The sequence below is a fragment of the Diadema antillarum genome, unplaced genomic scaffold, assembly GCF_040938485.1.
Source record: "Diadema antillarum isolate AM-2024a unplaced genomic scaffold, OU_Dant_1.0 scf00000177, whole genome shotgun sequence".
Taxonomy (NCBI): domain Eukaryota; kingdom Metazoa; phylum Echinodermata; class Echinoidea; order Diadematoida; family Diadematidae; genus Diadema; species Diadema antillarum.
In genome coordinates, this window is record NW_027271066.1 from 1,201,974 (window position 1) to 1,274,062 (window position 72,089).

The window sequence follows — 72,089 nt, forward strand, 5'->3', positions numbered from 1 at the left end:
TCTTAATGTCTTTGTGACGTCATGAAGTCATGCATTAACTCAAGAGAAAATAAATGCAATTGGTCATTGACATATGGTACCAAATTTCACTTTTGTTAAACATCAATATCCTCCCGTGCTGCAAATATGCACTGAGAGTCTGGAGACAGATATTGATTGTGGTGAGATAGTGGCCTTTGTTGTTCATGTGGTGTTGATGATTGTGATGGTAATGATAGTTGCTTATAATGTTGGTTGACTATCATGCGATCGTTATGGCAATATAACACAGATTGGGTAGCATCTTCACTCACTTTATAGGCTCTATCCGCTAACACCGCTGAATCTGTCTTCATAAACAAAACAAATGTAAATCTTGTGGGAATTTCAGCCGCGAAAAATGGTTTTGACCCTCACACTTTGCTCATTTTATGTGCTCACTGAAGCATGTCACCATGTAATTTTTTTATTGAAATGTTATTTTTTTCATTGAAATCAGAGTAATTTCCCAACATTGCAACTAAAACATAAAAAACAATGAATACTTTTTTATTGTATAGGGTAAAACGGGTTTTCCAGCCCCACATGCTCATTGAAGGGTGACTGAAATGTCAGGTGATTACTGTATGCACAGTGGTATTAAACACAATACAAAAAGCATTAAACACTTGATTTCAGTGCGCAAAATCATCGCATATCTTACTGCACAATTTAAATTGTTATTTTTCTTTGCTTTTAATGTGCTCATTCAACCGTGAAATTACGTGAATTGCGTGTAAAAACTGTTCAACACAAGAATTCAATCTCAATTACCACGAGAAACAAGTCAAATCGGCCATTTCGGTAATTTTCACCCCGTGTTCACTCAACCGTGAAATTTTGTGCACAAGTCACATGGTACGATAAGAAGCACATAAATTATACGTTGCATGCCAATTTATCCTGAAAAATTGAAATTTGTTCCGATATCACCAAATCAAAGTTGCAAAATTGGGCTTGTGAACTTCAAAAAGTGACTATTTTGACTTTAAGTCATGCTCACTCAAGCGTGACCAAGTGATATCCATTGAATTTCACATGAAAGATAGCCGAGAAATACAGCTACATAATCATGTATTCAGATTTCCTCAAAGGTTCCTGATTCATGAATTACAGGGGTTTGTTTTAGGGGGAACTTACTTTTTGTTTAGTGTTTAGATGAGTTGAGTATGTTGTTACATAATGATCCTTTTGATATTGTAGCTATTAGTGAAACTCATTGTGATGCAACAATTTCAGATACGGATTTATTTATAGACAATTTTACAGTAATATGTAAGGATCGATCAAGACTAGGGGGAGGAGTCACGCTTTATGTAAGAAAAAGCTTAAATTTCGGTGAAATGATTTGGAGGTCACCTAGATTAAAGTTATGTTAAAACGAATAAATCCAGTGTTTGTATGTCTAATCTGCCGACGTCCTAACTCAGCCGATGATTTTTTTGGTAACATTATCAGACATGCTTCACTGTATAAGCGAAAACGAAGGAGAAATCATAATAGTTGGTGATCTTGGCTGTGATCTTCTTCCCGATAATCACAACTCACAGTCTCGCAGTCTTTTGCCAGTTATAAATACTAATCTCCTGCACCAGCTTATTGATGTACCAACTCGTGTAACGCCCAACTCTAAGTCATTGATCGATCACGTGTACTAGCTCATCCAACCCCGAAGAACACCAGGTGACTGGAGTCTTTGAGACGCACATAAGTGACCATTATTTGATTTTTACTGTTTTTGGTACTACGAAGGTAGAGACCAAACATTTTGATAATGTAATTGAGTATAGATGTTACAGATAATTTTCACACGAGAATTTTATCAATATGTTAAGAAACTTATTCTTTTTTTAGATATCGTAGATGATACCGATCCGAATAATGCTATAAAAACGTGGTATAAATTGTATATGACAGCTGCCAATGAACACGCTCCCCTGAAGAGGAAGCGCCTTAGGTCAAAATTATGTCCATGGGTGACTGGTCACTTAATAGCCACCAAGAATAAGCGTGACTGGTACTACAAGATGTCTAAAAAAGCAAGCAGCCCACAAAACTCTCATTTCTGGCTCATGTATAAATCCATGAGAAATGAAATTTCCACTAAAATCAAGGAAGCCAAAAATGATTACATAAATGCACTAGTAAGTGAAAATGGTGGTACTCCGAACGCTATGTGGAAAACATTAAAGCTTATTTCATCATCGAAGAATGACAGTCAAATTAAGCTTGAGTTAAATGGTGAAGAAGTGTCTGATGCAGAAGACAAGCTCAGCGATTCAATGATTATTTTGTAAATTCTGTTAATATGTTGTTTAATCCGACAAACTTTGATATCTGTGAAAATAGCGGTGATATTAATCAGTTTGATAATGAAAGGGCTGTTGGTTATGTTCCCCCGACATCTCATTTGATCTCCCTGATGTGACAGATGAATTTATTGTTAATGAAATCAACCGTATTCCAGTTAAAAAAAGCTGCTGGTCCTGATGATGTTTCTATAAAATTGATGAAATATGCTTGCAATGCCCTGAGTGTAATTCAAAGCATAACGCCTATACTTAATTTATCATTGGACCAAGGTGAATTTTTTGAAGATTGGAAAAACGCACGAGTCCAACCCATACACAAAACCGGAAGTAAATCAAGTGTTGAAAATTGTCGACCTGTCTCATTACTATCAATATTGTCTAAGATATTGGAAAAAAATTGTTAATTGTTAATGTATCATTTCAAGATTATTTAATCGGAAACAAGGTATTATCAGATAGACAGTTCGGTTTCCGACCTAATAATTCATGCGAAACCGCCTCTCTTTGTATGGTTGATCAGTGGTCTCAGAATGTAGATCACGGATACGTAAAATTATAGTGTTGCATTTATTGACATGAGAAAAGCCATTGATGCAGTGAACCACGAAATATTGTTACTGAGATTGAAGTCTGTAGGTTGCACAAATAGAAGTGTACGATGGTTTACTTCATATTTGAAAGGTAGAAGTCAATTTGTACCTGTAAAAGGGAAAAAATATCCACTAGAGCAATACAACACGGAGTTCCACGGGGTTCAGTGTTAGCGCCATTACTTTTCTCCATAAATTCATTAATGATTTACCCATGAGTATCCACAATGGAGAAATGTTTCTTTTCGCAGACGACGCGATTTTATCTGTGCGAGGTTGAAGCATGGATGAAATTCAGTCAAAACTGAACCATGTTCTTGAGGAGGTTTACATAATATCATGGACCCCAAAAAACAAACTGCTTCTGAATATAAATAAAACTAAAGTAATGGTAATTGGGTCTAGGCAAAAAGTCCAAACTGTAAATGTCAGCAGATTATATGTACAGATAAGATCAACCCCAGTCGAATGTGTTTCTCAGTATAAATGTCTTAGAATTATGATAGACGGTAATTTACAGTTCAATAAGCGTATTGATAGAGTCGCCCTGCAAGTAAAGCAAAAATTAGGTATTCTTAGAAGGCTCAAGGGAGCGTCCAACACTCACTATCTCAGCCTATTATACTGGGGTTTATATCCTCCCACATGCCTTGTATTGTTGCAATGTATGGACCAACAGGTCACAACACAATTATGAAACCATCAACAGGTTACACAAGCGAGCCGCTTGCATTATAGCTGGCTGTTCATGGGAAACCCCATCCGAGCAAGTGCTCAATCAACTTAATTGGCCAACGTTACAAACATTATATTCAAAAGCAATGGCATGCATGACATTTAAATGTGTGCACCATCTTGCACCCTCTTTACTCGCAAATAAGTTTGTTATGCATTACACAGTAGCCCAACGCGTTACACGCAACTCGGGTCAGTGCAAACGTGAGATCCCGAGATGTAATACCGAATTTTACAGGAGATCATTTGTGTGCACAGCGGTATCTCACTGGAATAATTTACCATTAGAGACACTATGTTCCCCAAACTTAGGTTTGTTCAAAAGCAGATTATGATATGTGTGAGTCTATAGAGACACGATGTTCCCCCAACTTAGAATTGCTCAAAAGGAGCCTGTGATGTGTTTTAATATCGGGATTTTTTTTTAATCAATGACTACGGTAATTTAACAGTTTTATTGGTTGTTTGATTTGTGCAATAAATGCTATTGTTGTATTTTTCCCCAATTCATTTTTGTTCATTTAGAAACGTTGTAATATTTACATGTTTTTAAAATTATTTTATAAGTGTTTTATGTTTTATGTTTGATTTTGATTGTATTGAATGTATATAATACTATTTTTTCTTTTTCTTTTTTTATCAGTAACTGTAATTCTGGAATGTTTTATGTGTTGTGTTTCTAAAGGGCCCCGATGAAAACCAGCCAGTGCTGACTTGGGCTACCCTTAAGTGATGGCGGCTGTGTACAACTCACAGTTGATCACGAGGAAATTAAAAATTTTCCCTAGATGTCGAGAAGTGAATAATAGAATAGATAAAGATGTTATAGAATAGGAGAGATATAGATGAAAATTTCACCACTAATGTCTCATCACGTCTCACCACATCTCATGAGTTATGCTCGGTGTCGTTGAGGATGCATTCCAATATCTTTTGTTGATTATATTAGTACTTCAGCAATGATTAGCATAAAGATCACAACCAGAATCTTGGTTTGGAAGGTTTTAAAAAATTATGTGGGCCTATATCTAAGTAACCTGTAGAAATCTAAGAATGTATAGAATGTTTGTTGCGACACGGATTGTCGCCCCTACACGGATTGTCGCCTCCTGCTCGGGGCGACAATCCGTGACGGGCGCTGGCGGCACGGATTGTCGCCCCCGTCACGGATTGTCGCCTGGCGACAATCCGTGACGCTTGTGCAGTTACCAGTTTTTGACCTCGAAGGCGACAATCCGTGTTGGCAAAAAATTTGTTGCGACACGGATTGTCGCCCCGTCACGGATTGTCGCCCCGGTCTCGGGGTGGTTCCTCCGCTGTTAAGCTTTGGTGGGATGGGTATGACTGGTAAGTTATGCGTATGTGTGTGTGTGTGTGTGTGTGTGTGTGTGTGTGTGTTGTGAGCTGCATGATATGTGATGTGTATGATTTGTTGTGTGTGTGTGTGTTTGTGTGTGTGTTTGGAGTATAATAATACAAATTATGTAGAAATTGTGCATGTGTGGTGGTTACATAGTGGTAGTGGTTTGTTTGTCTGTGTGTATACGTGTGCCTGTATGCTTACGTGTGTATGTGGAATATAGTGGCGCTACTGTGGCAATACAAACGCCTTCAGAGTGTATGAACACGTGTTTTAAGAATTCACACCAGCGTTGATCTAAAAATAGTATGGGTGTGTCAACCAAATATCAGCGGTGAGGCGGGCTAGGCGAGAGAGAGACCGAGAGAAAATACATACGAGGGAGGTACCCTCCCTAAATGTTATTTGTCTTTGTTCATTTTTCCCTGCAGCCATTTTCTTCCATCAGTCTTATAAACTAGAACGTCCATACCACTATTCTTTGTCCCAGAATAGGTTTGGCATGCTTTATACATGAGCGAATAATTTCCACACGCTGTAAAAAATTTGTCAATCGTTACTTGATTTTACCACAAACGAACTGCCATTGCACACCGCTATACATACGTAATACAAACAAACACCAACAAACACTCAAACAAACCTCATAATGCAAACAAACCAACTCAACACTTTTTTCCTTGATATTTATTGATTTCATTCAAATCATTCATAAATCGACCCATTCTGGGTGCAACATGAACAAAAAAAGTTACAAATTGCAATTCGAAACAAAAGCAAATCCATTTGTCAATTTATACCACAAATAATCTCACTTCAACATAGATAACTCGACTATAGACCAACCCTGCTAATAATTTCTTCACGAGAAAGTTTTGACATGTATAGGGCCCTACCAAACCTATATTCCTTGAATATATTGGTTTGGATCATGTAACACATTCTTACTTACAAGGGCATATACATAAAAAACACACACAAATATATTACACAAATCTAGAATGAAATCAGTCATAAAAACCCCACCACCCCCTCCCCTCCCAAACCGAAACAAATCTAGGGCCTACATCTATCCTAAATATTGAATCCTACCAACATCCGTCATACCATTTATACTATCCTTCTTCAAATCCAATCCCCATCCCACCAACCCCTGATTAAACAAAACCTAAATCATCCCACACCCACATTCACCGACCCAAATACATACACACACACACACACACACACACGAAGGTTCGTTATTCCGAAGTTTCGTTTTTTCCGAGGCTTCATTTATCCGAAACACACAATTCCCTATACCTAGTGGTTCGTTGATCCAAAACCGAAATTCGGAATAACGAACCTTCGGAATAATGACCCTTCGGAAAAATGAGCCTTCGGACGAACGAGCCTTCAGAATAACAAACTTTTGCAATAACGAAATGTAACCCCCTTCCCGCATACCGACGCACACCCGAACCGATACCACATCCTTCCTGATGAAAAGATTTCCCAACGTTGATAAATAAGACATAATGGACCGTATGCAGAAAAGCAGCATCCGCCCGCACGCAAGCTCCACTCCGAATTCATATACAAATCTGTCAAACAAACTCATCAAATTCAAAGCTGCTGATAAAATCAATATCAATGTTTATGCCAGCAACAGCTTACTATAAGGTATCCCTCCCCAAGCGCAGCTAAAAAACACATACGCAAAAAACTGACATAATAAACACATTCTTCCATCACACACACACACACACACACACACACACGCACACGCACAAACGGACACTAAATTATCATGTGCACGCGCACATACACACTTCCTGAAACCTCACCATGACTTTTTACATGGCATGTTTGCATGGATGTAGCCATGTAAGTTATGTGTTAGTAGTTCAATGATTATGTCCAGAACGATATTACCCAGCAAAATGTGCTTCGAGGGCGGGCGACAATCCGTGTAGGGGGCGACAATCCGTGCCGCCAACGCACGTCACGGATTGTCGCCCCGAGCAGGAGGCGACAATCCGTGTAGGGGCGACAATCCGTGTCGCAACAATGTTTATAGATAGGCCCATTCGTTTTCTCTCAAAAGTGATTTTGAGCATATCATGAATCCACACAAATCACTATGCGTATGTATGGCATAAAACCTATTATTCCATGACATGTGTTGGAAAGAGAAATAGACAGAGCAGTCTTCAGTTCATCTTTTCCAAACTGCAATATAGCCAATTTCTTTTCGTCCAACCCAAACCGCGCCTGAACTTAAAATATTTAAGAATGAAATGAAGGGGCGTATGTCTTACATGGAGTGATGGTCCGAATCATTCCTTTTAATCACTGTAGTAATGAATAGTAGGCATGTGTGCTTGCTAAATTTGATATCAATTATTGCAATTTTCTCAAACAAACATCCACTAAAATTGTGTAAGACAAAAAAAGGTACATACAGAGCAGTGTAATTTGTAATCACTTTGTGTATAACAAATCAGACAAGTCCTAACGAGCAGCCAATCTTAATTAAGGTATAGATTGCATGCTGTTTCTTCACATAGACCCTCCAGAGCACTTGTACCGAGATAGATAGATAGAGGGAGAGAGAGAGGGAGATAGAGTGGGAGAGATTGAAAGAGAGAGAGAGAGGGAGAGAGATAGGGGAGAGAGAGGGAGAGAGAGAGAGAGAGAGAGAGAGAGGGCCATATTAAAACGGAAGACATGCTTCCACTACATATCTTAACTGCATTGAAGTACAGACATTACCTCTTTCACTTCTCGACATCTAGGGAAAATTTTTAATTTCCTCGTGATCAACTGTGAGTTGTACACGGCCTCCATCACTTTGAAACCTTATGTTCATTCCAATTTACTGCGTCGTGAAGGCAGAGAAACATCACTAACTCTTGAGCCATCGGAAAAGTTGAACGTCTATACATCGACACCTTCCTTACAAGAGAACTTCCCCGTAATTGTCAATGTGGGTCCTTGTGTGTGCATGTATGAGTGTACTGCTCTGTCTTTTTTTCTATCTCTTAGGCAAATATTGTCCTTTCCTTTGTGCGTGTTATTTGACTCCCCCCCCCCCCTTTTGAGGGGTTTGCATACTACAAGCTCTGCTTTTTAGCAGTCCTTTCAATTTCCAACAAGTTTGTTTCTGAGTTTACCATCTCTTGATAATTTAGGCCTAACTGTGTCTTCATTACATGTTATTATGTTCACCACCTGGATGTACTGATTTTGTTACGTTACTGGTATACGCGAACATTTCATCGTATTCCTCATTATTTTGTTGGAGATGAAATAAATCAATTCGACAATTTTTGATTCGTCAGTAAATGCATTCGACTACCTTGCAAGCCGGTATTTTCTAATCTCCTTGCCAAATTTTCAATATTCCAGATCAATTTCTACGGCTACAACACGTCATTTTACATTACCATGGAAGGTGTGAGTGGGAATAGCTACACAGGTGATATCGCCTTTGATGACATTTCCATTTCCCAGGGAATCTGCCAACGAGGTAAATGGACCCATCTACATATCGCAAAATTTCAGTGTTTATTGTAGAGGTTCGAATAGCTTATACAGAAGAATTTTTTTTTCAACTTACCAATCAATGTCAATTAAAGATTGAAACGCATTCTAATAAGTGATATTTTGTTAACGTATGTGCTCATAATATTTCACATCGGGAGTGCTCTGTTTCATTTCATTTCGTAGTTTCTGATTTCATATGAAAAAACAAAAGAATTCAGAATATCAAATACAGTCATTGAATCCTATAGATGAATTTCATCGAGTTTATTTTTTTTCCATCGACTTTAAATTGGAACCCTATAGATTGCTCACCTGACTCAGTACAAAGAATTAGGGCATAAATTTCATATTTCCTTCGTTCATTTTCGAAGAATTTTTTTTTTGCTGTTAAGTACTCCCGAGAAGTTCAAGTATTCCCTTTGTGAATTTGTGAAATTGACGAAGATTGACTGTGCAGTAGAAACGACTGATTTCACGCCAAACGTTTTCATGACGAAATACATCTTGTCACATCAAAAAGATGCCGATTCTCAACATCTTTGAATGTCAACCTTTCAAGCAAGTGAGACGAAATGTTGGAACAGGGCAAGATTGGCAATGTTTTCACATTAGGACTAACAAATTGATTTTCCATACATTTTTTTTTTTTTTTTGCTGTATTTTAGTTGAAATCGAAAAATGTTCAAAATTGACATTTTGCCTTGAATAGCCAGATCATTATCACCGATGAACTAGCTGCTGTTGAAGCTGTTTCGGGAACAAAAAAAAAAAACCCACCGTAACAACAAATTGAGCTTTAAGATACACACACGTGCAGACATTACCAGTACATAAAACGGAAAGGTCGTTCTCATTTGAACCCGACAGAGCTCGCATTACGTTATAGCACATCGAACATCAACATTTTTTTTTTCAACATTTCATTTTGAGCTTCACCGACACATTATCCTCACTCTATGCATCTTTCTATATCATTTTAACTTAAGTTACACCAGTGGCCGAAGACATTGATTGTGACTTTGAATCCGGTCTGTGTGAATGGGAGCAGGCATACGGCGATGACTTTGACTGGACCCGTAACAGAGGAAGTACCGGCTCGTATTCCACCGGACCAGATGGGGACCACACAACCGGCTGTAAGCACCTTGGTTTTGCCTTTCCCTTAAATTTCATCATCATTGATACTTGTTTGTGTGAGAAGAAGACTTACTACTGTATTTTGAACTTCCCTGTTGCAATTTCTAGTTGTGTTTGTACTTCTATGACTGTTAGCACTATCATTACTACTATTACAGTATCTAAATACGCATTCTTATAGTCCAGACTTCTTTTCTACCTTCTATCTGAATACTGATGTAAAGGAGTGACTTTTATTTTCTTGTATATAAAAGATAATTGAAAGAAATAATAATGTTGCGGTTTTGAACAGTGGAAAGGGGTTAAGAACAATCAAATCAGTGCTAGAAAATACCGAACAAATTGCAAACTAAATGATTCATTATGCAGCCGGAAGGTATTTCCCTTGTGTAAACATGGAGTAATATTAGACATCCGCATTAAGGGATTGATAACTTGATAGAGATATTGCCTTTTACAGGTCTAATGTGAGCTTAACATTTTCGTGAAGCTTAAATTTTCCTCGAGAGTTTTTTTTTTTCTCCGAAGTGCACAGGGCCGAGAGGAAATTTAATGACATCTCAAAAGGAAAGTATCTCCTTGGAGGGACTATCAGGTGTTATACGCAACTTTAGACGATTCAATATTTGTTATACTTTACTGTCTACATAAATGTCTTTTAACTCATTCAGTCTTGTCGGCAGCAAGTCAAATTCTGGAACTATTTTGTCGACTAGACGTCAACGCTGGCAAAACTAGCGAATTCGATCCTCGCTGCATTTGTCACTTGACCGTGCTTGATTGCCTTTTCGTCCAATCACCAGCCAAAAGTCTATATCAAAGTTAGACCAATACATTTGTAACTCTTATTTTGTTTCAATAATGTCTGTCACAAAAGGTAGGGAGATGTCATGAAGGATACGATCTCCTTGTAGTGAGGATAATCATTTTCATAAGTTCCTACTGCCGCTAGTTCAATTTAGAAGACCTTAAGTTGTCACCATTCTGCCATACTTCTACAAAGAACATTAATTTTACTGCTATCCTATAAAAATCGAACACTAACTTTTTAGCTTTATATAAAGCAGGGTCATCACCTGTTTAGAAGAAATCAAAGACTGGTACCCCCCCCCCCCCCCTTTGCCATTATGGGAAAATTGATGCGCGAATGAAGTGAAAGGATATCAATTATTAGGAATTGCTCCCAACATAAAATGTAGGAATAGCATCAATCATATTTAAAGGAAGGAGTTTAAGCTTGAGTTTATTTTCTTTCACCATGATATGGATATTGTGTCTGCACAAGACATATTGTGTCTATCTATGCTGTAGCAGTGAACAGCATGTTTCGTTCATTTCATAGTCAATCATCTCACCGCCACCCTTCCACTGTCAAATTCTTATCGTTCTCTGGTGTCCTTCTCTCATCATGATCTTCTGATACGCTGACAGCCACTTTCTGTTCCCACTTCCTTTCCGCTGCCCCTGTCATTTATCACCTCATCACACCATATCAGCGATGTAGATGTAAACAATACCGGAAAGTCACCGGGACATGTTTTACATATATATGATGAACATTGATGTGTCAAAATTAATGTAAATTAGAGTGGATCGATATACTGGAGAACAATGAATAAAGCACACTTGCGTTTTGACTCCAGAGACAAGCAGTCATGCCTCCCTCATTATCCTACTGAGTCTAAGAGTCCAACTTCATCCTCACACACAAAAACATTTTAAAAAATGGGTCACACACTTTACCCATCAATGACTGTTGAAATGGCTAACCCTAACCCTAACTCCACTCCAGATTTCCATAAAATTGAATGATTGAGTAACTGCTGCATGACTTTTCCGCCTATAGTCAATACCTCTTTCGTTGATGACACTTTCGTTGCAGTAATGACGAATTTTACTGCCGTATTTCCAAATTGCCACATTTTGCATTCATTGAGTGATTGTCAGCTTTTAGCTGTGCGGAAGGAAGTGGATTATCACGCAACCACGTCCTCGCTTATACCAGTTATAAATCCAAGAAAAAGAGACCGTTTACTCGCTGTTAAAGTCTTCTCTGTAAATGAACAGAATACATGTTTCTACGCTCAGTTGTTGTACCTTTAATTGTTGATCTTGCTCTAAAGCCTTATATTATTTACATCGTTTGTATATTTTTCACCTCTTGCAGTCGGATATTACGTGTATATAGAGACAGATTCTCGTAGCTATGGGGATTTCGCTCGCCTATGGAGCCCCGAGTACCAGGGTGACGGGCCCTTGTGCCTGACATTTTGGTATCATATGTACGGCATCACTATCAACTCCCTGAATGTCTACAAGTCAGAGACAAAATGGCCAAATGCGAATGACATCTTATTGTCACTCAGTGGGGACAGGAGAAACCACTGGAGGGTAGAACAGGCAAGGTTTTGTTGTTAAACATTCTTATTTTTGTTCTGCTTTACTTGACATGAAAATAAAATTTCATGAGAAATATTACGTTTTCAAATAACTCGAAGACAAAACTTCGATCTGGTACTATCCGAACATGTGAAAGCAATGAGCACCAACTCGGATTGAATACTTTGATGTATTGTACAAGATATGGGTATAGGCCAATGTCCTAAATACATTTATAAAAGGCTTTGATGTATTCAATTTGTCATTGAAGAAAATTGTTCTTAGTGAAGCACTGCAATCCACAGAAAGAGAAACAATAAACTGACTGTTGATTTAAAGTAACCAGCGACAATTTGTTGATATATTTTAGTGCTTCAGATGTTTGAAGGTTTCATGACATTCAAATGCAGGTTGATTTGTGTTCATTCATGATTACCCTCAGCATCACCTTTCTTTTACGGTTCAAGGGATCGTATAGTTTTGGTTGAGACCTAATTTCAGGTTTCTACCATTTTTTGGTGAGATAATGAGAAACCTCTTATGAAATATGAAAGAACATGTAATTCCTTGAGGAATTCAACGTTTATTTGGTGAAAATTGGTTTTGAAATGGCTGAGATATCCAAAACAGAGCGATTTTGATAAGTGTGGGACCCACACTTTTTTACGATCGCTTTGTTTTACTTTGTTTTTGGATGTTTCAGTCATTCCAAACCCGATTTTCATCAAACAAACTTTGAATTCCTCTTAAAATGGTATGCTCTGTACTATTTCATAAGTGTTTTCTCGGTATCTTGCAAAAAGTTAAAAGTCCAATTCTCATCTCCACCAATACTGTACTATCCCTTTAAACGAATATCTAGAAACAATCCATATATTTGTTCAAGTGATTTTTCTTCTATTTTACTTCAGAATACTTGGATATGCCCCCTCCCAAAAAAAAAAATCCCTTCAAAACCAAGATTCTGGTTGTGACCTCATCTGTCTTTTTTTTTTTCGTCTACCCAAACGGCGTCTGAACTTAAAATATATTAAGAATGAAATGAAGGGGTGCATGTCTTACATGGAATTTATGGTCCGAGTCACTTCTTTTAATCACTGTACACTGCAAAAAGTCCAGTGTTAAATATGAAACACAGAGCTGGTGTCGAATTTTCGGTGCTCGTTTATGGTGTTAGATTAACACCTCCGGGTGTCATTTCAAAATATGAAATTGTTTTTTGAAGAGTTTCTTTTTAACTGCACTTCCTGTTGATTTTGAACTTCAACAAGACGATCAAGAATTTTCCGATAAAGTACTTGATTTTTGAAAAATATGTGTGAACACATTTACACCATAGTAACACCAGTTGGTCTGGTCTCCTATTGAAGCTGGACGGGTGTTATATTATTGACATCAACACTATCAATACCAAATCAACACCATGCGGTGTCATTATTGAATTAACACCAACACAGTGTCAAGAATATCACCAGATACAGTGTCAATTTTTTTATTTATTTATTTATTTATTTCCATTCACAGGGTGGATAGCCCTTTCAGCACAGGACTGATTTTCAAAGGGGTCCACGTAAAAATACAATGATTTACAGGGTAAAACAATAAATACAGATTACATAAATAACTGTATACAACAAACAAACAAGAATAAAAATAAAAATACTCAACATAAAAAGTACAAGTATTCCTATTCACTTCAAAAGCATGGAAAATGTGCCTAGATGAATTGAATTTTCTGCCAGAGTATGCAAACAATAATTCGTGATATGAATATCAATCAATGTATGTATAATAACAAAAAAAAATATGTATATATAAAACGCAGCCTCAAAACATATCTATCTTCTTATATTCCGTTTAAAAATACAGATTGTACCACTCGAACGAATATCATACGGTAGACTATTAAACAATATTGCACTAGAATATAAAAAACTGTTCCGTTTAAAATTCGTATTTGGTTTTGGCAAAAATATTTTACATAAAGTATTACGGAGAGAATATTGCGAAGTTTGCATGCATATTCGATTGGCAAGGTATTCAGGAGCAGTATAGTGGATACATTTAAACAGGAGGATAAGATTCATTTTTTCCATCTCCTTTGAAGAGGTTCAATTCCTTACTGATTGTATAATTCATCACTTCGTGCAAACATATCAGCATTTAGAATAATTCTCAAAGCTCTTTTCTGTAAAATAAAAAGTATATTCGGATGTGACTTATTAGCACTGGTCCATACAGTAAAGAACAATAATCAAAATGAGATTGAATACTTGTGTGATACAACATTTTTATAACATGAGTAAGAAGAAATAAACTCTTAACAACCTTGCTACTAATATAATCAATATGATATTTCCAATTTAAAGTAGAATAAAAAATCACTCCCAGATATTTACATTTTGAAACACGGTGCAAAATTTCCCCACCTATAGTGAGTTTAATCAAATCATCATAGTCAATCGCCTTTGGGAACCAATAAGCATATATTCAGACTTTGCCGCATTCATAATCAATTTGTTATGCGTGAGCCATGACGAAATACTTTGTAAATCTTCATTAATTGATACAAACATAACATGAGGATCGCTAGATGAAAAATAGAGACAAGTGTCATCAGCATAAAGTGATAGTTGGCAGTGTTGAATTACATCTGGAATATCATTAATAAACAACAAAAACAGCAGTGGGCCGAGTATCGATCCTTGAGGTACACCGAACTCGACTCTCCTGTGCGATGAAGTACTAGGTGTTTAAAAAAAAACATTTCCCACTTTTGATTCTTAATAATTCATAAACTATATATCAGATCACACTGTCATTGATATGAGTAATAGCTGAATAGTGTACAATTTGGATGAAGGTGGTTTGAATATGAAAACATAAATCAGTTTCATGAAATCCATGATTAATTTCACAGTTAGGTTCCAGATTTTGCTCTATTTTCAACCCTCTGTACAAAATTTCACTTTGCACAGGGGTCAATGGGTGTGTATGGGAGTGTGTGTTTAACACCTAGACAATGGTCCTAGACAATGGTTAAAGGGATTGTACAGTTATGGTTGAGACCTAATTTCAGGTTTCTAACATTTTTTTGGTGAAATAATGAGAAACCTATTATAAAATGTGAAAGAGCATGTAATTCTATGAGGAATTCAACGTTTATTTGATGAAAATTGGTTTTGAAATGGCTGAGATATCAAAAAAGAGCGATTCTAATAAAGTGTGGGACCCACACTTTATTACGATCGCTTTGTTTCACTTTGTTTTTTGATGTTTCAATCATTCCAAACCCGATTTTCGTCAAATAAACTTTGAATTCCTCTTAAAATGGTATGTCCTGTACTATATCATAAGCGTTTTCTTTGTATCTCTCAAAAAGTTAAAAACCCAATTCTCATCTCCACCAAAACTGTACTATCCCTTTAAGGTTTGAATGCTCCATTATTTATTCATGAGAAATTCCACTATCGCAATTAGTCTTTATTCAGCCTCTGGCAGTATCCGTGTAAAGTCAAACGCCTGCCGATACTGTCGTTGGGTCTCGACAATGCTCTCCCTACTTCTGAAAAACGATATTACAATGAATACCTTCTGTTCTATCGTAAACATGGTGACAGGAAGTAAAGAAAATCAATGAGAGTATACACTTGTGTAAATGGAGCCTTAAATAAATCTACTGTGAAACATATCGCCCCAATGATAAATGCTGCTGAACTCTTCACTAAAAATGATTTCTTTTTATCAAAAAGCGAAAAATGTGTCAGACTGTTTAATAAGTATAAAGACAGCTGTATTAAAATGAGGGACTTTAGATCATTTATGCTTATTAATATCCCAAATTTAGTGATATGTGAAACAAAAATTGGAAATGATTGCCAGCTGGAATGGAATGTGGTGTTTGCAAGCACATGGAAACGTGTGCTTCCTCTTTCCATGTGCATGCAGTTTACCCTTTACCGTGCATGAATTCAGACTAGCAGTGCCCAGGGCAATCCACATGAATTATTGATTAAGCATTCATGTGCCTGGGAGCACGAGACTGACGCCTAGTCAACAGGTGGTTCAGGCATGTCCATTGTTACGGGCCATTGTCAGCACACACTCACATACAAATCATTGGTTCCTGTGCAAGGTTCAATTTTTGTACAGAGGGTTAAAAATTGACCAAAATCTGAAACCTAACTTCAAAATCAATCTTAGATTTAATAAAACTGATTTATGCTTTCACATTCACATTACCTTCAACCAAATTGTAAACTATTCAGCTATGTTACACCCGTCCCGATGTGGTAAGGGGTGTTTAAAAACTGTGTAATGAAGGAAGGGAAAATGCCACGTCTAGTCACAATGGATGCAGGGATGAAAGTGTGTATCTTTATTCCGGTATAAATCATACCGGTGATCAGGAGGTCGTAGGTTCGAATCCTGCTCGAGTATGTACGCCCATGATTTTTTATCATGGCTACTACTAAAACACTGATCAATTCAGTGCTTATTTACGTCGATGTAGGGCAATTTGTCAATCAGTTGCAATGAAAACATCTCGACGGAAAAACTTCATAAATTTGAATAACAAAACAGTACCCGCTGCATGCTATAAGGATTAGAACCAACACTTGCTGTCGGGCGAAAGCTCGGTGGTCTAGTGGAGATGACGCCTGTTCGGTGATCAGGAGGTCGTGGGTTCGAATCCTGCTCGAGTATGTACGCCCATGATTTTTTATCATGGCTACTACTAAAACACTGATCAATTCAGTGCTTATTTACGTCGATGTAGGGCAATTTGTTAATCAGTTGCAATGAAATCATACCGAGTTTCAATGATCATATTAATCTCAATCAAAATAATTATCAAACACTTCTTCTTATCAATACAATGTGAATGACACATGCCAGTTTGCTGATATGAATACGTAATTCTTCATTAGTGTAATCGATAATTTACCATGCTCAATATGATGCTTGATTTATACCTGAAAAAGTCTCTAACATCAAATGTTAATTATAGCACTTACTCATAACTATCAATTTTAATATTCCTTTATATGAAGCACAATTAACTGTAAAATTCTCCTTTGATAAAGCAATCTAGCTTTACCTTAACCAGTCCTTTAAAATATTAATGATTTAATCAAATAAACACAACTAAATATCATTTGTTTAATCTCTTGTATCCGTAAATCAAAACGCGAATGATTAAATAAACCTAAACCTGGAATGCATTCACTTCTTTGGCAAAAAAAAATTGTTTTAAAAGCAAGCGGGGAAAACTAGTCGTTTTAGTACTGTACACTGCCAAACAAATCTAACTTCTTTAGTTTTCCTTTATTTCTCTAAAAGCCAGGTTTTCTCTCTCTTTCCTGCTCGTTTCTGTATTTTATTCCTCTCATATAAAACAAAACGCCTCTGTAAAATCTTTTACAACATAAAATTTAACGACATATGAGATGATCCCTGCCGTCAGGCAAAAGCGAAAGTATTTCGGGAATTTTACTACCGTCGCTCTGAAGACCAAACTTTGGGGACGATCCCTGAATAATTCCTTTTTAATTTCTTTATACCAAGTGAGGAACTGAGAAGCTGGGAAAGTGAGAGAGACACTGACCACAACTATAAACACACCAACCAGAGAGCTAGTGGTCAGCGCTCTGGCCGATAAGGTGTGGAGGTCGCTGTGAGTCATCCCAACTGTGTTCACACCGACCCTCCGTCTCTATCTCTTTTCTACTTGTATCTGCAATTGAACACTGTGTATTATTATCCGTCACTGTTTCCCCTCTACACAATGCTACACTACTATTCCATAAGCATCATACCAAGTATCCACGTAATTACAATTAGTACACTTGTTAAGGCATTCAGGCTTTCAATCAGAATAACATATATCAGTCACTTTACGCTCAATCCCAAGAGGGCCGTATCAATAATAAGGTCAGTGGACTCTGGTGCGACGCACCGCCTAGGAGAGTATTTACACTCACCATTCTACTCCGCTCTCTACACGGGATGGCACAGCCTATGGCTTGTTCACGCTCGCACTAGCGAAACTTAATCCGAAACTAAATCAGCTTAAGTAGCAATTTTACATCTTTCATAATGAATACTGTTCAATCACTACATAAATCTATTCATGACACAAGCACTAATACTCATATGGTCACTAGCACATCATAAACAAGCAACAAACACTCATATCTGGCATTAAACAATTATAAGTAATTATGCAATAACTTCACTGAGAACATCATCTTTGCTCTTAATTCCTCTTTTACTGAGGGAGGAACTATGTAGTTCAACTACAAAAAAACTAAACATCATAGAATTCACAATCAGAAAGAATGATTTAGGATTATTGAACGGGAGTAGAAGTAAGATTTCTTACCTGAAGGAAGGGAAAAATGTCACGTCTAGTCACAATGGATGCAGGGATGACAGTGTGGAGCTCAAAACCACATCCATCGTGATGAAGGCATTTTTCTCAGAATTTGAAGAGACTGGGTAAACTCCACTCTGACTTCAGGGGTAGGTGAAATAAACTTTCCCTATTTATACAAATGCATGTATCTAGAAACTTCCAAAAAATTTAGGGGGTCCATTTTCTTGGGGCCTTTACATTTATATCAATGACAGTTTTATCGGATGAATAGTTTTTGAGCTATTAATAATCAAAAGTGGAAAATGTTTTTTGAAACACCTAGTATATCCATTCACCACAGTGGCCTGAAGCCTACCAGTTAAGTAGCTTTGGAACCAGGACACACTTCCCTCATCAAAACCATAATGCTTCAGCTTCTCTACTAGAATAGCATGATCCACCATGTCGAATGCCTTCTTAAGATCTAAAGTAATAAGGCAAGTGATAAGACCTTTGTCCATACTATCCTGTAAATATTCAACAACATTTAACAGAGCAGTATTGGTTGAGTGGTTTGCACGAAAACCCGATTGTTTGCAAGAGAGAATTAAATTCTCGTTCAAGTATTTAGTTACTTGTCGCTGGACCACTCTCTCTAAAACTTTTGACAATACCGGCAGTACAGAAATAGGACGATAGTTGGACATTTCAAAAGCACTTAGGCAAAGGAATGACTTTAGCAGTCTTCCATTCAGTCGGAACAATGCCGTTTTTCAAAGACAAATTGATCACATGCGTTAGGGGTGGTACACCACGAAGTGCCAGGCGAACACTTTTCAACACCATCACAATACATTTTCTACACCTGTGGGTGTGGTCCTCTATTAACACTTACTCGGTGTTGAATTTAACACCCATGGTTTTAAATCTCACACCGATGTTTTTACAGTGTAGTAATGAATAGTAGGCATATGTGATTGCTAAATTGATATCAATTATTGCAATTTCCTCAAACAAACATCCATTAAAATTGTGTAAGACAAAAAAGGTACAATATCAGACAAGACCTACTGTAACGAACAGCCATTCTTAATTAAGGTATAGAGTGCACGCTGTTTCTTCACAGAGACCCTCAAGAGCACTTGTACCGAAATAGATAGATAGATAGATAGATAGATAGATAGACTGATTGACTGATAGATAGAGAGAGATAAAAAGAGAGGGAGAGACAGGGAGAGATTAAAACAGAAGGCATGTTTAAACTACATATCTAAACTGCATTTAAGTACAGACATTACTTCTTTCACTTCTCGACATCTAAGGAAAAATTTAAATTTCCTCGTGATCAACTGTGAGTTGTACACAGCCTCCATCACTTAAACCGTATGTCCATTCCAATTTACTCCGTCGTGAAAGTAGGGAAACAACACTAACTCTTGAGCCATTGGAAAAGTTGAAGGTCTATACATCGACACCTTCCTTACAGGAGAACTTCAACGTAATTGTCAATGTGGGTCCTTGTGTCTGCATGTATGAGTGTACTACTCTGTCTTTTTTTCTATCTCTTAGGCAAATTGTCGTTTCCTTTGTGTGTGTAATTTGACCCCCCCCCCTTTTTGAGGGGTTTGCATACTACAAGCTATGCTTTTTAGCAGTCCTTTCAATTTCCAACAAGTTTGTTTCTGAGTTTACCATTTCTATTGATAATTTACCTGTGTCTTCATTACATGTTATTATGCTATTAACCACATGGTTGTACTGATTTTGTGACGTTATTGGTATACGCGAACATTTCATTGTATTCCTCATTATTTTGTTGGAGATGAAATAAATCAGTTCGACAATTTTTGATTTGTCATTGAATGTATCGACTACCTTGTAAGCCAAAAGTTTTTAAAATCCTTGCCAAATTTTCAATATTCCAGATCAATTTCTACGGCTACAACACGTCATTTTACATCACCATGGAAGGTGTGAGTGGGAATAGCTACACAGGTGATATCGCCTTTGATGACATTTCCATTTCCCAGGGAATCTGCCAACGAGGTAAATGTACCTATGTACATCTCGCAAAATTTCAGTGTTTACTATAGAGGTTCGAATGGCTCAAGAAAAATTTAGCATGAGAGGATTGCCCTTTCTTCTTCTTTTTCTTTTTTTTTCAACTTACCGATCAATGTCAACTAAAGATTGAAACGCATTCTAATAAGTGATATTGTGTTATTGCATGAATTCATAATATTTCACATTAGTAGTGCTATGTTTCATTTCATTTCGTAGTTTCTGATTTTGTATGAAAAAAAGAATTAAGAATATCAAATACAGTCATTGAATCCGAGATGAATTTCACTGACTTTTTTTTAATCATTTTTACGTCGACTTTAAATTGGAGCCCTATAGATTGCTCACCTGGCTCAGTACAAAGAATGAGAGCAAACATTTCATATTTCCTCCGTTCATGTGTCCTTCATTCATTTTCGAATATTTTTTCTTTTGTTTTGTTTTTGTTTTTGTTTTTGTTTTGTTTTTTGCTGTTAAGTACTCCCGAGAAGTTCAAGTATTCTCTTAATGAATCCAATTGCAAATCCCTAACTATACGGCCTAATAGCAACCTTGCGTTTCTTCAAAACTTATCTACAATGATTTATGAAATTGAATAAAAGTTGAGCTTGCATCAACTTTAGTCACACCAAGAAATTATTTAGTTCCTTCTTGCGAGCTATGAAATATTCTATGTCAGCAATCAATCAGAAAAGAAATCTGATAAAGTGTGTGACGGTAAGCTTAGTGTAAAACTATTGAAAGCTTTAATGGAATAGAAATAACATGCTGCGGGTATAAATGTAAATGTGACCCTGCACCTCAAAACAAACAAAAAGTCGCCAGACATGAATTTTTAGTTATGACCATATTCTGAAAGAGCAGACTTTAAGCTTTAAAATGATGTATAATTCAAATCAAATGGACTCTCCTAACCTATCTAAATATTGGAAAGAAAGCACAAACTCAGGAAAAGTGTGAACTGAGAAAAGAGGCTCTGAAGTACAGTGTCTCTTCAAGCGCTTAATCTTTACCAAACAGTGCTGGCTGTGCGATGAATGGGACAAAAAACAGGAAGTAAACCACCAGAGTAACAACAATGAAGGGATTATCAAATTAAACTGAAATTAAGTATGCCTCATTAACACATTCTGTCCATAATTAATGCCAACTTTCAAAGCAGTAGCACTGTCCTTTCAAAAGTTATTAGAGTTGAAAGTGAAGAGTGTGGACAAGGTTTTTCAGAAATGAAAAAGGGATTCTAAAGACACACCTAATCACACTATTCTAAAAAAAAAATGTTCGAGATAAACTGCTAAAAAACACACTTTCCTGCCCGTTTTATGATACCAAATGTTAGCATAATGTACAAGAAGACCCGCTCTTTCAGAAAATATGATAAAGTCAAGTTCGGCTAGGTTGACCCATTTCATTTATTTTCAGTCCTCACGCAAAATCAGTGTGTGCGACTTTATGTTTGTTTTGAGGTGCACGGTCACAAATAGTACAGTAGTCGATACAGACGCAAGGAGGAATTAAAAATGCGAACGGTTTAATTTGAAGTTCTAAAAATAACCCTATACCTCTACGGACATCCTTTGGATGGCAGCAGGCTACTTTGCCCTTAATCGCCTCGTAAAGACAAGCTATATAAACAAAATAATGATCTGTAAGAAATTGACAAAGCTTGACTGTGCAGTAGAAATGACTGATTTCACGCCAAACGTTTTCACGAGGAAATGCATTATCTAACATCAATTCAATTCAAACATCGAAGAGTTGCCGATTCTCAACCTTTTTGAATATCAACCTTTAAAACAAGTGAGACGAAATGTTTGAACAGGGCAAGATTAGCAATGTTCGCACATCGGAAATAACAAACTGATTTTCCACACATCTTTTGCTGTATTTTAGTTGAAATCGAAGAATGTTCAAAATTGAAATTTTGCCTTGAAAAGCCAGATCATTATCATCGTTGAACTAGCCGCTGTTGAAGCGGTTTTGGGAACAACCAAAAAAAAAAAAAAGAAAAAAGAAAAAAAAAGAGAGAACTGTACCAACAAATTAAGCTTTATAATAGAAAGATCCCGCCGTTGGAAACCCTTCCCCATCAAGAACCCAAACACACGCAAATGGCGCGCTATTTGCCAAATAATTCCGATAAACTCAGTTTTTCGCTTGATAAACAAAGTTTATCGATAAACTTAGTTTATCGCTTGATAAACAGTTTCTCTCGTAAAACTTAGTTTATCGAGTTTAACGACTGATAAACTAAGTTTTTCGGCGATAAACTGAGTTTATCGGAATTATTGGGCAAATTTCGCGCCATACACGCGCGCGCGCGCACACACACACACACACACACATTATCAGTACATAAAACGGAAAGGTCGTTCTCATTCGAACACGACAGAGCTCGCATTATTTTTCAGCACATCGAACAGCAACGATTTCTTGCAACATTTCATTTTGAGCTTTGACACATTATCCTCACTATGTGCATCTTTCTATTATTATCTTTCAGTTATACCAGTGGCCGAAGACATTGATTGTGACTTTGAATCCGGTCTGTGTGAATGGGAGCAGGCATACGGCGATGACTTTGACTGGACCCGTAACAGCGGACGTACCAGCTCGTCTTCCACCGGACCAGAGGGGGACCACACAACCGGCTGTAAGCACCTTGATTTTGCCATTTCCTTAATTGTATCATCCTTTATACTGTTGTAGGAGAGAAGGAGATTTACCACTGTCTTTTGAACTTCCCTGTTGCAATTTCTACTTGTGTTGATACTTCTACGATTATTAGCACTACTATTACTATTACAGTATCTGAATACGCTCTCCGTATAGTTCAGACTGCTTATCTACCTACTAATCTGAATACTGATGTAAAGGAGTGACAATTACTTGTATGTTAAAGATAACTGCATGAAATAATATTGCGGTTGTGAACAGTGGAAATGGGTTAAGAGCAATCAAATCAATGCTAGAAGATACCGAACAAATTGCAATCTTAATGATTCACTATTCAGCCGGGAGGCATTTCCCTTGTGTAAACATGGACTAATATTAGACATCCGCATTAAGGGATTGATAACATGATAGAGATATTGCCTTTTACAGGTCTAATGTGAGCTGAACATTTTCGTGAGACTTTTCCTCAAGATTTCATTGTTTTTCTCCGAAGTGCACAGGGCCGAGAGGAAATTTAATGTCATCTCAAAAGGAAAGTATCTCCTTGGAGGGACTATCAAGTGTTATACGCAACATTAGACGATTCAATAATTGTTATATTTTATGATATAAATAAATGTCCTTTATTTCATTCAGTCTTGTCGGCAGCAAGTCAAATTCCGGAATTATTTTGTCGAAGTGACGTCACCGCTGACAAAACTGGCGAATTCGATCCTCACTGCGCTTGTCACTTGATTGCCTTTTTGTCCAATCACCAGCCAAAAATCTCATATAGACCAATACATTTGTAACTCTTATTTTGTTTCAATTATGTCTGTCACAAAAGGTAGGGAGATGTCATGAAGGATACGATCTCATTGTAGTGGGGATAATCATTTTCACAGGTTCCTATACTGCCGCTAGTTTAATTTACAACGACCTTGCCACCATTCTGCCGTACCTTTACAAAGAAAATTTTAGTGCTATCCTATAAAAATCGAACACTAACTTTTCGATTATAAAGCATGGTCGTCACTTTTTTTTTAGAAGAAATCAAAGTCAGGTTTTTCCCTCCTCCCCCCCCCCCCCGCCCCCTCTCGCCATTAAGAGAAATTGATACGCGAACCAAGTGAATGGATATCAATTATTAGGAATTGATCCCATCGTGAAATGTAGGAATAGTATCAGTAATATTGAAAGGAAGGAGTTTGAGTTTGAATTTACTTTCTTTCACCATGATATGGGTCACACACTTTACCCATCAATGACTGTTGAAATGGCTAACCCTAACCCTAACTCCACTTCAGATTTTCATTAAATTGAATAATTACGAAGCAACTGCTGCACAACTTTTCCGTCTTTTGTCCATACCTCTTTCACTGACGACAATTTTGTTGCGGCATTGACGAATGTCACTGTGGTATAGCCACATTGCCACAAATTTGCATTCATTGAGTGATTGTCGGCTTTTAGCTGTGCTGAAGGAAGTGAATTATCACCCAACCACGTCCTCGCTTACCACTTATAAATCCAAGAAAAAGAATACGTACATCTTAAGCCAAGCTTGCTGTTAAAGTCTTCTCTATAAATGAATAGAATACATGTTTCTACGCTCAGTTGTTGTATCATTGATTCTTGATCTTGCTTTAAATCCTTATCATTTACATTGTATATTTTTCCCCTCTTGCAGTCGGATATTACGTGTATATAGAGACAAACTCTCGTAGCGATGGGGATTTCGCACGCCTATGGAGCCCCGCCTACAGTGGTGACGGGCCCTTGTGCCTGATATTTTGGTATCATATGTACGGCAACACAATCAACTCATTGAATGTCTATAAGTCAGATACAAGATGGCCAAATGCGACAAACATTGTATCCTCACTCAGTGGGGACAGGGGAAACGTTTGGAGGGAAGAACAGGTAGGGTTTTGATGCTACACACTTTATTTTTTATCTAATTTACTTTGAATTTTAAGATATATTTGATGAGAATTATTATGTTTTCTAATATACTCAAAGACAAGCTTCGATCTGGTACTAACCAAACATGTGAAAACACTGACCTCCAACCCAGATTGAATACTTTGATGTATTGTGTGAGACATGGATTTAGGGCAATTCTTGAATACATTTATAAATTGCTTTGATGTATTTAATTTGTCATGGAAGAAAATTGTTTTTAGTGAAGCTCTGCAATCCAAAGAAAGAGAAACAATAAACTGTTGATTTAGACGAATCAGCGACAATTTGTTGAAATATTCTAGTGCTACGGATGCTTAAAGGACAAGTCCACCTTCATATACATAAGGATTGAGAGAATGCAGCAATATTAGTACAACACATCAGTCAAAGTTTGAGGAAAATTGGACAATCCGTTCAAAAGTTACGAACATTTTAAGTATCTGCGCAGTCACTGCTGGAAGAGAAGACTACTACTGTGTATGATGTCACATGCGTACAACTATATAAGGAAAATAAAAAGAGAATTTCACAAACCTTCACTTTTTGAATAAAGCGCACATTTCTCCGACTTGCTACTAGGGTAATATTATTCCCCCTGCCTTCTGAAAGAGAGAAGTCGAGCGTTCTTTTGTTATGCGAGAAAAATGGAAATATGTTGAATTTTCTTTATTCTTTATATCATTGTAGTCATGTGACATCACAAGCTATAGTAGTCTTTTCATCTAGCCGTGATTGAGCAGAAACTTCAAAAATTCATAACTTTTTAATGGATTGTCCGATTTTGCTCAAAATCTCACTGATGTATCCTACTAACATTGCTGCATTCACTCACCCACATATCTATGAAAGTGAACTTGTCCTTTAAAGGTTTTATGAGATAGAAATGCATATTGATGTGTGTTAATTTATGATACCCTCAAAATCACCTTCTCTCTTGATAAATTTACCTGTGTCTTCATTACATGTTATTATGTTAACCACATGGTTGTACTTATTTCGTGACGTTATTGGTATACGCGAACAATTCATTTTCTTTCTCATTATTTTGTTGGAGATGAAATAAATCAATTTCATTTTTTGACTCGTCAGTGAATGCCTTCTACTACCTTGTAAGCCGATAGTTTTTAATTCCTTGCAAAACATTCAATTTTCCAGATCAATTTCTACGGCTACAACACCTCATTTTACATCATCATGGAAGGTGTGAGTGGGAATAGCTACACAGGTGATATCGCGTTTGATGATATTTCAATTTCCCAGGAAATCTGCCACCAAGGTAAATGTACATATGTACATCTCGCAAAATTTCAGTGATTATTGTAGAAGTTTGAATGGCTTACAGAAGAACTTAGCATAAGAGGATTGCCCTTTCTTCTTCTTTTCTTCGCTTTTTCAAACTAAGCAATTAAAGCTTGCATCGTATTGTATTGTAAGTGTTCATAATATTTCACATCAGTTATCTGTTTCATTTGATTCATTAAATGGTTTCTTATTTTGTATGAAACAGGAAAAAGTATTAAGACTATCAAATACTGTCATTGAATCCGAGCTGCATTTCATTGAGTTTATTATTTTCCATTGATTTTAAATTGGAGCCTTATAGATTACTCACACGGCTAAAGTACAAGAATTAGAGGAGTCATGTAATATTTACTTCTTTCATTTTCGAAGAATATTTTTTTTTACTATTTAGTACTCCCGAAAACTTCACATATTCTCTTTGTCAATCCAATTGATAATACATAACTATATGGCCTAATAGCAACCTTGTGTTTCTTCAAACCTAAATTACAATAATTTATGCAATTGAATAAAATTCGAACTTGAATCAATTTATTTTTTCCAAAAGCGGCTTTAGTCACAGGGAGAAAACATTTAGTTCCTTCTTGCGAGATAAGAAAAATTCTATGTCAGCAATATCAATCAGAACAGGAAACTGACAAAATGCGTGAAGGTAATTCTAACCTATTGAGGGCTAAAATAGAAAAGAAATAACATGCTGCTTTCATGAATAAAAATAGTACAGAACTCCATACCAGCAGACACACGAAGGAATTCAAATTTGGACTGGTTACTTTTAAGTTCCAAAATTAATCCTTTATGGACGTCCTTCGGATAGCAGCAGGCTACTTGGTCCTGAATCACCCTGTAAGAACGAGCTGTAAAAATAAAACAATGATCTCTTAGAACATAGTAGAAATTGACGAATCTTGACTGTGTAGTGGAAACGACCGATTTCACGCTAAACGTTTTCACGACGAAATGCATCATGTCATATCGAAAAATTGGTGATTATCCACTTCTTTGAATGTCGACCTTTCAAACAAGTGAGCCAAAATGTGTGAACATTCCCTCATCAGAAAAAACTAAATGATTTTCCATAAATTCGTGGCTGTGTTTTAGTTGAAATCGAAGATGTTCAAAAATAAAAATTTTTCCTAAAAAGCCAGATCATTACTGTTGTATTAGCTGCTGTTGACGCCGTTTCGGGAACAAAAAAACAAAAAACAAAAACCTGTATCAACTAAACTGAATTATTGATTAAGCTATATAATAGAAAGATCCCGCCGCTGTAAACCCCCCCCCCCTAACGAGAACCCCAACACACGCATAAACATACACACAAAAACACACACACACACACACACACATTATAGGTAAATAAAACGGAAAAGTCGTTCTCATTTGAACCCTACAGAGCTCGCATTATGCTTTAGCACATCGAACATCAACGATTTTTTTCAGCATTTCACGTTTAGCTTCACCAACACATTATGCTCATTCTTTGCATCACTCTATATCATTTTTAAGTTATACCAGTGGCCGAAGACATTGATTGTGACTTTGAATCCGGTCTCTGTGAATGGGAGCAAGCATACGGCGATGACTTTGACTGGACCCGTAACAGCGGACATACCGGCTCGTCTTCCACCGGACCAGATGGGGACCACACAACCGGCTGTAAGCACCTTCGTTTTGCCTTTTCCTTAAATTTATCATCAGTAACACTTGATTTTGTGAGGAGATTTACAACTGTTGCAATTTCTCATTGTGTTCATACTTCTATGACTATTAGCAATATCATTACTATTACAGAAAATATTGTTTTCGACTTTTCGTAAGATGTTCATAAACACCATGACTCTTGGATGAGTTCTCTTATCCGAATACGTTCTCTTATAATCGGGACTTCCTTTCTGCCTTCCTTCACAATACTGATTTAAAGAAGAAATACATTTTATAAGAAATGATATCATATAAATTGACTGTTTTCCATCATTTAATGTTATTTTGATTAATTTCTGACATAAATCATGCAATAAAGTTGTATCTGCTTTGAATATAAGAATCTTTATTTTTACCACATTTGAGCACTGGAAAAAGATCGATGCGGCTACGAAAAGTGCCAAATCTGTGACGTCACCACGTGTGTATGCAACCCAGTGGGATTTACGTATCTATAGGCAAACTGTGTGCACTTTTCAGGAAATTGGTGTGTAATTTGTTGTCAATCTGGAATAAATCGTCCGCCAAAACTATATATTCACGTCGTGAAGTTGTTTGTTTAATTGTGTTCATTGGAATCATATTTCACACCCATAAATTTACGGAAAAACAAAGTTTTAAAAGCACAAAACCTATCGTCAGCTTAAGATTCACGATTCCCGTAATCAGCTGTTCCTTCTTACAAGCACAATTTGCTAGTACATGTATTGTTGACATAACAAATCGATCACTGTGGGGGAATTGCGTATAGCTGAGGTAATCTTACATACTCATGAAGGATGATAACTAAGTCAAAGAGCTGTAATTGATTGGAAATCATTTTTACACCCATAAATTTCCGGAAATACGACGTTTGAAAAGTACAAAACCTACCGTAATGAGCTCAAGATTCGCGATTGCCGTGATCAGGTAAACGCACAACAGCACCAGCAGAATCGGCAGTGAAGAGGTAGGCCTGTTCCTTGATGCCGTGATTTCAGCTTGATTCTTCTTCGAAATGGCATGACGAAGGCTTGTTAGATAAATGTGACCTTCTTTTTTCTGTTTGTTGGTTTAAAATTCTAATTTTTACCTCTACTTGCTGAAAAACAAAGCGGGAAACTGCAAAATTTCTGTACCGAGCAGCGGTCACGATACAAGTGTTGCATGCAAGCATGCACCGCTGCTGCAGCGATCCCCATAGTATAACACATAGGTTAAATTGTCTGTAAACAAGGGGGTCCTCGGCGCAGTTGATCAATTGTGAACACGCATTTCGATCACGTGTCTTGGTAAGCAACAAGGCTGTTTACGCGTCTGGGAGACGATTTGCATAAACTTACGCATGTTTCAGACGAATTTATGAATGAAAGTGAGTAGCATGACATAATGCCATGACCGTACTTGGAATAAGCAGAGGTAGAGCTTTCTGTAGGTACCAAATGTGTCAGGGTCCAACGCAGAATATCTAAGACGAGATCGCCAAAAGAACAGTCATTTTCGCCGTAAGCGAAGGCAATTTGGTCTTTAGACGTAAGATTTTGGCCAACCTTGAGATTGACATCCCACTTTTCTCTTCAAAATTCCACATTTTGTAGGTTGTATTTCGAAATGTTGTTGATATCAATCAGAAACTAGAAAATTTCCCCTACAACGTGATACCAAAATGTCAATTTGGTCCCTGAGGTAGGTCATTTTTTGGACCTTTTCCGGGCTGTAGCGCGAAATCACATTTGCCTAGAAGTTTTGGGTTTTGCTAGAGCGGGTCTCATAGCCGTACGGCAAATCAGCTCATACACATTCGGTGACGTCGCTCAAGTCCGATGTTTCTTGTAGCGAACGAAGCTACGTGGTCATGGAAATTGAGTGTTTTTTCAATCTCAGAAACAGTTTGGGGGTAAAGTGACATCGTCTAAAAAGATATCCAGTTTTATTGACTAGCTTCTTAGCTTTCCGTAGATATCAAACTTGTCATATTTCTAGATTCTCTATAAATTTCTGAAAGAGTGACAATTTCCTGTAGATTACGAGATAACTGCAAGAAATAACAATGCCGCGGTTGTGAACATTGTGAAGTTTTTTAAAGCAATCAAAACAATGCTAGAAGATACCTAACAAATTGCAAACATCATGATTCATTTAGCCTGATGGTATTGTCCTTCTCTAAACATTGAGTAATATCAGATATCCGCATGAAGTGATGGTTAACATGATAGAGATATTGCCTTTCAGAGGTGTAATGTAAGTCCACCGGAGTTAATTTTCCTCAAGAGATCATTTTTTCCCCGAAGTCTAAAGGGCGGAGAGAAGATTAAAGGGTGTGTACAGTTCTGATCGAGATTTAAATTTAGCTTTTAACATTTTGCGAGATATTCAGAAACCTTTCTATGAGATGTCAAAGAGCATGCAGTTCTAAGGGGTATCAACAGTTAAATCAATGAAAATGGGTCTTGAAATGGCTGAGATATCCAAAAACAAGGTGAAACAAAGAGATCCTAATAAAGTTGTGGCATGTCGCCTTTTATTATCAACACTTTTTGGGATATCTCAGCCATTTGAAAACCAATTTTCATCAAATAAACATTGAATCCTTCTTAAAATTACATGCTCTTTCATATTTCATAAGAGGCTTTTCATTATCTCACTTAGGAATGTTCGAAACACGAATTCCTACCTCAACCAGTACTGTACAGTCCCTGATCATCTCAAAAGAAAAGTATCGCCTTGAGAGATTACCAAGTGTTATACGCAACATTAGACGAGGCAATATTTGTTATATTTATGGTCTAAATGAATGTCCTTTATTTCATTGTTAGTCCTAGCGGCAGCAAGTCAAATTCTGGAATTATTTTGTCGACGGGACGTCACCGCTGACAAAACTGACAAATTTGATCCTTACTGCATTAGTCACGTGATTCCCTATTGTGCAATCACCAGCTTGTATCTATATAGACCATCAGATTTATTACTTTTATTTTATTTCAATAATGTCTGCTACAAAATGGTAGAGAGATGTCATAAATTGTACGATCTCCTTGTTGTGAGGAGAATCATTTTCACAAGTTCCTATTATCCACCGCTGGTTGTAATCCTTCGTAATATGAAGCATTACAACCAGCACTATAATAATAATTAAGATAGTGCTGGGAGGGAAATTGTAGGGCAATTTGTCAATCAGTGGCACTATAACAACTCCACGCCAGCTATCCGTGAATTGGAATAATTATGTGGTAACTGCTGGTGTTTGTTTCCGGTTGTTGTTGCAGTTTTTTTTTTGTCCGTACCTCTATCACTAACGACATTTTCGTTGCGGCATTGACAAATGTTACAACTGCCACAATTTGCATTCATTGAGCGTTTGTCGGTTTTAAACTGTGCTTAATGAAGTGAATTATCACCCAACCACATCCTCCCTTACCACTTTTAAAGCCAAGAGAGTACGTTTACATTTTAAGCCAAGCTTGCTGTTAAAGTCTTCTCTGTAAATTAATTTAAAACATGTTTATACGCTCAGTTTTTTTACCTTTAAAAGCCTTATATTATGTATATGGTATATTTTTCCCTCCCACAGCCGGATATTACGTGTATATAGAGACAAACTCTCGTAGCTATGGGGATTGCGCACGCCTGTGGAGCCCCGCCTACAGTGGTTACGGGCCCTTGTGCCTGACATTTTGGTATCATATGTACGGCATTAATATCAACTCACTGAATGTCTACAAGTCAGATACAAGATGGCCAAATGCGCCAAACATTGTATCCTCGCTCAGTGGGGACAGGGGAAACGTTTGGAGGGAAGCACAGGTAAGGTTTTGGTGCTACACACTTTATTTTTGATCTACTTTATTTGAAATTGAAGTTACATCTTATGAGAAATATTATGTTTTCAAATAACTTGAAAACTAACCTCGATGTGGAACTAACCGAACATCTGAATACACTGAGCACTAACTCAATTTGAATATTTTGAGGTGTTGCACATGATGTGGATATAGGCCAATGTCCTAAATAACTTTGTACTGTATATGTCTTTGATGTATTTGATTTGTCATAGAAGAAAATTGTTCTTAGTGAAGCTCTGCAATCCTTAGAAAGAGAAACAATAAACTGTTAATTTAGAGGATCCAGCTAGAGTTTGTTGAAATATTTGAGTGCTACAGATGCTTAAAGGTTTTATGACATACAAAATGCATGTTGATTTGTGTTAAATCATGATACACTCAACATCACTTTTTGGGGTTAAACGAATATCTAGAACCAATCCATGCATTTTCTGGTTCATTTTCTTCTACTTCACCTCAGAGAACACTAATACGCCCACACACACACACACACACAAACAAAAAAATCAGACTTAAGATATATAGCTATCAGACTAATCCTACTTAACGAACAGCCAATCTTAATGAAGGAATGGATTGCACGCTGTTTCTTCACTTAAAGGACAAGTTCACCTTCATAAACATAAAGATTGAGAGAATGCAACAATATTAGTAGAACACATCAGTGAAAGTTTGAGGAAAATTGGACAATCGATGCAAAAGTTATGAATTTTTAAAATTTTTGTGTTGGAACCGCTGGATGAGGAGACTACTACAGCTTGTGAGTCATATGCGTACAACAGTATAAAGAAAATGTAAAGAAAATTCAACTTATTTTCACTTTTTTCGCATAATAAAAGAGCACTTGACTTGCCTCTTTCTAAAGGCAGGGGGAATAATATTACCCATAACATTTGTCGGTAACAAGTCGGGGGAATGTGTACTTTTTACAAAAGATGAAATTTTGTGAAATTCTCTTTATATTTTCCTTATATTGTTGTACGCATGTGACATCTAAGTTATTCACACACTGCAGTAGTCTTCTCATCCAGCGGTTACTGCACAAAAACTTCAAAAATCCATAACTTTTGAACGGATTGTTCGATTTTCCTCAAACTTTCAATGATGTGTTCTACTAATATTGCTACATTCTCTCAATCCTTATGTTTATGAAGGTGAACTTGTCCTTTAAGCCCTCCAGAGCACGTTTTGAGAGAGAGATAGCGAGAGGGAGGGAGAGAGAGCGAGAGAAGGATGATATCAGAAAGCATGTTTAAACTTGAGAAGTCATCTTAACTGCATTTATATAGAGATAATACCTCTTTCACTTCATGAAATCTAGGGGAAGGTTTAAATTTCCTCGTAATCAACTGAGTTGTACACAGCTTTCATCACTTACGACTTAAACCATTAAATCATTCCAATTTACTGAGTCTTGAAAGCAAAAAAAAAGTGCTAACTCTTGAGCAAGCGGAAAAAGTTGAACGTCTATACATGGACATCTTTCTTTCAAGAGAGCTTCCTCGTAATTGTCAATGTGCGTCCTTGTCTGTGCATGTTTGTGGGTTATTATACTCTGTCTTTTTTCTATCTCTAAGGCAATTGTCCTTTCGTTTGTGTGATTTGACCTTTATTTGTGACCGTGCACCTCAAAACGAACATAAAGTCGCACACACTGATTTTGCGTGAGGACTGAAAATAAGTGAAATAGGTCAACCTAGCCGAACTTGACTTTTTCATATTTTCTGAAAGTGCAGGTCTTCTTTTACATTATGCTAAAATTTGGTATCATAAAACGGGCAGAAAAGTGTGTTTTTTGGCAGTTTATCTCGAACATTTTTGGTAGAATAGTGTGATTAGGTGTGTCTGTAGAATCCCTTTTTCATTTCTGAAAAACCTTGTCCACACTCTTCACTTTCAACTCCAATAACTTTTGAAAGGATAGTGCTACTGCTTTGAAAGTTGGCATTGATTATGGACAGAATGTGTTAATGAGGCATGATTAATTTCAGCTTAAGTTGATAATCCCTTCATTGTTGTTACTCTGGTGGTTTACTTCCTGTTTTTTGTCCCATTCATGGCACAGCCAGCACGGTTTGGTAAAGATTAAGCGCTTGAATAGACACTCTATTTCAGAGCCTCTTTTCTCAGTTCACACTTTTCCTGAGTTTGTGCTTTCTTTCCAATATTTAGATAGGAGAGTCCATTTGATTTGAGTTATACATCATTTTAAAGCTTAAAGTCTGCTCTTTCAGAATATGGTCTTAACTAAAAATTCATGTCTGGCGACTTTTTGTTTGTTTTGAGGTGCAGGGTCACATTTTTTCTTTATTCAAAGGGAATTGCATACTGCAAGCTCTGCTTTTACCAGTACCTTCCATTTTCATCAATATTATTTCGGGGTTTACAATAATGGTATAACCTTTATTTGTATATCTCTTGATAATTTCACTGTGTCTTTATTACATAATTATTATTATGTTCACCACATTGTTGTACTGATTTCGTGGCGCTATTTAAATACGTGAATATTTCAGTGTATTCCTCATTACTTTGTTCGACATGAAATGATTAGTTATAGAATTAGATATTTGGCTCTGAACGCATTCGACTACCTTCTAAGCCGATAATTTTTTAATTAATCGCCAAATATTCAATTTTCCAGATCAATATCCACGGCTACAACACGTCATTTTATATCACCATGGAAGGTGTAAGTGGAATAAGCAACACAGGTGATATCGCCTTTGATGACATTTCCATTTCCCAGGGAAACTGCCAGAAAGGTAAATGTACACATCGCAAAATTTCAGTGGTTATTGTAAAGGTTCGAATGGCTTCCGGTAGAATTTAGCATAAATGGATTTCCCTTTCTTCTTCTTCTTTATCTTGTTCTTTTTTTCTACTGACTACTTCAAGATTGCATGGCATTCTAATAAGTGATATATTGGTGTTTGTGTTCATAATATTTCACATCAGTTATGCTCTGTATCATTTATTTATTTCATAGTCTCTAATTTCGTATGACCAAGGGAAAGAATAGAGACTATCAAATACATTCCGTTAGATCCGAGCTGCATTTTTTTTTTTCATTTAATAGAATAGAAATAACATGCTGCGGGTATAAATGAAAATAGTACAGAAGTCGATGGAGACGCAAGGAGGAATCGAAATGTAAACGGGTTACATTCAAGTTGCGAAATTAATCCTATATCTAGCTCCATACGGACGTCTTTCGGATGGCAGCAAGCTACTTCGCCCTGAATTACCTCTTAAGAACGAGCTGTATAAATAAAATGATGGTCTCTTAGAAATTGACAAAGCTTGACTGTGCAGTAGAAACGATAGATTCTCAACCTCTTTGAATGTCAGCATAAACCAAGTGAGCCAAAATGTGTGAACAGGGCAAGATTGGCAATTTTCCCATATCAGAAATAACTAAATGATTTTGCATAGATTCTTTGCTGTGTTTTAGTTAAAATGTTCAAAAATCAAAATTTTGCCTAAAAAGCCAGATCATTATCATTGTTGAATTAGTTGCTGTTGACGCCGTTTCGGGGACAAAAAACCTGTATCAACAAAACTATTTGTAGATTAAGCTTTAGAATAGAAAGATCCCGCCGCTGCTAATCTCATCCCAACGAGAACCACCAACACACTAGCGCGCGCACACACACACACACACACACACAAACATACACACACACATTATAGGTGAATAAAACGGAAAGGTCGTTCTCATTTCAACCCGACAGAGCTCGCATTATGTTTTAACACATCGAACATCAACGATTTTTTCAAAATTTTACGTTGAGCTTCACCGACACATTATGCTCATTCTATGAATCTTTCTATATCATTTTTAAGTTACACCCGTGGTCAAAGACATTGATTGTGACTTTGAACGCGGTCTCTGTGAATGGGAGCAAGCATACGGCGATGACTTTGACTGGACCCGTCACAGCGGACGTACCGGCTCGTCTTCCACCGGACCAGATGGGGACCACACAACCGGCTGTAAGCACCTTGGTTTTAATTTATCATTATTAATACTTTTTCTGTGTGTGTGTGTGTGCGAGAAGGGGATTTACAACTGTTGCAATTTCTGTTTGTGTTCATACTTTTTTGACTGTCACCGCTGTCATTACTTTTTGTTTCAATTTCAGGATCACCTTTCAGAGCACAATCTTTACTCTGAGATACAGTCAGGCTACTGGCCACACCATAGTTGTGAAACTGCAGTGTTAAAAGTCACATTCTTCTCTCTCTAGATAAATGTGAAGAAGCAATTCTGCGGCTATTGGATTATTCGGCTGCCTTTGACACCGTGAGTCATGACGGCCTTCTTAGCCGTTTACACGATAGATTTGGACTTAAGCCCATTTTATGGATGACCACGGATCACGTGGATCCGGGATCGCCCGTAGTGTTTCCAGCATGACCGTGTTGACTCGATAAAGTCATTCGGCAGGACGGGGCAAATGGATATTACGATCATCCCTACCTGGGTATCATGGGCGTAAATCCCGGGGGGGGGGGGGATGGGGGATTTACCCCCCCCCCCCCCCCCGCCTGAAATGGAGGAGGGGGGATGGCCTGTACCAACGGCGTAAATCCGTACTAAGGAGTGGGGGGATGATCGGCGATAGTCATCATCACCACGATTACAAGACCATAACCGGACCGGCGCAGCCCGGGGGAAGGGGGGGGGGGGGGGGGAGAGAAGCTGCCCCCCCCCCCCACACACACACACGCTTTACAGGGATCAAATGTCCCACTCTTTTCCACGCAAAGTGGGATGGAAGTGGCAGCAAAAATGATTTGTTGTTGTTTTTGTTTGTTTGTTTGTTTGTTTTTGGTTGTCAGCCGACTTTCGGCGGAAAATCAAACTTTAAAAGTATGAAGACTTTTTTGTTGTTGTTTCTCTTGTCTTTTGATGTTCTTTCTTCTTGAATGACAGGCGATTTTGACACCCCCCCCCCTTTCAAAAACGTAGCGCAATCCTGAATAATGGCCAAATAAATTCAATAAAATGCTAATATGGATATCTATTTCTTTGTATGTAATAACGTAGTAGATATTTTCCTGTAGCTATTAATTGTATTGTTCAATTTTCTTGATTTAAGTCAATAAAGCAATCATCCCAGGGGCATCGTTCCGTTTTAATGATGGGGTGGGGGTGGGGGAGGGACTTGGAGTTTGAATATTGTGCGAGGGAGCGGAGCGGCCTAGCGGGGGGAGGGTGTGTGGGGGAGTATCCCCCTCCCACACGAGGAAAATTTGGCATTTTCAGACCTGAAAGTCAGCGATCTGGTGCACACTTTTGGTGAAATTTGGGATTTTTTTTCTATCAAAAACCAAGTAAGAAAAAGAAATATTCATAGATAATTGAATGACTACATCGTGGTATTTCAGCTCTTGCTCCGCCTGTGCGACATCACTGTGAAGGCCTACAAAATAGTGGGGCCTATCACCGGCGTAGCCAGGATTTGATCTTAGGGGGAGCGGTTAGATGCGAGGGAGCTATGCGAGCGAGGGGGAGGGTGGTTTTCTCCTCCCACAGGGAGAAGTTTTTGCATATTGATATGTTGTAGATGGTGCAATCTGATGCATTTTTTTTTGCGTGTTTTATCGACTTGAAACAGTCCAACATGTTTAAGGTAGCAGTACATTTCATGTAGATTATTATTGAACAATTTTGCCTATAAAATGGTATCATTTAGATGAACTTCTTGTATTAATTCTTACACTGAAAATCATGAACGCGATCATGAATTTTGACATTGTACAGTCCAAAAAGGGCCGTTTGTAACTATATTTTTCGCTTAGGAAATTAAGGGGGGTGGGGCGCACCGGACGCAACTGCTGGCAATTACTGGCAGCAACATCAGGAGAATGACATAATGATTAAATGCGAGCGAGCGAAGCAAGCGAGCTTGAAAATTTCGACTGTACAGTCCCAAAACGGCCGTTTGTAGCTATATTTTTTCGCTTAGGAAACTAAGGGGGGTGGGGCGCACCGGGCGCAACTGCTGGCAATTACTGGCAGCAACATCAGGAGAATGGCATGACGATTAAATGCGAGCAAGCGAAGCAAGCGAGCTTGAAAATTTTGACATTGTGCAGTCCCAAAACGGCTGTTTGTAGCTACATTTTTTTGCTTTGGAAATTGAGGGGGCTGGGTGCGCACCGGGCGCAACTCAATCTGGCAGTTACTGGCAGTAACATCAGGAGAATGACATAACGGTTAAATGCGAGCGAGCGAAGCGAGCGAGCTTGAAAATTTTGACATTTTACAGTCCCAAAAGTGCCGTTTGTAGCTATATTTTTTTCGCTTTGAAAATTAAGGGGGGGGGGGGGGGGAAAGCGCACCGGGCGCAACTGCTGGCAATTACCCGACAGTAACATCAGGAAAATGGCATGACGATTAATGCGAGCTTGAAAATTTGGACATTGTACAGTCCCAAAACGACCGTTTGTAGCTATATTTTTTTCGCTTAGGAAATTAAGGGGGGGTGGGCGCACCTGGCGCAACTGCTGGCAATTACTGGCAGCAACATCAGGAGAATGACATAACGATTAGATGCGAGCGAGCGGAGCGAGCGAGCTTGAAAATATTGACATTTTTCCGTCCAAAAAGTGCTGTTTGTAGCTATACTTTTTTTCGCTTTGGGCGCGCACCGGGCGCAACTGCTGGCAATTACCCGGCAGCAACATCAGGAGAATGACATGACGATTAAATGCGAGCGGAACGAGCGAGCTTGAAAATTGTGACATTTTACAGCCTAAGAACTGCCGTTTGTAGTTATTATTTTTTCGCTTTGAAAATTAAGGGGGGGAGCACACCGGGCGTAACTGCTGGCAATTACCCGGCAGCAACATCAGGAGAATGGCATGACGATTAAATGCGAGCGAGCGAAGCAAGGAGGCTTGAAAATTTGGACATTGTATAGTCCAAAACGGCCGTTTGTAGCTATATTTTTTCGCTTAGGAAATTAAGGGGGCGGGGCGCACCGGGCGCAATTGCTGGCAATTACTGGCAGCAACATCAGGAGAATGACATAACGATTAAATGCGAGGGAGCGGAGCGAGTGAGCTTGAAAATTTTGACATTTTACAGTCCAAAAACTGCCGTTTGTAGCTAAACTTTTTTCAGGGATGGGGGCGCACCGGGCGCAATTGCTGGTAATTACTGGCAGCAACATCAGGAGAGCGAGCTAGCTTGAAAATTTTACAGTCCTAAAACTGCCGTTTGTAGCTTCATTTTTTTCGCTTTGGAAATTAAGGGGGAGCCCGGTGCGCTCCCCCCCCCCCCCTCCCCTGGATGTGCCACTGGTAGTCAAGGGTGTCGGTTTATGTTCATGATTGGGGGGAGGTATGACCAGCGAGGTGGCGTCGAAGTGGCCAAGCGGGGGAAGGATGTCAAAAATCTGCACTTTAGAGCATCCCCTTATTGTTTGTGTTTGTGTGTGTGTGTTTTATATGCATGGAAAAGTTAGGAAATAGCCCAGGTCAAGTCTTATTATTGACAATGCAAGGCATTTTAATATAGACAAGTATGTAAAGCAACACTGCAAAATCAATGATCGATAGCTTTGATATAACGAAGCGTAAGGTACAAAGGTTTACATTCTACATCACATTGCACAACATTGTAGCGACTCTTTTTTTGCCGTTCGGATGTTCTGAGTACACTGCGCACATCCTGCTTATATTCCGAATCCCAACCAGGAATCACAATCTTTTGTCGGCTCCGGGCTTTTTGAACAATGTTTACCTCTTTAATTATGGTTAAAAGAAATCTCAGAAAATATCTTATATCTTGATCACCCTTTCATGTCGATTTGAAAAGCAGTTTACTAAACCCTTGAATTACCATTTTGGTAAGTCTTTTTTTTTACCAGCGGATGGGGGGGGGGGGGTACATGCCCCCCATGCCCCCCATGTCCCCCCCCCCCGTAATTACGCCACTGCATGCCCCTGCATACGAGGGTGCTTTTGCATTTTTAGAATTCAGATGAAAATATCTCGTAAACACATTTATGATTAAATCTGGGGAAACTTCAATCCCAGAAGTGTATACTTTTCTTTTTTTTTGGGGGGGGGGGGGGACCCTCCGTTAATTGAAAGTATCTAGATATCTTCTCCCACTCAAGGAACATTTGCATTTCTTTAAACTGAAGTAACAGACCTGGTGCACACTTTAGATGAAACATTTTGAAATCGATCAATCTAAAGTGTACTAGAACCGGAATTTGTCAACACTGACAAATTAGGTGATCCGATCTGTTCGGAAATCAATTGTTTGAGTCTCCTGATCCCAATAGGCATGACCATACAGGTTTCATCTGTGTTTAGTGGACATTGGCCGTGTGATGTTTGGATTCTCATTTAGAAAAGGGAGTCGGACCTGCCATCTATGGTACACAATTCCGTGTACACTAACGAGGATAGAGAATGAAGTATATTTGACCTTTGACCCCACTTTCCACAGACAAGATGGCATCTGAGCAAAAAGTGGTTATTTTGTGAAATGATCCTTGTAAAGCCCCCGTTCCACTATGCCGTTCTCGCTACGATTTGACAATTTTCTCAGGTCGGGAAGGATCGGGTAAAACCTGAGCCGATCTGGACACAGTACGATGTTAGAACGCTCTAAGTACGCTGCAGTTACGACTACCAAGTGCTTGCTACGCTCTTACTACGATGATCGGGAATTAGACATTGCGATCTATGCCGCTGCCGGTACGCTTTAGAACGATGTAGCTACGCTGTTAGTGCGATGTTGCCGATGTTATCCGATCAATGCACGCTGTATCTACGCTCTGAACGATCTATACGATCTTATCACGCTCTTTCCCCGTTCAGAGAGCTGAAAAGTGCCCGATGTGCCCCGATGTACCCCGATTCGACTGTGGGTCAGCAGTCAGTCAACTTATTAGCATGCAGAACCGAAGAAATATACTGTGGACCTCGAAGATTCATTCTTCTTTTTTTACTTTTGATTTTCAAAGTTGTTGTTGCTTCGTTATTCTCACTACTCTTTCTTCATCAGCGAGCCCGTGCTTCTGTGCCTCCAGTGCCCTGGTTATGACCCACCATTTCCCTCTCCTCTCCCCTCCCCCCCCCCCCCCCTTGTCCACCTCGGACTTACTACCTTCTTCACTACTATATCTTTCTATCCTCTCATCAATTTTTTCCTTACAAGAGAGCCGCCATGTGTTTGTTAATGTGCGTCCGTATGTGTGCATGTATGTGTGTATTACTCTGTCTGTCTTTTTTTTTTTTTGCTACCACTTAGGGAAATTTGTTGTTGTTGTTTTTTGCAATTATATATTTTTCTCTATGAGGGGACTGCATTCTGATACTACAAGCTCTGCTTTTTAGCAGTCCCCTCCATTTCCAGCAATATTTTGTATGCATTTACCACAGTGACGTAACTGTTATTTGTATCTCTGTTGATGATTTGCCTGTATCTCTTTTACAATGTTATTCTGTTCATCGCATTGTGGTACTAATTTCATGACGTCTGTGTATATGAGTGTTTCTTTGTATTTTTTATTATTTGTTTGTTGGAAGACGTGAAGTGAAATAAATCAACTTGAACTTGAACTTGAAGAGCCTCCTCAACTCACGGTTCTTTTGCAGCAATGCATTGTATAAACAAAGACGTGCTGATTTTTCGAAGGATTTTTCTTGATGTCCTTGCTTTTATAGTCCGTCTTCCTCCAGTTGTAGATGATTTCATATTCTTCAAAATTCTGCTATGTCCTCTTCCTCCTCTTTCAGCATCACTTGCAGTCTCTCTTTCTTCGCCTTTTGGGTAGCTGCTTCGCTGCTTTCTTCTCTTCTTTTTCTTCATCTCTTCTTCTTCTTCGAAAATTACAGCTAAAATTGCTTCCCATTCTTGTGCCGATGTTACTACGCTCAGAAAGACCTTGTTACGCTCTTCCCGCTGCGTTTACGTCGTCATTACGCTCTCCCCGCTGCGTTTACGCTGTCACTACGCTCTCCCCGCTTGCCGTACGATTAAAATATGTCAATTTTGATCGGGGAGATCGGGAAGAAATTTTGAACCGGTTCAAAATTTCTTCCCGATCTGAAAAACTGCCCGCTCCAACCCCGACCTCCACACGCTGCTGCTACGATGCTTCCGATCCCCGTACGCTTTTGCCGCTCTCTCCCGATCTGCTAGATCGGGACAGATCGGGGTCCAAATCGTGATAGTGGAACGGGGGCTTAACATGGTCTTTAGGTGTACAAAATATGGGAAAGAAAGGACATGTATTCATCAAGATACAGGATGATACATTTATGACCTTTGACCCTAATTTACATACCCAAGATGGCGTCTGATGAAGTAGTTGTTATCTTATGAAGTAATGTACGTGACATGACCTAAACATGTACAAAATATGATGGTGATAGGGCATGTTTTTCTTGAGTTATTGCGAAGAAAATTGCAAGAAGAAAGGAATATGAAAATACATCGAAGATAAGCTTTAATTTCAACCAAGTTTTTGGACGTAATCCCGACAATGTATGAACAAATGGAGGGCACATTGACGATAGCCCAAAGTCTCAGCTAAAACATATCAAAATCTGGTAGAAATTCACCAAAGAATAAGTGAGCTAGTGCTCGAAAAGGACAGTCATGTCAATTTTCATTTCCAGAAAAACTGCACTCCCACAGAGATAACACGTAAACTGGTCAAATTTGACAAGCTTACTTTGAATCCATTTTTACGAGGTGATGCCGTCATCCAATCAAAATGTTGTTTTCTACATTAGTCAAAGAACATTAAATAAGCTACAACATACTGAAATCTGGGTGAAAATTGGCAAAGGATAAGTGAGATACGCTCGAGTGAACTTGAAATTGGATGACGTCATTGTGAAAATTTACTCTTTTTACTTTATAAAGAAATTTGATATCTTTTAAACATTTTTCCAGCATTGCCAACCCATGAAATAACATGTACAACTCATCAGAATATGTAAAGAAAATTGGGGGTCACCGTCCATCCTGACGAGTAAAATCGGATTTAAAATTGGCGGTTTTTTGGCATTGTTGCACTGACGGGCCCGTATGACGTCATATTGAGTCGGATTGACTTGAAACTTGGTAGAAATATTTCTTGACATTTTAGGCAGCCGATAAGTGTGAAAAAACGGGAAATTTCTATTGCATATGAGCTGTGGGTGCGTATATGCGCGCGCGCGTACGCGTCCGTCCAATTTTTTCAATTTTTCAAAAAATGCTCCAAATGGTCTGAAACGTGTGCAAAAAAAAAATTGAGCTCGATTTGAGCATACAAATATTTATGTTTTAAGAGAAAATATGAATTTTGAGAATATGAGTAAAATGCGCATAACTTAAAATGTATGTGACGTAAATTTCATTGAAAAATTCCATTCCATTAATGAGATATGAATGAAAATGTGTTTTCATATAATGACGTCATAGTGACGTCACGGTCGACTGATCATAATGATAATTAGATTTGTCGTCTTTGGGACATGATACATATATGTTATGAGTTTGAAATTGATACTCTGAAAACTTTTCGAGTAAGTAGGTACACAACTTTTGCACAGAAATAAGAAGAACCAACAAAGAATCCGTACAGATACAGAAGGTGATCCGAGAGGATACTCGGATCACCTAATTAAGTAGAAATAACTTAACGGGGAGGGTATGGGAGGGGTTACGCCTATCCCCCTCTTACGCGAGGGATATTTTGTATTTTCAGAATTGAAATTCAGCCATCTTTGAGTGAAATATTTAGACAGTTTTCTATCATGTCTATCAAACAAGTGAGAACATTTCCACATCTCGGGAGTTACGAGGAGGAGCACAATGATCTGTTTGTCCCCAATACTTTTATGGGGGAACCATCCCCCTCCCCCTCCATCGACGCCTCTGCATATGAGGGAGCTTTTGTAAGTGAAAGATATGCTGCACACTCGTTGTCAACGTCTGGACCATACCTTATGTTGATATTACTTTCTTCGTGAGCGAGCGAAGCGAGCGAGCGCTTGAGAAAATTATGTGTACATTATCCTACAAGATAGTACTGTTCAGATAATACTGTTCAGCTCTGTTACCTGTCTGAAGGCGGGCGTACGAACGTCATGCAATATGCCAAAATTGATACAATCACATTTCTGCTTCCTCCATTTTTTTCTCAAATTTCAGGGGTGGGGGGATGATTGTACAAGCCATCCCCCCCCCCTCCTCCATTTCAGGGGGGGGGGGGGGGGATATATCTCCCCCCCCCCCATCCCCCCCCCCCGGAATTTACGCCCATGGCCTGTACAATCATCCCCCCTAAAATTTGAGAAAAAAATGGAGGAAGCAGAAATGTGATTGTATCAATTTTGGAATATTGCATGACGTTCGTACGCCAGCCTTCAGACAGTTAACAGAATTGAACAGTATTCTATCTTGTAGGATAATGTATACATAATTTTCTAAAGCGCTCGCTCCCTTCGCTAGCTCGCGAAGAAAGTAATATCGACATAAGGTATGGTCCAGACGTTGACAACGTCAAATAGCATAGGCTTACATGCAAACATGCTTTGAAGCGAGCAACTCGGGACCATCTGCAAATTATGTAGGAAAACAAACAATAGCAAATAATAATTGAACCCCACACCCCTCCATTTCCTGAATCATTCCTGAAACGATGACTCTGATACATCTATGGGCATACCCAGGAATGATCAGGGGCGTCGAATCTATCTGGGAGGGGGGGGGGGCAAAAGGGCATTTGCCTCGCCCCTGCGGAAATGTTGGGGGCAGACAAATCATTTGTCCTCCAAGCAATTCCCGAGATGAGGAAAAATCTCGAACTCTCTTTTATGAAAAATTGGATAACTACCGCCAGAATTATGCACCGGATCGCTGAATTGCAATCATAAATATGCAAAAGCTCCGCTACTGGGTCCCTTTCGATAGACTTTGTGCACTTTTGAAATTGAAGTTTTATTTCCTTATATATATCAAAGAGTGTGCAGCAGATCTTTCACTTACAAAAGCTCCTCATATGCAGAGGCGTCGATGGAGGCGGAGGGGGATGGTTCCCCCATGAAAGTATTGGGGACAAAGAGATCATTTGCTCCTCCTCGTAACTCCCGAGATGTGGAAATGTTCTTACTTTTTTGATAGAAGACTGTCTAAATATTTCACCCAAAGATGGCTGAATTTCAATTCTGAAAATACAAAATCTCCCTCGCGTAACAAGGGGATAGGCCTAACCCCTCCCATACTCTCCCCGTTCAATCATTTCTACTTAATTCACTTTAGATTGACAGATTTCAAAACGTTTCAACTAAATTGTGCACCAGGTCTGTTACTTCAGTTTAAAGAAATGCAAATTTTGCTTGGGTGGGAGGAGATATCTAGATACTTTCAATTAACGGAGGGTTTCCCCCCCCCCCCCCCCCCCCCAAAAAAAAAAAAAAAAAATAGGCCTACACTTCTGGGTTGAAATTTCCCCAGATTACATGATAAATGCGTTTACGAGATATTTGTTGCTGCCAGTAATTGCCAGCAGTTGCGCCCGGTGCGCCCCCACACCTTAATTTCCAAAGCGAAAAAAAGTACAGCTACAAACGGCAGTTTTTGGACTGTAGAATTTCAAAATATTGAAGCTCGCTCGCTTCGCTCGCTCGCATTTAATCGTCATGCCATTCCCCTGATGTTGCTGCCGGGTAATTGCCAGCAGTTGCGCCCGGTGCGCCCCCACCCCCCTTAATTTCCTAAGCAAAAAAAATATAGCTATAATACAAATTGTCGTTTTGGAATTGTACAATGTCAAAATTTTCAAGCTCGCTTGCTTCGCTCGCTCGCATTTAATCGCTATGCCATTTTCCTATTGTTGCTGCCGGGTAATTGCCAGCAGTTGCGCCCGGTGCGCCCCCCTTATTTTTCAAAGGGGGAAAAAAAATATAGCTACAAACGGCAGTTTGGGGACTGTGAAACGTCAAAATTTTCAAGCTCACTCGTTCCGCTCGCTCGCATTTAATCGTTATGTCATTCTCCTGATGTTGCTGCCAGAAATTGCCAGCAAATTCGCCCGGTGCGCCCCCTTAATTTCCTTAGCAAAAAAAAAAAAAAAAAATATATATATATATATATATACCTACAAACGGCCGTTTTGGGACTGTACAATGTAAAAATTCATGATCGCGTTCATGATCTTCAGTGTAAGAATTAAGATAAGAAGTTTCTCTAAATGGTACCATTTATAGGCAAATTTCTTCAATAATAATCTACACAAAATGTACTGTTGCTTATACCTTGTTGGACTGTTTCAAGTCGATAAGACACGCAAAAAACAAAACATCAAATTGCACCATTTACAACATCAATATGCAAAAAGTTCTCACTGTGGGAGGGGCAAACCCCCCTCCCACACCCTCCCCCTCGCTCCCCCTAAGATCAAATCCTGGCTACGCCGGTGATAGGCCCCACTATTTAGTAGGCCTTCATAGTGATGTCGCACAGGCGGAGCAAGAGCTGAAATACCACGACGATATCTATGTCTATGAATATTTCTTTTTCTTATTTACTTGTTCTTTGATAGGAAAAACAATCCCAAATTTCACCAAAAGTGTGCACCAGAGCGCTGAATTTCAGGTCTGAAAATCACCCATCCCCGCTAGGCCGCTCCGCTCCCTCGCACAGATATTCAAACTCCAAGTCCCTCCCCTAACCCCCCCCCCCCCATCATTAAAACGGAACGATGCCCCTGGGATGATTGCTTTACTGACTTAGATCAAGAAAATTGAAGAATACAATTAATAGCTACAGAAAAAATATCTACTACGTTATTCAAGAAATGGATATCTTTATTAGCATTTTATTGAATTTATTTGGGCATTATTATTCAGGGCTGCGCAACGATTTTGAAAGGGGTGGGGGATGACAAAATAACCTGTCAGTCAAGAAGAAAGAACGTCAAAAGACAAGAGAAACAACAACAAAAAAAGTCATCATGATACTTTTAAGGTCTGATTTTCCGCCGAAAGTCGGCTGACAAGAAAAAACATACAAACAAACAAACAAAAGAAAAAAAAGGTCTTCACATTTTTGCTACCACTTCCATCCCACTTTGCGTCGAAAAGAGTGGAACATTTGATCCCTTTAAAGTGTGTATGTGTGTGTGTGTGGGGGGGGGGGCAAGCCCCCCCCCCCCCCCCCCCCTTAGGGCTGCGCCGGTCCGGTTATGGGCTTGTAATCGTGGTGATGGTGACTATCGCAAATCATCCCCCCCCCCCCCCCACTCCTCAGTACGGATTTACGACGTTGCTGGGTATGCCCATAAATATATGCTTGCTTAGTAATCAGAGTCATCATTGTTTTAGGAATGATTCAGGAAATGGAGGGGGTTCAATTATGGCGGTATAATTTTTGTTGTTTGTTTGTTTGTTTTCGTACATAATTTGCAGATGGTCTCGAGTTGCTCGCGTCATAGCATATTTGACGTTTTCAACGTCTTGACCATAACTTATGTAGATAATTATTACTTTCTTCGCGAGGGAGCTCTTGAGAAAACTATGTTTACATTATCCTACAAAGATAGAATACTGTTCAATTCTGTTCCTGTCTGAAGGCGGGCGTACGAACGTCATGCAATATGCCAATATTGATACCATCAAATTTCTGCTTCCTCCATTTTTTTTTCTTCTCAAATTTCAGGGGGGATGATTGTACAGGCCATCCCTCCCTCCTCCATTTCAGAGGGGATTCATCCCTCCCTCTCCCCCCCCCCCCCGATTCAAGCTCATGGCGTCTTCACATCCTCTGTTACTGAGGGTATCACACTACCAAGAAATACGAAGTTCTGTACTTTGTCTACACATATGGCATTAATTGTTATGTCATCATTTGAGGATGTCATAACTTTACGCTTGGAGTTGTCTATCTTCATACCCCATCTTCTGCAGGTTTCATACAGCTCGGTAGTTGATATTTGGAGTTTTTCAAAGACCAGCTCGAGCAGGGTAGTATCATCGGCATACCTGATGTTGTTGATACACATACTTCCCATCTTCACTCCACTGTCTAAATTTTGTTATCTGTCATTAAAAACAATAGGAAGATGCTAAATAAACTACAACTTTGAATCACTCCGTAATTTTCCCATTAACAAGCACAGCACATTTGGAATGCCCATACATATATCTGATTAGATGAACAAGGTCCTTTTCCACTCCTATGGCATACAGACATTTCCACAGTGCTTCCCTTCATACAGTAGCAAAGGCGATATTATTTATTTATTTATTTATTTATTTATTGTTTATTGAAACATATTTATACAGGATAAAAACGATCAGCTAAAAGCTGTTTTACATCGAAGTCCTGTGTAAAAACAATGCATTTTCCTGCACAGGGGATACATGTATATACTATAAAAGAGAGACCATCAAAAAGCGAAAAAAAAAATCATTTTCAACAGATTTAGAACAAAAAGGACTGCCGGACTGGGATACAAATGCACAATTCGTTAAGAAAAATATGAAAAATGCTAAGTTTTGGAGTATATTCTGCCCACTATTCACACCAAACAGAATCAATACACACAAGACTGAAACACGCAGTTTTCAGCAACCCCATTTATACAACACCAGACACTCGGTCAAGCCTACAGTTCACACACGGCACACTCACTTACACACGCGCACACACACACACGCGCACACACACACGCGCACACACACACATACACACACACACAATTACACACGCACACCATCAACAGACACACCACACACAAAACTCACTCGAGCACACACTCGCACCACATGCAGTGATACAACACAAGATGACATATCACAGGCAAATACTCACACAAACAATGCACACATACAATACACATTCTAGAAACACAACGTAATATACAGTACATTAATACGACACTGGCGATGGCATTATACATGTACATAAACGTGTCAATTTAAAAAAAAAATGCGATACAACAACCTCCATTTCTATGTATAGGCCTACTGAAATACAGAGATGAAAATGTGTGGTAGGTGACTGGTAAAAAGTGACAGCCCGGCAGTTCAAAATAACCATTATAACAATTAATCAATCAATCATTGAAAATATAAAATCATACTTAATGAAATATCCGAGGAATCCCCGTGCAGGAAAAGCTCACAAAATTCAAATAAAGGAAAAAAAAATTTACAATCAGCATTGGATATACAAATACACGACATTAGGCAAAATAAAAATGTAGTGACGGCTGTATACATAGATTTCAAGGCATTGAATAACTAAGAACTGCTATTTCACAATATATGTCTTAAAAAAGGTACGTTTGTAAAACCTTTTAAAAGTCAAAAGAGTTGGTGCATTTTGCAATTCAGTGGGAAGAGAATTCCAGGCAATGGAGCCCGAGTATCTGAAAGATTGTTTAAACATTTCATTGTTTGGCTTCGGTAATAGTACATTTAACGAATTTGCATTTCTTGTGTTTAGGCCATGTCTATCAAAATACATTTCTACTTCATTGCAAAGCCTGACTGGTGCTGTACCGTGAATGCATTGATACATGAGCATACAAAGAAAATAGTCACGTCGGGTTTCTAGGCTCTGCCATTTCAATTGGCTAAACAATTCAGTCACGCTTATATCACCATATCCAAATTGTTTGGAAACTACACGGGCGGCTCTTTTTTGAATGCGTCGTATAGATTCGCGATTTTTTGCGGAGCAGTTTCCCCACACAGAACAAGCATAGTCAAAACATGGTTGAATGGTAGACTTGTATAGGTTGTTAAGTAACCGAGTGTCAAGGGTGCTACTAAGTAGTCGTAAAGAAAACACTTTATATGCTAAGCTTTTACACAGCTGTTTTACATGATTATCCCAAGTCAAATGACTGTCTATGTTAACACCCAAATATTTTACACAATCGACTTGTTTAAGTCTGATTCCATTAAGATTCACATTCAAATCCTTCAAATTAGGTTTAAAACGTGAGGATACAACCATTACATTTGTTTTATCAGCATTAATTTTCAATTTGTTATTTCTATACCAGCTATATATTTCATCAATGCAGGCTTGAAGCTTTATTTCAACATCATTCACATTTTGCCCATAGCTGTAGATTGCAACGTCATCAGCGTATATATTACAGATACCTGAATTAACACTCTGAGTGATATCATTGATAAAGAGCAAAAAGAGTATGGGTCCAAGAACTCCACCTTGAGGGATTCCTATTGTTACTTTGTTTGGCTTTGACAGCTTTCCATTCAAACATACTGGTTGTTTCCTTCCTTTCAGGTAACTCTCAAACCAGCATAATTCAGTGCCATAAACTCCATGATATTGCAATTTCAAAAGTAATAATTCATGTGAAATTGCATCAAAACATTTGGATATATCTAGGAAACACACTGCCACTACTTCACGGGCATTTAGAGCTTCAAGCCAGTCATCAATTACTCTGTGCAAGCACGTAACAGTTGAATGATATTGTAAGAATGCTGACTGTTCAACAGTAATCAATTCATGATGAAGTAAATAAGAAATGAACTGCTTTTGGACAAATTTTTCAAGAATTTTTGCAACGTGAGAGACAACCGAAATCGGTCTGTAATTTGACAAAACTTCTTTATCTCCATTCCCTTTGTAGATAGGGGTGACACGGAAGAATTTCCAATCTTCAAATACAAGTCCAGTCTTTAACGAACCATTGAAAATACCAGTCAAGGTTTTAGATATATATAATGCGGCAATATTCAAAAGTTTACTATCTATATCTAAAATATCTAAATTACTGTCTTTGGGCAGTTCACGTAAAATCTTTAGTACATCATCCTCTTGTATATCAGAGAATCTAAATTCGTAAAGACATTTCGGGTTTTTCGAACATGATAATGCATTATCAAAAGAATTGAAAATTTTCTGCCCAACATTTACAAAAAAATCATTCAATTTATCAGGACTTATTTCATTATGAACACTATTAAGATACTTCGAATTACCCGTGGCTCTATGTAATTCCTTCCAAAGTTTCTTAGGGTTGTTTTTATACGTTTCAGAAACTGATGCTAAATACACTTTCTTTGATTTACGAATTGCATCAGTAACAATGTTTCTTTGTTTCCGATATTCATTCAAAGAAGTAGCACATGTAGCCTTGCGTTTAAGGTAATCTCTCTTATACATCATACCTATAATTTCTGATGTTATCCATGGATTATATCTATTCTTTATTCGAATATGTTTAATTGGTGCATGTTTATCACATCAGAAATGCATTTATCCAGTTTTGCCAAATATCATCACAAATAATTTGAGATGAGAAACCTTGATGATTTGTCAAAACATCACAGTTACATATATCATTGACAAAATCATCACAGTTAAATTCACTGTAATCTCTGAAACGGGCCAATTTATGGCCTGAGTTTCTAGCAGAACACTTAACACACGTGAAAATCATGTAATGATCACTTAACGAGATCTGTGCAACATCAGTTATAATATGGCTCTCGGGTATTGTAGTAAGTATAAGGTCAATACACGTAGAAGAGGAGGCGGTAACGCGTGTTGGCTTGTGGACAAGCTGATGTAAAGAGAAAAGACATTCTAATGCATGAATTGGTGAGTTATTTCCACCACTATAATCAACATTAAAATCACCCAGAATAATAAATTCCTTGTTATCCATTAATAATTTCTCAAACATACTGGTACATATCTCAAAAAACTCATTTCCAGCATTAGGGGGACGGTATATACAACTTACCAATAAATTCATTTTCTTACATTTCAGTTCAATTAATACTGACTCAATATCATATTCCTCAATAAAATCACTTTTATCGGTTGTAGTTAAAGAACTTCTCACATATAAACAAACACCTCCTCCTCTTTTACACACACGATCCTTTCTTATAATATTATAACCCTCTATCAGAATCTCATGATCTCCAATTTGTTCATGGAGCCACGTTTCAGAAATGCACAAAATATCAAAATTAAATGTAATCAAAATATACCGAATTTCATCTATTTTAGGCAGGAGGCTACAGACATTAATATGTGCTACTTTCAATCCGGTAAAATTTTCCAGTTGAGTACTAATCAAATGATTTGCTTTAATCTCACGACTTATACTGGGGAGCGAGTTGACATTGGGGTGACGTATTTTCAGCCCACATAAATCTGTATTTGGAATGTGACCATCTACTAGGTGTTCATATACTTGTCCATCAGAGTTCAGTGGTTGGGGTTCAGCAGCCTTTTGGCGGTCTCCAGACTGTCCATCCAATCGCGAGGGAATACCCTCCCTTTCGGTCTCCGACGGAATTTCTGATGATGGTGCTGCCAAAAACTCGGCGATGACTCATCGGTGATACGCATTGTGTTTCCGCGAATGTGTGCTATGTAGTTTATAGCGAGAGCACGAATGCCGAAGCCATTTAGATGTACGCCATCTACCGACAGGTGTGAGCGAGGGTCGATGTTGCTGTTGTCGATGAATGACCAGCCGTGCTTATTGGCTAGAAGTTTGAGACCTCTGTTTACAGCTTCCACTTTGCTGAATTCCTTTGTTGTTTCATTTGCGCGATGTATGATTGATGAGAGTGTGATGGCAGAAGCACTAGTTTCCTCGACTATCTGGTCAGCAAGAGATGCTAATTTGACAATCACCTCGTTGTCATCGTCATGGGGGAGATTATTCGTCCCCAGATGGAGGAGTATTTCATCAGGTCTACGAAGTACCAATTAATGGGAATGCATCTTTCCCTGGCCTTTTCTAGTATTTATTGGACTGCAAATACTGCATCTATTGTACCTCTGGAGCTTCGGAATCCACATCGTTCTTCTGAAAAGTGGCTGTCTATTGTATATTGGATCATATTATATTGAGTATCATCCTGCAGAAAACTTTTCCGGGAACAGATAGTAATACAATAGCGCTATAATTCACAGGGTCTAGTTTGTCTCCTTTCTTATACACCGGAGTGATTAGACCTTTACTCTAGTCCTCTGGTTAGTCGACTTGCTAAGGGGTTAAACGCTGCGTTTTTTAGTACAAATTTCCTACTTGGCACAGATGTTCCCTAGGGCAATTGAACATTTTTCATCTGAAGAGACACTCTGTATCTATGCAAATAAGCCTTAATTTGCATAATTTATGCAGAAATACGTATAAAAATTATAAAAAATATATGTGCATCCAGCAGAAATACCTAATTTGTTAGAAGTATTCTATAGAGTAAGTGGAAACTATTCCTGCAAAAAATGATTTCATACCTTTGCAAATAAACATAAAATTTGCATAATTACGCAAGTTATTGTGCAAACAATCTGCATATTTGAGAGAATTTCTAAACTATTAAGCGCTGGATCTTGCAATACAAAGTTTGAACCTGGGATGGATGTTCCTTTGGTCAAGAGTAAATGATTAATCTGAAGAGACAAACTGTCTCTATGCAAACAACCTGTTATTTGCATAATATGCATATCAATACCTACACATCTACAGATAATCAGAACAAACAAAAAGCCTTAAAGGTATTAGCCCACATTTGCAAACCCACGAAAATCAAAACTGCATAAAACAGGTCCAATATGACTTCAAGTACAAGTTATAACAGTAACATACCTCACCTGTTGCTATTTGTCTATACCATTCGATAAAAGAGAGAAAATCATCGTTTTAAAATCAATTTTAAAACCGGGTCAACCCGACCCAAAATCGAATTACGAGCGCGGGCTAGCTATACGTACCTGTAACTTACACATGTATCGCATGCATTAGCCTGACCAGACCGCTGTGCACAGCGACTGCGTGTAGTTACGCATGCATGTAGTACGTGGACCGGAGCTAGCGAGCGTAATATACACATGCATACGGTGCATTTTCATTTATTTTTATGAAAGTAATGGACTAATTGGAACGAAATTTTGCACAGGTATTACTGCAATCATACCCAAACTCCATGCTAACTATGAGACCAATTGCTGCAGGTTTACAAATGTGGGCTAATACCTTTAATGTGACAATGTCTTAAATCGCTTTGAACTTAATATCCAAAAAGCTAATAGAATAAGACAATATTCTCACAACAACACTTTTCAGTTGCTTAATTTTTTTTCCATGTTATTTAATTAACTTAGGTATTTTATGCATAAATTATGTAAGTAAGTGCACAGGACGTGAAATTTCGAAACATATTGATCTTTGAAATGATTTTTGCTATCAATTTTTCCTCATTGCATAAATGCTTTGCAGGGTGGGAAAAGTAGCAATCGATAGTGACACTCTTTAAATATGATTATGCAAATCTAACAGTAGGGCCTACATAATGAACAGAAGCAAATCGGAACAATATTGCTTACAAAAGGACTGTTTTTCCCTTGCAAACAGTACACAACTGAGGTCATGGTTAGAAAATCATTACAAAAGACACTACCATAGTGAAAGTGTGAATTCTAATTTTCATTGTATTTTGTAGGCAATCAAGCAAATAAGAGAACTGATTATAAACTTGTGCAAATTATGCGGATGCAAGGGTATCTGCACACATTAAGATCTTTAATACAAGCTTGAGTTAGAAACAAAGTCTGTTTCTGAAAAAAAATGTTAACTCAGTATACTATGAGCTGCTATGGCATGGAAACTCTGCTAGGAAATTTATACACAATAACATTTTGTTAAGGCAATAATATGCAAAAATTGTCATGTGAACAATAGGAGATGTTATACTTTAAGTCAAATAATCTCAGTCTGACTTAAAAATCAGTCAATTTCAACCATGAATCAAAGCAGAAATAATATGTTCATAGCCATAAAAGAGTATATTCGATGGCTTTTACAATTACTAGGATGTGATGTGTCAACAGATCGTCACAAGCTACTGTTTACGAGAATCGTAAATGTCATATTCTCCCTGGTTGTGATCGTTTTCCCTTGGGATAATGTAACTCAACGGCGGTCCAAAGAATGTTATATTCGACCACATATCAGCTAATACCTGTACAGATGATCATGACCTACATGATCTTGGAGCTTTTTCCAAAAAAAAAAATATGTTAACTGGTTTAGTATAAAGATGTCAGAGGTTAAATTAAAAGAAACACACTGGTAAAAATGTAAAAGGTAAGAATGTCAGGGGTTATACATGTGTGCACCCAAATTAATTTTCATGCGACCTATACATTAAATGTAATTATGGTGATGACTATACCATGTCACTGAACTCCATGTCCTTTCCTACTTATCAAGAGGAAACAAAAACACTTGAGAGGGGAGGGCTTAACATTTTTTTTTTCGATAATCAACAAAGGTATCACTGTCAGGTAGAACATGCACAAATATGTACTATGTTTCATGATACCTTGATTGGCATTCAAGATATGAAAGCTTTCACAGTTTGGCAGGAAATTTCCCAGAGAATATCCATTAGGTAATACATGTATATATTAAGTTTCAAGAGAAATCCTAAAAGCATTGCAGAAACATGAGGGATATAGTGAAATTTTGAGGGCAAAATTGACCTTGATCTTTGACCCCTGACCTTTGACAAATGACCCCGAAATTCCCTAGAAAATCCCTGCCAGTACCAAATTCCATGAAGACACCTTGAACCTTTTGCGAGATACAGAGAAAAAAGTGAAATTTTAACATTTTCACCTGAAATTTGACCTTTGACCTCTTGACCTGTAACTCTCTGGAGAATCTTAGTTTGGTAGTACATTGTATGCAGTCACTAAGTTTGAAGAAAGTACCTTCAGACATGGAGAAAATAATGAGATTTTAGCATTGACCTTGAACTTTTTGACCTTTAACCTCTTGCCGATTTTACTTAAAAACTGCGTAATCACTTGCCCCATCATACGTCATCTTTGGACCAGGTGTGGTGAAATTTGCATAATCCAGTCTTGAGTTATCGCGTAAACTGATACAATTTCTTAAGTCGACCTTGATCATTGACTTCTGGTACATTCGGGTATTAGTATGCACAATATTCTAAATAGGTGGTATTTACATAGACAAATGGTGTTTTGATATTACAAAACATTTCCTTTTGACTAACGGAAATGCATACTACTTCTGTAGTTTTCATTATAAAATGCAGTTCTTAGACTGTAAGAAAAACTTTAAAAATAATGTTTTTACTTTACTTTCTTTAGTAATTATGTAAATTAGCTGGTAATGATGGTTCAATTATTCAAATTCTTTTCTCATTTTGTTTCATAAAGTGTTTCTAACGGGATCTAGGATGATATTTAAGGGGAGTTTTATTGAGGCTCAATTAAGGCTTTTTGTTTGTTCTGATTATCTATAGATGTGTAAGTATTGATATGCATATTATGCAAATAACAGGTTGTTTGCTTAGAGACAGTTTGTCTCTTCAGATGAATCATTTGCTTTTGATCCAAGGAACATCCATCCCAGGTTCAAACTTTGTACTACAAGATCCAGTGCTTAATAGTTTAGAAATTCTTTCAAAAATGCAGATTTTTTGCACAGTAACTTGCGTAATTATGCAAATTTTATGCTTATTTACATGAAATCAACTCATTTATGTAATCAATTTTTGCAGGAATTGTTTCCACGTACTCTATGAAATACTTCTACCAAATTAGGTATTTCCGCTGGATGCACATATATTTTTAAATCATTTTTATATGTACTTTTGCATAAATTATGCAAACTAAGGCTTATTTGCATAGCTACAGATTGTCTCTGTAGATGAAAAAATTCCAATTGTACAGAGGAAGATATGTGCCAAATAGGACATTTGTACTATAAAATGCCGCAATCACCCCTTTTTTCGCCCTTAGCAAGCCTACTAGGTGTTTTCTTTTGAGAAAGAGTCTTATTAGCAATCTTTAATATCATTCGTGGCATAGTTTGTCCCCTGCCTTAAGTACTTCTGCTGAAATTCTGTCAACTCCAGTAGCTTTGTGATTTTTCAGGGTCTTAATAGCCGACTCGGCCTCTGCCATTGCGAAAGGTTCACTCCCGGAAACTACAGAAGGCAGATCTGGTATTGATTGCAGGACACTGTCATCTCTTGGGAACTGTGTGTTCAGATGTGTGCTGAAATGAACTCTCCAGCAGTCCAACACATCACTATTATAGGGGCAGTTTTCATGGTCCCTTGTTCTTTGCTATTGATGGCATTGTGTCTCTTTCACCAGCCAACTTCCGCACCTTCTTAACGTGTTCATGACTATCATTGCGAGCATGTGCTGCTTTCATTTCCTTCACTTCCCTCAGTAGATTTTTCCTTTTCCACTTCTTAACTTGAAACTTGCCTTATTCATTCAGCTTTTTATATCTTTCATTGTTGACAGTATTATATTAGGATGATTGAATTTAGCCATTCTTGCTCTCCTTCTTCGTTCACAAGCTTCTCTGACATCTTCTGGGAGTCCAGTTACTAGTTAAGCTCTCCTGATTCCTCGCTTACCACTTACAAAGAAAGAGAGAGTACGTTCACATCTTAAGCCAAGCTTGTTCACATCTTAAGCCAAGCTTGCTGTTAAAGTCTTCTCTGTAAATGAATTGAAAGCACGTTGTACGCTTCGTTGTTGTGCCTTTGATTCTTGATCTTGCTTTAAAGCCTTATATTGTTTACATTGTATATTTTTCCCTCTTGCAGCCGGATATTACGTGTATATAGAGGCTAGCTATCCTAGCTATGGGGATTTCGCACGCCTATGGAGCCCCGCCTACAGTGGTTACGGGCCCTTGTGCCTGATATTTTGGTATCATATGTACGGCAGCACTATCAACTCACTGAATGTCTACAAGTCAGAAACAAGATCACCAAATGCGACAAACATTGTATTCTCACTAAGTGGGAATAAGGGAAACGTTTGGAGGGAAGCACAGGTAGGGTTCTATTATATCATTTTATATTATATTATTTTCGTAAAGTGAAATGTTATGAGAGACATTACGTTTTCAAAGAACTTGAAAACAAACCTCGATGTGGTACTAACTGAACATCTGAATACAATGAGCACCAACTCAGATTGAAAATTTTGATGTATTGCACATGATATGGATAAGGCCAATGTCCTAAATAACAGAAATAAAGATGAAATGGCAGAAGTTCCACGGAATGTCTTGGCTGCATACGGGGACGGAGAAGTACTTGCGGGAGAGTTAGTTTGCAGGCACAAACCCTTGGTGGTCGTAAAGGAGTCTGCGCCAAGACTACTACATGCACCACTTTGGCACTGTCCCATAGGCCCTGTGTTGAAGCTTCTGCTGCAGTGTAGAGGTGCGTGTGTTAGTCTTGGCGCATGCAGACTCCTATACGACCAACAGGGGTTTGTGCCTGCAAACTACGGGAGAGTTGCCTGCGAGGTGATACCGTTGGAGGACCTCCTACTGACGTTCTGCTTGGACCTCTCCGGGCATCCATGAAGTGGAAGTGGAAGGTCCCACTAAGAAGCAGAGCTTATACGATATGGGACCCTCAGAAAATACACAAGACAGTAATATAAAACAAAATATAACGAACCGATGTCATCTGACATCAAGATGATTGGGAAGGGAAAAAGAAAGAAAAGGAGAAAAAAAAAGAGAAAAAAGAAAAAATACAGCACGTGCCATCGTGGACGCAAGCAATCTGGATTCCATAATGTAAAATAAGTGATGAAGTACAACCTGGATTGAATATAATGCAAAAAAAAATCTTATACATAATTATGTTGGTAAAAATTCAGGAGAAAGAAAGAGTAGACACATCGACATATGCAGAACATTTACAGGAACATGATTATAAGGAGGACTTATGTAAAAAAGAATGATGACTTGACTGAGATGATAACACGAAACTAACTCGGTTGGATGCTGTAAGATTTCAATGAAAATAATGTTGATTTATTCTTGAAGGAGTTCAGAGATTGAGGTTTTGTGATATTGTTGTGAAGTGAATTCCAATACTTTGGCCCATCGTAGGTAAATGTGTTTTGAGCCAACAAAAATCTCAGAAATGGCAAATAGAAGTCATTTGATTGCCTTGTTGGATAATTGTGAACGGATTATTTCTTTGAAACATTTTTAAAAATATATTTGGTAGATTATTTTTGTTATAATTATACATATATTGTCCTAAATCAAATAATACAAATCATTAATTTTCAACATTTTATGCTCATAAAATAGTGGGTCAGTATGGGACAAAAATGCAGTATGATGTATGATACGGAGTGATTTCTTTGCAATAAAAGTAATTTATCTAAAAATGTTTTATATGTGTTTCCCCACGCGAGAATACCATAATTTAGATATGGCAATATTAAGGGTGAATATAGTACAAGCAGGGACGACAAAGGAAAGCAAAATTTAAGCTTATTAATTATACCAATATTACGTGAAATAATTTTACATATACTGTCAATAGGAAATTTCCATGAAAGCTTATTGTCAACTGTTATTCCGAGAAATTTTACATGGGAAACATTTTCGAGTGGAGTACCCTCTAAAACAATGTAAACAGGTAATTGCTAAAAAGCATATTTTTTCTCTTTTTTTTTTGAAGATTAAGAGATAACGTATTTGCTTTTATCCACCGGGCAACGTTTTCTAATTCTGAATTCATTGTATTAACAAGCCTTAGGGTAAGAAGATTATCGTGCGAAAAAAATAGATTTGAGTCATCTGCAAAGAGAATGAAAAAAAGAACATCTGATGATCTACAAAATTCATTTATGTAAAGATTAAACAATAGTGGACCTAATAAACTTCCCTGTGGCACATCACATTTAATATTTAACATTTGTGTATTACAACCATTTAGAGAGACATATTGTTTCCTGTTCATGAGGTAGCTCGTGAACCACTCTAACGCTTTACCCCACTTGGTTCCCTTTTAAAATCTTAAAGGGGATGGCGAGTAACTGATCAGTGGGAATTAGTTGGAATGCTGGGGGATTATTTATTGTTCCAATCTTTGAGGGATTTATTGAAGAGTACATTATATATCTATCTTTATGTGAACATTATTTGCTTCAGAATCGTCTCATATTCATGTAATGTGCAGTAGATGGTCCCGTCACTGTACCGGCACGTCACCTGAAAACATTAAGTTACACATTACTTGAATATGAGACCATTCTGAAGCGGTTCTAGGAACACTACCCCCTGGAAAACCACCCTCCGGATAACTACCACCCGGATAATTACCCCCCAGGACAATTCCCCCCTAGGGCAACTACCCCCCGGACAACTACCCTCCAATGGCAATTACCCTCCAGGGTAATTACCCCCTAGGACAACTACCCCGAGGACAACTACACTCCTAGGGCAATCACCCCCTAGGGCAATTCCCCCTTAGAAAAACTACCCCCTGGATAACTACCCCTCGGATAACTACCCCTGGATAACTACCCCCTCGGATAACTACCCCCTGGGTAACTACCCCCGGAAAACTACCCCCTGGGTAACTACCCCCCGGAGAACTACCCCCTGGATAACTACCCCCCGGAGAACTACCCCCTGGGTAACTACCCCCAGGATAACTACCCCCCGGATAACTACCCCCCGGATAATTACCCCTCGGATAATTACCCCCCCCCCCCCCGGATAATTACCCCCCGGATAATTACCCCCGGATAATTACCCCCCGGATAATCACCCCCCGGATAACTACCACCCCCCCCCCGATAATTGCTACCAGGATAATAATCCCCAGGTTAATTACCCCCTCCTCCGAAAACTAGACCCCAGATAACTTCCACCCGATAACTACCCCCTCCGATAACTTCCCATGGATGATTACCCCGGATAAGTAGGCCTACAACTCCCCCTCCCCTATAACTATCAAGAGGAAAATTACCCCCAGGACAGTGCACCACGCCAATTACCCCCTGGGTAACTACCTCCCGGGTCATTGCCCCCACCCCCCCCCAATCTTACTTTTAATAAAAAGAATATCATTACTACAGGAAACGAAGTTCTTTGTATTATTTGCCAGGAATCACGGAGATGCCATACTGATACATCATCTTATGAAAACAACATCTTAAGGATTTACGATTTGTATCGTTTGCATTTAGGACGATTTATGTACAAGCTTAATTTCTCCCTCTGTATTTTGACTCTATGTTCATAAAAAACGAAGCTGTCCCTTCATATCCTACCCGGTAATCCAGTATATGTCAATGCCTTTAACCCAAACTATTTTCGCTTAATCTGTATTTTCTTTTACTGTTCCGAAATTTTTGATTTCTCTTGATAGTATAGTATAAACAAAGTTTTAAGTTTGAATGCCTTTACCATTGAACTAAAAACATTTTGAAGAAATGTTACACTTCAGAATGAGTTAAACTTTTTGCAATATTTTTTTAACCACAATCGTCTATCGTTTACCACAACTCCATGTAACACTTCTTTATTTTGAGGCGCTTATATCTCATGCCTCACGTGCCCTGGTTTTGACCCATCATCTTCCTCTTCCCTCTCACTTTTCTCTGTCCACCGTGAAGGTAGTCTATTCCTGTCCTTCATAACTCACCTTTCATCTTTCTCTCATTACAATGGATTTATCTTGTGTGTGCTCATGTGCAGTGCACTCCCGTTGAAACGAAATGCTCAGGACTGGCAGTTTTTTTTTTTTTTTCGTTTTAACAAAATTTCGTTATAACCGTTATACATTGCAAATTATAATATGCAATGTATAACGAAAAGAAGGAAACCACACATAAAAAATTCTGTTTGTTGAATCCTCATCATACGCTAGAAAGCTATATGGAATGGGAGATTACCTTTTTAATTTCGTTTAAATATTACATTTTAAAAAGAGCATAAAGTTGTTTGTGTTGTCACACATGTGTAGAAAATGACGGTGTACGATTTGGTTACAGTTCGCTATTCCAAAGGTTTTTTCCTTACTAAAGTACGTTACTCCGAAGGCTCCTTATTCCGAAGTTTCGCCATCCCCGGGATTCCGATGGTTTGTTTATGTGAAGGTTCACATTTCCGCAGAATCATTATTCCGAGAGTTCATAATTTAGATCAAAATAATATTGTTCATTTTCCGAAGGTTCGTTGATCTGAAAATGAAATGAGGTTCGTCATTCTGAAGGTTTATGAATAAAAAAAAGAGAAAGGTTCACTATTCAGAAAGTCCGTTGTTCCGAAGGCTGTTTCATCCGAAAATGAAATAAGGTTCGTTATTCCGAAGAAATTTTGTTAATGAAGAAAAAAATGAGAAAGGTTTGTTATTTCGAAGATTTGTTTATCTTAAGACGATTATAAGAATTGCAATTCTTAAGCTTTGTTAGTGTACTCTCCTTTTTCCATCATGGATTAACGATATTTTTTCCACCATGGATTAACGATACTTTTTGTAATGTTCCGATTAACGAACGTTTTGAATTCCTGTCATTTTCGGACTAACGAACCGTATAAGAATAAGGACCATATTTTATTATCGGATTAACGAACCTTTGGAATAACGCCAAAATGTGCTTAATAACAAACCCTCTTTCATTTCCGAACTAACGGACATTTAGTTGTATCAGAATCTGTGTGTTTTGTATTAAAGGACTTCGATGAAACAAAGCTTATCTTAATTCAGATTATTGTATTACAATAACGCAAGTTCCCCTCGGAAACTGTGCATGATACACGGGAGTGAACATTCAATGATGCGTTCGCTCATGCAGAGACGCTTTAAAAATGCTTGTTCCGCTATGCATTTTCGAACACGATCTGCATTTCATTATAACGGAGCACATTTCTTTTGTTTTGTTTTTTGTCAGTGGCGCTCAGAAAAGACTTCGTGATAACGAAAATTTTGTTATAACCGTCTTCGTTATTAGCGAATTTTGTACATAGACTTTAATGGCGATAATTTTGGGACCAGAAGATTTGCTTCGTTATAACGAAATTTCGTTATAACCGTGTTCGTTTTAACGGGAGTGCACTGTATCTTTATTTTTGTACTTTTCGTCTCTGTCTTAATGTGCTTTCTTTGTATTGTTTCATCAATTTTGTAACTGTTTTACTGTTATACCGTTAACGCTCATTTCAGAATTGCCCTACTGCATTATTGGGCATTAACAACTAGTATATCAAGGATGTGGGAAGAGATTGTCACCTCCTTGGTATGATCACCGCAGAGCATTACCTCCCTTGACAATTACTCCTTATTAAAATTAGGCTCCAAACAATCACCCCTCGTACAATAACTCTCCCCCAGAAAAGTACGTCTCTCATTGTTATTTTCGAACAACGTTTGCTATTTGAATTGAAAAAAAAAATCATATCATCTGGTTTTGGTCGAGACCTAACTTCAGGTTTTAAACATCTTTTGGGTGAGATAATTAGAAACCCCTTACGAAATATTAAAGAGCATGTTATTCCAAGAAGGATTCAAGTTTTTGTGAAAAAAAAAATACTCTTGAAATGGCCGGGATAAAACAAAGCAGCCCTATAATATAAAAAGGAGTCTACAACTACAACTCTCTATAGATCTATTCAAAAAGAGGGTGCAAGGCAAAAGACTTCGTTAACAACTAGGGGTGTTTTGTATAAAAAAAAAATGCCGTTAAACTCTTAATATTTTACTCTTTCTAATGAGACTAACTTATATTTGAACTGGATTTCCTCTTAAAGTGTCGAGAACATTTAATTTGAAAACTAGCACAATTCTACTTGTATGTAAACCAAGCTGTAATTTTACTCTTATGACAGATTAGGGCACCGTTTGATAAAAGTTGCCAGTTATGACATCTTGTTTTAGTCTCTAATAATTTCAATAAAACCATGGGTTCTGCTTGATTGGTAAGCTCGAGTCACTGACTTGTTACCGTGGACCTGCTTTGATCGACCTCCAACGATTGGTAATTGTGTGGAACTGACAGCTTGTCAGGACTGATAACTTTCATAAAACCGTGCCCGGATCCTATCAGAAATTATGGCTTTATATCGAAGGGTCCCTCGCTAATGTTAACGGAATATGAATTGCAGTGAAATCAACTCTCATTTTCTTATGTTTATCGTCTAATGTGTTATAACGGTAGAAAATGACAAGCCAAAAGAGTAAATGTGACCGTGCACCTCAAAACGAACATAAAGTCGCACACACTGATTTTGCGTGAGGACTGAAAATAAGTGAAATGGATCAACCTAGCCGAACTTGACTTTTCCATATTTTCTGAAAGAGCGGGTCTTCTTTTACATTATGCTAAAATTTGGTATCATAAAACGGGCAGGAAAATGTGGGTTTTTTTTAGCAGTTTATCTCGAACATTTTTGGTAGAATAGTGTGATTAGGCGTGTCTTTAGAATCCCTTTTTCATTTCTGAAAAACCTTGTCCACACTCTTCACTTTCAACTCTAATAACTTTTGAAAGGATAGTGCTATACTGCTTTGAAAATTGGATTAATTATGGACAGAATGTGTTAATGAGACATGCTTAATTTCAGTTTAATCTGATAATCTCTTCATTGTTGTAAATCTGGTGGTTTACTTCCTGTTTTTTGTCCCATTCATCGCACAGCTAGCACGGTTTGGTAAAGATTAAGCGCTTGAATAGACACTGTACTTCAGAGCCTCTTCTCTCAGTTCCCACTTTTCCTGAGTTTGTACATTCTTTCCATTATTTAGATAGGTTAGGAGAGTCCATTTGATTTGAGTTATACATCATTTTAAAGCTTAAAGTCTGCTCTTTCAGAATATGGTCTTAACTATAAAAATTCATATCTGGCTACTTTTTGTTTGTTTTGAGGTGCAGGGTCATAAATGATGACAGTGTAAGAGAAAGGTGCATCTTCTGATATGGTGTTATGAACTAATGGAAAAATTACAACGGGTGGTAACTTTCGGGGGGCGGGAGGGAGGGTTGTCCAGTAGGTAAGTATCAGGAGGGGGAGGGGGGGGGGTCGGGGTATGGTTATGGGGGGGGGGGGGGTAGTAATCCGGGTGGTAGTTATCCTGGGGGTAGTTATCCGGGGAGTAATTATCCGGGTGGTAGTTATCCTGGGGGTAGTTATCCGGGGGTAGTTATCCTGGGGGTAGTTATCCGGGGGGTAGTTACTCAGGGGGTAGTTCTCCGGGGGGTAGTTATCCAGGGGGTAGTAATCCGGGGGGTAGTTATCCAGGGGGTAGTTATCCGGGTGGTAGTAATCTGGGGGGGGGGGGTAGTTATCCGGGGGGTAGTCATCCAGGGGGTAGTTACCCAGGGGGTAGATGTCCTAGGGGTAATTGCCCTTGGGGGTAGTTGCCCTAGGAGATTAGATGACCGGGTGGTAGTTGTCCTAGGGGGTTATGGCCCTGGAGGGTGATTACCCTAGGAGGATAATTGTCCGGGGGGTAGTTGCCCTAAGGGGGAATAGACCTGGGGGGTAATTATCCGGGTGGTAGTTATCCGGAGGGTAGTTGCCCAGGGGGTAAGTGCCCGGATACGTCTGAAGCAAATCATTTTTACACAACAATATATAATGTACTCTTAAATGAATCCCATAAGGATTGGAACAATCGTCCCCCAGCATTCCCTATGTTTCCCACTGATCAGTTTACTAGTCATCCCCTTTAAGTACACTTTGGGAATTGACAGCTTTGACGAATTCCATTAAAATTTTTCATTTGTATTTGTACTCTAAGCAAACAAAAACCCCATCGTATGCAGGGACGTCGATCCTTGAGGACAAGTGGGGGGAGGGGGGAAGAACCATGTCATGTTGTCCCCTAATAATTCCCGATATTACGAAAGTCCTTGCTTTTCAGCATTCTGGAAATACAAAATCTCTCGCGTGGGAGGGGAATACCCCCTCTCAATTTCGGTCATTCTAATATAGACCTAGTACACATTTAAATTCACAGATTTGCAAATGTTTCATTTAAGTGTGCATCTGATTTATTACTTCAATTCTAATAATTTTGAAAGTTCCCTCATCCTCTCGTAATTCAACTTTCCCATCCCTTGATTTAGACACTGCACACTGGGGATTGACAGTTTCCCGAATATTCCACAAAATTGCACATCAGATAGTTGTATGTCAATCCTATAAGATGCAAAAGCTCCGTCGTGTGTTTTGATGCGACAGTGAATACATTCGACTACTTTCTAAGTCGGTTATTTTTAATCACCAAATATCTAATTATCCAGATCAATATCCACGGCTACAACATGTCATTTTACATCACCATGGAAGGTGTGAGAGGGACTAGCAGCAGAGGCGATATCGCCTTTGACGACATTTCCATTTCCCAGGGAAACTGCCAAGGTAAGTATATGATACAGGTTGGAATGAATGCTTCAAGAATTTGACGATATGTAAGCTTATTGATGTTTTGTCTTACCCTTAATCTCAAATATCCCTTTGGAATAGCCATAGCGAAATGTAAGAGACAAGACTGATAGAATAGAATCCCGACTCACCAATTATTGTTCTTACAAAGAATGGATAGTGATATTATTATTCGTGACGGAGAGTACACTTTTTACTCTACGATGGATAGATGATTATTCAAAAGAATGTTTATTAGATTGTATATGGGAAATTCGAACATCTTCTACTGCGATTCTGTTTTGAAAATTATGCACATTCCTTGACAGTAGTGGTGACATGAACTGTATCTTTCGTGTGTTTGTCTTTCAAAGAAATGTTATTCTAAACAAAAAGAGATAGAGAGTCCCACGGATCAGTCTTACGTTGTATGAACTTACGTCAGTATGTACCAAGTTGGTGGAGCAAGGTTTAAGAGACTTAAAACGTCGGCCATTTATACTTTTCGATGTAGGCAGTTTAATTTGATAGTCAAAGTCCATATTTCAAAGTGACCAAAACGTACCAAAAGCACGAAAAGTGTTATAAATGATTGTGAAGTCTTTTGCCAAAGTTTATATGGATATCACAACAAATACAGCGTTTCTACTCATTGAAGGTTTAATAATCCCTTCATCATGATTTCCATGGATAATTTTTGCATAGTGACAATGTGGGGACGTGGGGTTGAGGGGGTAACTATGGGCACCTCCCGAGGGGCTGCCTTCAATGTTCATCCTTTTCTATAACTATTGTACTGCAATATCTCCTTCATCAATGACATTGCAATTCTTGGAAACAAAAGAAATATTCGCGTGATATGATATTGTATGTTTACTACATACTGCCATGCGTATCCGGGCAGTTACCCCCTGGGCAACTACTCTTCAGATAACTACCACCCGGATGACTACCACCAAGGGCTATTCCCTCAGGGCACCTACTCCAAGGCAACTATATCCTTCTATGGCAATCCTGGGCACCCCCCCCCCCAAATAAAAAAGATAATAGATAAATAAATAAATAAATAAATAAAATAAAAAAATAACAAAATAACAAAAATAACAAAAATAAAAAATAAAAAAGAAAAAATAAATTAAAAAAACCAAAAAAAAAAAACCCCAAAAAACTACCACCTGTTTTTAAATTTTATGTAGGTTTGTAATGCCACATCAGAAGACAACACTCGTGTACGTTTGAAGGCACTTTCTCTTGCACTGTCATCATTTACTCTTTTTTGGGTTTAATTTATTACCGTATGACACATTAGGCAATAAGTGTTGCGATATAAAGATTGTAATCGATATCACCGATCAATACACTACACAATAAACATAGCTGAATCATACTTAGGAGCTACCGTGTCCAAGTGTGTCATGGTTGTCACCCTTAACATGGCGTCTCTGAATTACATTCACAAACACCACATCACATAACACAATATTCAATGTGTGCTTAGATCAGGGACATTTTCCTAGGCGATGGAAGAATGTCTCTGTGTGTGCTGTGCCCAAAGCTCCCAAAACAACTATTATGACCATCTGTTCTGGCGAGGGTTTTCAAGTCAATCCGCAGCACGTATGCTAATGAGCCGATCCGGCAAGATTTATTCAGCACTCTCGTTGACGATCTTTGGCGTTCCGAAGGTGTCTCTTGAGTGCGAGATTTTGCGAGAGTTTGACAGGACTTCGGTTTTCACAGTGCAGCAACTTTGACATGCATTCATTATGGTTACAAGTCACGATAAGTTGTTCCCCAGACTTTGATTTTTATTTTGATACCAAATTTGCGTATAATATCGGTTCTTGTCATGACGTTATAATCAGTTGAATGTACGTAAATTTCACCTGCTATTCACGTAAGATTTTGTTATCTAGAGCTCGTTTTTGGTTCCTGACCGGGTTAGGAAACCGTTGTTTCTGATTTTGGCTTTTTCGTAGAGAGGAAACTTATACCCCGTTTATACTAAGGAAAAAGCGGGTTCTGAAACCCCCTGTAGCCGCTTCGAGCAGGCTTTCAGCTCAGTATAAACAGACAGAATTCAGAAAAGGCGATCCGGTCGGGTCGGGTCCGGTCGGGTTCTGAAACCTCCTACGGGGGGAGGTTTCAGAACCCGCTATAGCAGGCTCGAGGAGGCTCGACAGCAGTATAAACGCTAGGGGGTTCGAAAAGCCGCTTTTTTTGCCGACCCGGAAGTTATCACTGGAGGTCATCGCGCGTTCATGATGTAAACAAGCAACTGCACCGGATCGCGAACCCACGTTGTTATAAATTCGCGCTCAGCAGTCACGTTTCCGCACGAAAGTGATGCCACGAAAGCGCGCGCCGGTTTTCGGAGGGGAATTCGGTTACCATAGGAACGGAAGCCGTGACCCTGCTAAGACCCGCTCGGGCCTGCTTTCGCTCGCGCAGTATAAACAGACGAGAGCCCGCTTTTTCGTAGCGGGCTTTCGAACCTCCTCGAGGCGGCTGGAAAACCCGCTCGCAGTATAAACGGGGTATTAGATGCTCATCATATATTGGAGTCAAGGAGACGCAAGCATGATTTATACATGTACTAGTTTTTTCCATTTTGAAATGTCTGTAGAATTCATTCCTAAGCCGGAAGTGTGCTCCACACAAAGTGTACAGTGGCGAGAAAGAGCTCTCTCATTGGACAGCGCTTGCATTCGCGCGCGCTGTACCAATCTTCTAGCTTCTATCCGAAGCACAGAAATCTACACGCGAGCCTATGCAAGCATGCTCTCTGCACGCACGTGGCATGAAACCGTAGCAGCGTAATGACGTAATGCAAGCGCTGAATGCAAGCGCTGTTCAATGAGAGAGCTTACTCTTGAGATTGCACGGTTTCAAGCTGACCAGCACTGACATCGATGTATATTTTTCTGGTTCCTGACCGGATTAAGCAACAAATTGTCAAAATATTTACATGGATACAAAGATTAAAGGGATTGTACAGTATTGGTGGAGGTGAGAATTGGGCTTTTCACTTTTTACGAGATACCTATAAAACACTTATGAAATAGTACAGAGCATAACATTTTAAAAGGAATTCAAAGTTTATTTGATGAAAAGCGGGTTTGAAATGACTGAATCATCGAAAAACAAAGTAAAACAAAGCTTTCGTAATAAAGTGTGGGTCCTACACTTATTAGAATCGCTCTGTTTTGGATATCTCAGCCATTTCAAAACCAATAATTTTCGTCAAATAAACGTTGAATTCCTCATGGATTTACATGCTCTTTCACATTTCATAAAGGGTTTCTCATCATCTCACCAAAAAATGTTAGAAACCTGAAATTAGGTCTCAACCAAAACTATACGATCCCTGTAAGAGATGGGCTAATGCATTTTCATTGAGACGCAAGGTGATTTTTTTTGTTGACGTCTTGAACGTGTATTACACGAATTACTTTTTTCATCATTTTTTCAAGCTCAAATTTCGCTATGGTACTTTTAGTTTACAATGATTTGAGCAACATGTGACGATAGCTTACATATTTCCTTGGATTTGATACCATATTTTCCTTTGATTTGATACCAAATTTGTGAATATATAAGGTGTATTTTTGTTGCCGAAAGCCCAAGGACAAAATCCCCTTCCGCATAATTATATGCAAGCCTAGAGTGGGCTTGCATACGAGTTGAATAAATATGACCGAATTATCGGGTGCTGCGGTCTGACTGTTTTTGAAAGCTTCATTTTCGGAGTGGTTGACAGCTGACCTGAAACCAAACGTCAACAGTTGCGACACGGATTGTCGCCCCTACAAGGATTGTCGCCCCCGGCTCGGGGCGACAATCCTTGACGGAGTTGGCGTCACTGATTGTCGCCCCCGTCACGGACAGTCGTTTGGCGACAATCCGTGACGAGGGCTGGCGGCAAGGATTGTCGCCCGCCCTCGAAGCACATTTTGCTGGGTAATATCGTTCTGGACATAGTCATTGAAATATTACTCGTAACACATAACTTACATGGCTACATCCATGCATGCAAACGCGCCATGTAAAAAGTCATGGTGAGGTTGCACGGAAGTGGGTATGTGCGTGGGCACATGATTTAGTGTCCGTTTGTGCGTGTGTGTGTGTGTGTGTGTGTGTGTGTGTTTGTGTATGATGGAAGAATGTGTTTATTATGTCAGCTTTTTGCGTATGTGTTTTTTAGCTGCGCGTGGGGAGGGAGTAGTTAAAAGCTGTTGCTGGCATAAACGTTGATATTGATTTCATCAGCAGCTTTGACGTTGATGAGTTTGTTTGGCAGATTTGTATTTGAATTCGGAGTGGTGCTTGCGTGCGGGCGGATGCTGCTTTTCTGCATACGGTCCATTATGTCTTATGTATCAACATTGGGAGGTCGTTTCATCAGGAAGGAAGGTGGTATCGGTTCGGGGGTGTGTGTGTATGTGGGGAGGGGGTTACATTTCGTTATTGCAAAAGTTCGTTATTCTGAAGACTCTGTAGTCTGAAGGTTCTTTATTCCGAAGGTTCGTTATTCCGAATTTCATTTTTGGATCAACGAACCTTCGGAATAACGCCACAACGTTCGGATTAACGAACCCTTTTTCATTTTCGGATTAGCGAACCTCTAGGTATAGGGAATTGTGTGTTTCGGATATAAAATGAACCTTTGGAAAAAAAAAACGAACCTTCGGAATAACGAACCTTAGTGTGTGTGGGGTGTATGTATGTGGGTTGGTGAATGTGGATGTGGGATGATTTAGGTTTTGGTTAATCAGGGGTTGGTGGGTTGAGGATTGGATTTGAAGAAGGATAGTTATGAATGGTATGACAGATTTTGGTAGGATTTAATATTTAGGATAGATGTAGGCCCTAAATTTGTTTTGGTTGGGGGGGGGGGTTGGTTGGTCGCGTTTTTCATGACTGATTTCATTCTAGATTTGTATAATGTATTTGTGGGGTTTTTTTGTGTACATATCCTTGTAAGTAAGAAGGTGTTACATTATCCAAACCAATATTCAAGGGATATAGGTTTGGTAGGGCCCTACATGTCAAAATTTTCTCGTGAAGAAATTGTGAGTATAGGGTTGGTCTATAATCGAGTTATCTATGTTGAAGTGAGATTATTTGTAGTATTACTTGACAAATGGATTTGTTTGTGTTTCGAATTGCCATTTGTAACTTTTTTGTTCATCTTAAAACTAGTCCAGGCTAAGGCACCCAACCTTATTTTTTGATATATACAATGTTTTTTAATGGTTTCTTGTCAATTCGAGGGTACTGATTCCAAATCCGATTGATGCCACGCGCGTAACCTTGAGCATTTTCGGAAAATTGCAAAAATCCAAAATGGCCACCAGATATGCTAATTCGGCCGTGATAAACACAATAATGTGCATTATATGACCAATTATTCCACCAAACTTTGTACATTTCTGTTCCTAGAGTTACTCCATCTGCATTTGCAAGCGAATTTTCATTTTATTAAGGTCATTTAGCATTTAAAGCTCATTTTTTTTATTCAAAATGGCAGCCATTTCCTATGCTTATGTACTATATGAATGGCAAAACATATGCATGGAAATATAGAACAAATTTAATGTATTTCCGGTCCCGTACCTACGCTGTCATAAAGTGTTGCATGTGCAATATGTTGGGTGTAACTTACAATATATAGGGGGCCTACATATATGAGCATTTGATATTCATAAACCTTACGATGTTGAACACAATTTCTTATATATTTCATTTTGTCTCAACAAAAGCCTCAACAATATAAGTTCACTAAACGTCTCGCAAGGAAATGAACCATCATATGTTACATACAGGTTGAATATAAAAATGTAATACTAACACAATATATTAAGGAGCCTAGATACATAGTATTTATCAAATAATGTTGAAAATGGAGGGGAAGGTAGAAAGCAAAAGCTTGTAATACGCA

At 38.4% G+C, this 72,089-nt stretch overlaps 1 protein-coding gene across 1 annotated transcript; it reads left to right on the top strand.

Moving 5' to 3' along the window:
* Positions 1-23,053: 23,053 nt before the first annotated feature.
* On the top strand, positions 23,054-50,619 carry LOC139722922 (MAM domain-containing glycosylphosphatidylinositol anchor protein 2-like). The gene is made up of 7 exons (XM_071634205.1): positions 23,054-23,131; positions 26,254-26,374; positions 27,910-28,059; positions 31,655-31,887; positions 34,570-34,690; positions 35,772-35,921; positions 50,567-50,619. The coding sequence occupies exons 1-7, from the start codon at positions 23,054-23,056 to the stop codon at positions 50,617-50,619; spliced, it is 906 nt and encodes a 301-aa protein (XP_071490306.1).
* Positions 50,620-72,089: the final 21,470 nt, after the last annotated feature.

Bases quoted from the DNA above. Each gene is read 5' to 3' on its own strand.
- LOC139722922 (XM_071634205.1), top strand. From the start codon at position 23,054: ATGACTTTGACTGGACCCGTAACAGCGGACGTACCAGCTCGTCTTCCA. The intron at 26,375-27,909 runs GTAAATGTACAT...ATCATTTTTAAG, and splicing joins CCAGGAAATCTGCCACCAAG to TTATACCAGTGGCCGAAGAC. The intron at 34,691-35,771 runs GTAAATGTACAC...ATCATTTTTAAG, and splicing joins CCAGGGAAACTGCCAGAAAG to TTACACCCGTGGTCAAAGAC.